The sequence below is a fragment of the Neoarius graeffei genome, chromosome 2 (genome assembly GCF_027579695.1).
Source record: "Neoarius graeffei isolate fNeoGra1 chromosome 2, fNeoGra1.pri, whole genome shotgun sequence".
NCBI lineage: Eukaryota > Metazoa > Chordata > Actinopteri > Siluriformes > Ariidae > Neoarius > Neoarius graeffei.
In genome coordinates this window covers 96,029,052-96,101,140 of record NC_083570.1, presented here as the reverse complement: position 1 = coordinate 96,101,140, position 72,089 = coordinate 96,029,052, and the positions used below count along the sequence as shown (strand labels likewise).

The 72,089-nt window shown below is 41.2% G+C and overlaps 1 protein-coding gene and 1 long non-coding RNA gene across 2 annotated transcripts; one reads left to right on the top strand and one right to left on the bottom strand.

Annotated features, from left to right (window-relative positions):
• Positions 1-23,213: 23,213 nt before the first annotated feature.
• LOC132870317 (craniofacial development protein 2-like) lies at positions 23,214-23,894 on the top strand. The gene has a single exon (XM_060903951.1). The coding sequence runs from the start codon at positions 23,214-23,216 to the stop codon at positions 23,892-23,894; it is 681 nt and encodes a 226-aa protein (XP_060759934.1).
• Positions 23,895-33,569: 9,675 nt separating this feature from the next.
• LOC132874432 (uncharacterized) lies at positions 33,570-35,070 on the bottom strand. The gene is made up of 4 exons (XR_009651664.1): positions 34,925-35,070; positions 34,652-34,693; positions 34,349-34,501; positions 33,570-34,152 (listed from the first exon to the last, which is right to left on the bottom strand). It is a non-coding gene; the product is annotated as an uncharacterized LOC132874432 (long non-coding RNA).
• Positions 35,071-72,089: the final 37,019 nt, after the last annotated feature.

Genomic DNA, 72,089 nt, shown 5'->3' with positions numbered 1-72,089 from the left:
GATGATACAACTGTGATTGGCCTGATTTCCAACAACAACGAGTCGGCCTACAGGGAAGAGGTGGAGCACCTGGCACGTTGGAGCCAAGATAACAACCTGGCCCTGAACTCCAAGAAGACGAAGGAGGTGATCTTGGACTTCAGGCGGCGTGGCCAGGGTAACCACCACCAATCCATCAGCATTGGAGGGGAGTCAGTGGAGGTGGTGCAGAGCTTTAGGTTCCTGGGAGTTTACATAAGCCAGGACCTGTCATGGGCCACCAACACCTCGGCAATAGCCAAAAAGGGGGCCCAAAGGCTGCACTTCCTGCGGACACTGAAGAAGGCCCAATTACCACAAAATCTGCTCATCAATTTCTACCGCTGCACTGTTGAATCAGTCATTACATACTGCATTACATCATGGTACTCCAACTGCACCTCCAATAACAAGAAGACACTACAGCGCATCATTAAAACGGCACAGAGGATCATTGGCAGTCAACTCCCCACACTTGAGGAGATCCATCACACACGCTGCACAAACAGAGTAATAAACATACTGAAGGATCACACACACCCCGGTCACAGGCTCTTCACCATGCTGCCATCTGGCAGACGCTTCAGGACGCTGCGCAGCCGCACTACAAGACTGAAGAACAGTTTCTATCCTACTGCCATCAGACTTTTGAACTCCATGCATCACCTGCCCCCCCTCATTACTTCAGGATGTGCTGAACTGTGAGATGCCAGTGGTCCCCCCAGGCTGGGAAACCTGGAGGTATGTGTGTGTGTGCCTGTAGCCGCAGGCTGTGTGTGCGTGTGTGTGGGCTGGGGGTAGGGGGGATGTCTGTCCAATAGTGTGATCACTGTCTGTCCAATAGTGTGATCACTGTACTAGAACATTACTGATACTGACCCCTGCTTTCCTGGACTGTGTAGTGGGGACTGTGCAATAAGACCCTGTGCATTGGTCTGGGTAGGCCCCCGTCACACCGCCCGAACTTTGCTGGAGCGTTCCTTGAACGGTAGGGAGGGGGGCTGAATTTCGACAACGCTTGTCACCGCGCACAAAATGGGAAAAAAATCGAAAACACGGGCGTTGGCTTAGCGGTGCACCGCTGAAGCCGGCGTTGCTTTAGCGTTGGTTTAGCGGTAGCGAGCGTTGGTTTAGCGGTGATGCGAGCGTTGGTATAGCGGCGTTCTGCGCATGCGGGCTTTGGCTCGGCGGGGGTATAAAGTTGGTTTAGCACCAATCATAGCAAATCTCTCAGCATCCATGGTGATACAGTTTTACTGTAACTTTGAGCAAATTTGATATAGATGAGGTCTGAACTCAACGGCAGCTCGATTCCAAATGAGCTCCTGGTCCATTTCTCCCCGTATTTATAGCCAAATTCTGGTCCCGCTCCGACACCTCTATACCAACGCCAAACCAAAGTTCATCGCCGCTATGGATAGCTGCTTCAACGCCCGACACCGTTCCAGCAACCCCGTGTCCGCTCGTAAAATGCTTACAACCGCTCCACCGAAGTTTGTGCAACATTTAATCGCCGCCCAGGCAACGCTGGCGAAGCAGCGGTGGTCCAGCGTTCAAGATTTCTGCGTTGGCCTAGCGGACCCAAGCGTCCACGAACTTGTGTCTAGCGGTGCCAAACTTTGACTGGGCGTTGGTGGAGCGGGGGTGAACTTTGCTGGGGCGGAAAATTGCCCCCTCCTCACCGCTCGCAATATTTTGTGCAGCTCAAAACTTTCGGAGCGGTAGGAGGGCCCCTCGAGAAACATCAGCGGTGGCCGAGCGTATACGGCGTTGCTTTAACTGGGGCCAACTTTTGTTAAATGGTGGTGAACGGTTACGAGCGGTGATGAATTTTTTTCACCGCTCCAGGAACGCTCCAGCAAAGTTCGGGCGGTGTGACCGGGGCCGTAACTATACTGCATTCTGTGGCCACAGCTTTGTAATGTAATATGATGACTCACTTGCACCTTACTTATTACTATTACTATTTATACCTCTATTTTTAACTTACCAACTGTGTGTGTGTGGGGGGGGTATGTGTCCCATACCAACATTAATCTATCTCTACTGCGCTGCTAACTTGGTCAGTGAATACCTGAACCCTGCACCTATTTATTATTTATCTTAATTTTATATAATCACTTCCAACCTTACCAGTACATTTGATTGTATATATTTATTGTGTATCTTATATTTTCTATATATATTTTAAATATTGATGTACAGTACCTATATTGTTTAAACTACTTAATTTACTTATTATTTTATGGACATCTGTGGGCTGTTTCTAAACAACATCTCACTGTACTTGTATGGTGACAATAAAGTACTACTACTACTAGCCCACTGTCTGGAGTCCTATATGCCAAAATTAGTTAAGCCTGACCAAATAGGATTCATAAAAACGAGAATGGCAGCAGATAATGTTAGACGCCTTCTCCACATTATTGATGCTGCAGAGGGGAGCAAGATACCAATGTCACTGCTTTCTCTGGATGCAATGAAAGCTTTTGACAGACTCGAATGGTCATTTTTATGGTCAGTCTTAGAGGTGATGGGCTTTGGTAATACTTTCATTGGAATGATTAAAGTTATGTATTCTAACCCGTCAGTCCGAGTCTTAACTGGACGCACCTTTTCCTCCTTATTTCCAGTTTCTAGATCCTCACGCCAAGGTTGTCCCCTGAGCCCTGCGTTATTTGTCCTCTCCCTAGAGCCTCTGGCTCAAGCCATTCGCCAATCTAGTATGGTGTCGCCAATATGTATTTGTAATACACAGCATCACCTCTCACTGTTTGCGGATGATGTTATGGTATTTTTAGAAAATCCCTCTCAGACTATTCCTCACCTTTTGTCCATATGTGAGGAGTATGGTTGCTTGTCTGGTTTTAGAATTAACTGGTCAAAATCTGCGCTACTTCATTTGAATGACTCCGCTAGCAATTTAAGCATCTCTGTTAACACCCCTGTTGTTAAACAGTTTAAATTTCTAGGCATTGAAGTTTTCCCCTCCTTAAAGATTGTTAGGATTGTTAAACATAACTACTCAGTTGCTCAGAACAATGCTTTGAAAGACATGGAAAAATGGGTGTCTTCCCACGTCTATTCAAGCTCGTATCTTGGTTATGAAAATGAATGTTTTACCCAGGATTAATTCTGTGAGCTCTATGTTCCTTCTTTCCCCTCCTTATGGTTATTGGCGTAAAATGCAATCAGCGGTATCTAAATTTATTTGGAAAGGCAAGCGGCTGCGACTTAAGATGTCCACTTTACAGAGGAGGAAGGAAGATGGTGACCTTTCAGTTCCCAACTTTAAATTTTATTTTTGGTCCTTTGTGTTAAGACCTCTCCTTACCTGGTTTGATCCAGATGCCTCTGTTTCCTAGTGTACTTTAGAAAGTACTCTGACAGAACCATGGTCACTACATGATGTTCTCTTTGCCAACACTTCTAATAAACAATGCCAGCTACGCTTTGGCCCTATTATCTCTCATCTCATCAAGGTTTGGAGATTGGTCGAAACATATTGCCATATTTCATGTAACTGGCATACACTTTCTCCATTATTTAATAATAAAGCACTTTTGATTGGTGGTAGGTCTATAACGGCTCCACAGTGGGAACAGAGGGGGGTTCATTATCTAAAAGACATTTAGTGAGGTTGGCTTGTTACCTTTCTCTGATTTACAAAACACATTCAGTCTGCCACATTCCTCATTTTTATTTTACCTTCAATTAAGATCAGCACTTAAGGCATATGGTGTCCCCTGGCAGAGATCTTTGCCCACCCATCCAATCAGGAAATTATTTACTGTGCAGTCAAAAAACAAGGGTATGGTGTCTAGGCTTTATCAGTTTCTGGTGATACCTGGCCGCTTTGGCCTCCCTGTAGAGAGGAGCTGGGAACGCAATTGCCCAGATCTGAATGACGAACTTGATTGGCATGATGTATGGTCTAACATCACAGAAGTATCACGCAATCCAGACCACCAGCAGATCCACTACAATTTCATTCATAGGATGTACCTCACCCCTGTGAAAATGCATCACATGAAAATAATTAACAGTCCTTTATGCACTTTCTGCCCACTAAAAGCTCAAGGTACATATCTTCACATGATCCGGGATTGCTCTCCTGCCTATCAGTTTTGGAACAATATTGCATCCAATCTGTCTACCTTGATTAATGATACTGTACCTGTTACTCTTAGTGTTTCGATTTTGAATGACCTGTCAGCCCTTCATGTCTCTAAAGTGCTAAAGCGTGCTGTATTTGCTGGACTTACAGTGGCTAAGAAAATGATTGCAACTCGCTGGAAACCACCTCATGACCTGTCTATTCAAACTTGGACCCTCCTTTTCTTGGATATCATATATATGGAGCTCTCTACAGCTCATATAAATGGAGCATCGGAAAAGAGTCTGGACACTTGGCTCAATATTGCTGAATCTTTGAAACGTATGCTGTAGGCTTGTGTTAAGCCCTTTTACTTCTGTTTGTGCATATGTCTGATCATTTATGTTTTATGTCTGTCCCTCTGTAAGTGTCTTTTTGTTTGGTTGTACGTTTGTGTGTTTGTGCATGTCCATCTCTGTATGTCTTCTTTGTATACACCGGACCGTGTTTTTAATATTGTGGTGTTATTATGTCTCCCTCCTTCCCATCTTTCCTTTCTGTGTTTTTTTCCTGGGACACATTCTTATGTCTTGGGCATATTGTGTGTAATTGGAAGGTACAATATGATGGTATTCTACAACCCTGTGTAACTATACTTAATAAAAACATTTGATCGCAAAAAACCCCCACTACATAGCTACTGAAACCACACAAATACTCAATTAGACTACAGTTGTTACAAAATGAACTGCTTAGTGTTTCGTCTTGATAGTGTTAGATTAACACCTATAGTGTTGAACTAACATATTGAATTCACACTGCTAATGCAACAATACTGAAACAATAACTAAATTAGACAAAAGTAATGATAAAAAGAAAGAAAAATAGTGTTCAGTTAGTCCTTACAGAGTCAAATTAACACCTAGGAATTGGATTAATTTTTTGCAGTATTGAACTTGCCCATTCAGTTTTGTGAAGTTTATTACAACCTCAATTCCAAAAAAGTTGGGACACTGTAAACTGCAAATAAAAACAGAATGCAACAATTTGCAAATCATGGCAACCCTATATTTCATTGAAAATAGTACAAAGACAACATATTAAATGTTGAAATTGAGAAAGTTTATTGTTTTTTGAAAAATATATGCTCATTTTGAATGAGCATATATTCTTTTGGGACAGAATGGTGCCCATCCCTCTATCCGATGCCCCCATCCCTCTGTCCTCTATAAAATTAAAGGGAGAGAGAAGTCAGGGGAGTGTAAAAGAGGCCCCCCACACAGTGCAGCTTTTACCTTGGTGAAGGCCTGTTGGCACTGCTCCGTCCACTAGAATGGATCTCATGCTCCCTTTTTAGTGAGATCAGTCAGCAGGCTGGCGATGTCTGAATAATTAGGTATAAACCTGCGATAGTAGCCAGCCAGCCCCAGGAACTGTCTCACCCACTTTTTGGTCTTAGGCCTCAGGTAGGCCACAATCGCTGCAGTCTTGTCAATCTGGGGACGCACCTGCTCATGACCCAAGTGGAAACCCAGATACCATACTTCCACCCGCCCAATCGCACAGTTTTTCGGGTTAGCTGTGAGATTCGCATGCCTCAGTGACTCTGGACAGCCCTAAGGTGTTCTAGGTGCCACAGCCAATCATTGCTATATATAATAATATCGTCTAGGTTGGCCACAGCATCTTGTCCATGAGCCGCTGGAACATAGCGGAAGCCCCAACTAACCTGAAAGGAAGTGTGATGAATTGGTGTAATCTGAACAGTGTAGAAAATGTCATTGGGAATCTGCCAATATCTCTTTGTCAAATCCAGTGTTGAATAAAAGCGAGCAGTGCCTAATCAATCAAGTAACTCATCAATGCAAGGTATTGGGTACACGTCAAATTTAGACACGGCACTGACTTTTCTGTAGTCCACACAGAACAGGACTGATCCCTTGGTTTTGGGGACCAGGACCACTGGGCTGCTCCAGTCACTGTGGGACCCCTCGGTTATGCCCATTTCGAGCATGGCCTTGAGTTCATCTCAACCCACCCTTTTATTATGTTTGGGCAAGTGGTATGGGTGGCTATGCACCACCACCCCGGGGGTGTTTCAACGTGGTGTTCTATAGGTGGGTGCGACCAGGAAGGGATGAGAACACATTGGAAAATTCCATTTGCAACCTGGCAACCTCTGTGAGTTGGGCCAGTGAGAGGTGGTCTCCACAGGGGACCAGAGTGGTTTGAGTGGTTACTTTTGTTTTTACCTCCAGCCCCAACTCTGCCTTCTCTGGAACTACTGATGCCAACACCACGGGGACCCCCTCCTTCCCATGTTTTAGCAGGTTGAGATGGTATATTTGTAGTGCCCTGCCCCATCCATTCACCTCACCTCATAGTCGACATCCCCGATTCACTGTGTCACCTCGAAGGGCCCTTGCCAATTGGCGACTAATTTGGAACTTGAAGTGGGCAATAATATGAGTACTTTATCTCCAAGGAAGAACCCTCTAAGTCATGCACCCCTGTTGTACAGCCGGGCTTGACGTTCTTGTGCCTGCCGCAAATTCTCCTGGGTTAAGTGTGTGAGGGTGTGAAGCTTTGTGCGCAGGTTGAGAACATACTGAATTTTGATTTTACTAGTTGAAGGTCCCTCCTCCCAGTTTTCCCACAGCACATCCAGAACGCAGTGAGACTTACACCCATATAACAATTAAAATGGGGAAAATCCTGTGGAGGCTTGCGGGACCTCTCATACTGCAAATAACGGGGGCTCAAGCCATTTATCCCAATTACGTGCATCTTTGCTACTGTAACAAACTTCTGAATTAAATTTTTGAGTGTTTGATTGAACCGTTCTACCAAGCCATCTGTTTGTGGGTGATAGACACTGGTGCGGATGGATTTAATTCCCAATAACCCATACAGTTCGCGGAGTGTGCATGACATAAACGTAGTGCCTTCGTAAGTCAGGATTTCTTTGGGATTCCCAACTCAGGAGATAACACGGAAGAGTGCCTCTGCAATACTATGTGCTGAAATATTGCAGAGAGGCATCGCTTCTGGATATCGTGTTGCATAGTCCACCAGGACATTGGGGTGGCCACTGGATTTACTCATTGGCATTCACAGCACGCCACACACCACTAACGGACATCCACATGAATCCCTGGCCAGTAGAACTGGGCCATTATTCAAGCTAGTGTTTTATCCTGACCTAAATGTCCAGCCATCAGATTAAAGTGAGCCACATGGAATACGAGTTCCCCACGGCTCTTTGGGATTAACAGCTGGGTTATCTGTTCGCTGGTTTGAGTGTCCTGCATCACTTGGTACAGCCTATCTTTAATAATTGCGAAGTACGGAAAGGAGAGTGTTGCATTTAGCTGGAGGGGTTGACCATCGATTACTCTCACTTGGTCAAATGCATGATGCAGAGTTCTGATGGGAAATCCTTGAGGGACTCCCTGAGAGAGGGAGGAGGGATGGGTTGCTCTCCCCTCCTCGTATTGTCCTGACATGGTACTGACTTAGATGGCTCTGAGACAGCTTACCTAGTCAATGCCACACCGGGATCCTCCTGTGACATATTACTGCAGGACCCAGCCATTACTACATGTTCCATTAAGCCCCAGATTCAGTGGGTGGGTGAGACATGGGTTAACTGCCATCTTTACACTATGCTTTTTTTTCCCTGAAATAGAATGCGATGGACACTAGTGGATATTCATGGACGTCCCTGTGCACACACAAAACCTTCACCACTTGTGCTCTCCTGCCTCACTTTGCACCAGGCTTTGGTGGATTGAGGTCTGGTTACAGCCAGAATCCACCAATGCGTGATACATATCCCCTTGAATACTCACCAGTGTACAATATCAGAGGTGAGAGAGGAGGAAGGAGAAGGAGAGAGAAAAAGAGAAGGGGTGGAATATCCGCCTGCCATCAGAACCGCTGCCACATGGTCATCCACCAGCTCGATGGTTTGATCCAGCGACACCAGGCAGTGGCACTGGACCCACTCCACTGTTCCTTCCAGAAGCCGTGTGATGAACCTCCAGTGTCACCATGTTGATGATGATCTCCTCGGCACTACAGTCATCCACCCTCAGCCACCGCCAGCAGGCATCCCGGAGCTGTTGGCTGAACGCGAATGGCTGGCCAACTTCCTCTAATGTCAATGTGCAGAAGAACTGGCAGTGTTGTTCTGGGGAGTGGTTGACACGCTGCAAGATGGCTCGCTTTAAGTCTGCATAGACAAGCCGACTGTCAGTGGGGAGCTGTTGCGTGGCAAGCTGTGCCTCTTCAGTCAGCAGCAGGAATATATGGGCTGCGCATTACTCGACTGGTCACCCCCATGCTTCGGCCGCTTGCTTGAAGAGCGCGATGAATTCCTCTGGATCATTGTGCAGCCCCATCTTTGTTCACGTGACGTGGGATGGGTCCGCTGCTGTGGCGGTCGAGGACCCTGCTGACACGATCAGATGCCGGAATGCCTGGTGATCTTCCTGCTGAGCCAACAGCAAGGCTTTAAACAGTTCTTCTTGCTCCTTCCAGAGGGTGATCAGTGCTTAGTGCTGGCTCTGTTGGACAGCAGTGAGGGCATGAATTAGGTCTTTAAGCGAGAAGGACTCCATGGAGTGGTTCCCTACATTATCCTGGGTTTCGGCATCACTGTAGTATGTCTCTGATGTGGGTGGAGTACTGAAGCGCGGCAGTCGGGGACTGATGTTAAAGGACACATCTTGGGTATATTTAGGAGCAAGATCAATATAATTCTCTTATTTTATATGAAACTTTGGTCAAATATCTGTCACATTTTGCATTGTGTGCAATTTTTTTACCTTGCACAATACCCGAAAAATTCAGTTGAAATCAAGCCATTTGAAGCAAATTCGTCTGCCTCTGAAAAAACTTGGCATTTGGATTTCCCGGCAAACATTGATTTTCATGACGTCACGTGTGGGGCGCCTCGTTCTGAATCCCATGTCAGCGTTGGTTTGTTTATGTTGAAAAAGTGAGAATACAACAAACAAAATTCGAGCACAGAAGCAAGCAGTCAAAGAAGAAACAGACCAGCAACGCTCAAGCAAAAAGGAGAAGAAGATTGGAGGTAAACATTTTTACCTTTGCTTGCAATTTTTCAAGTAAAGAATCCTGAGGGATTCTGTACAATCATTGTGTAAATTAGACAAAAGGGATAGTTTGTCATGGCTACCTGCCAGCATGCTATATTGACTAACATGATAAATGTCTGTGTGTGTGTGTGTATGTATGTCCAAACGCAAGTGTTCCTAATGAAGTGGCCACTAAGCTGAAGTTAATTTGTCACTGCTAAAATGATACCTGTGGGCATGCTAACATGCTAATGGTTCACATGCCATTTGCATGCTAAATGTATGTGCGTGTTTATACAGACACACGTGTTCCTAATAATGTGGTCATTAAGTTGAAGTTGATTAGTCACAGCTAACATACTAACTGCTAGCCTGCTAACATGAGAATGGCTGACATGCTCAGTGTATATATCTGCATATTTTTACACAAATGTTCCAAATAAAGTGGCCACTAATTTGAAGTTGATTTGCAATGGCTACCTGCTAGCATGCTAACATGCTATTGACTAACATGATTAATGTTTGTGTGTATGTTTAGAGTAGGCTATAAATAATATAATGCTTGTATTAATATTAGCAATAAATTATATTAGCAATATAAACGAATCCATGTTCTATTATAGGGATTATGTGTGTGCCCCTGTGCGCATCAGTGGGTAACCCCATTAAATGTCCTGGTATATGTTATTATTGAATTGTTGAAAATTAGCCCTGTATGTTTCTATCCAGCAAAAAAAAAAAAGTATATTTAGAAAGCGGTTAAATAAATGCACCGCCTAAACGTGTGCTCGGTTTGCAAGTAAACGCAGAGCTGCTCCAGGTCTGTTTGGCTTAAATGACGTCACGACGACGGCCCCCTGGTGGTGAAAGTGCACATAAGTGAGATGTAAACAAACTTTCGGAAATTGGGCAAAACAGTATATTTTAAGTATTTTATTCAATTTTAGGGTGCAAATTAGACACCAGGAAGATTTGATTTGCTTTTTGGGTCGTTCTTCTAGACAATAAATTTGATATTCTACATTTCACCTCTGACCGTTGCCTATGACCTTTAAAGTGGTTCTATGGACAGATACTTCCATCTCCGCTGTGGATCTTTGCAGCTCCTTCAGTGTTATCTTTGGTGTTTTTGTTGCATCCAGGCCCATTTCCAATGCATCCATTTGCATGGTGAAGGGTCAGCTGAAATCAGAGCCTCAACCATCTTCGCCAGAGTGGATGGGGCCTTCATGCACATGGCCCTGGCCTCCTCTGGGAGCAGGCCCTGCAGAAACCATACCACAGCTATCCACTCTATTACATGAGCAGCTGAGTGGTGCTCAGGCTGAAACCACCATCTGGTGGTATGGATCAGGGTGTCAAGCTGGCTCCTGGGCATGAGGCTAGGGCTGTATCTCTAGTGCTGGAAGGCTGCTGCTGCCTGACAGAGAGAGAGAGACCACACCAGGCCAGGCTTTCCTCCTTTAAAAGTTGGTAATCTTCAGCTGCTGTGGGGGAATGGCATAGAAGGCCCTGTTGGAGCCTGTGTTCATGCCTGCATTCTCCACCATGATAGCAACTTATGACTGTGACAGGCAGAACACAGACACTGATCCAGGAACTGAAGGGAAAACTCAGTTCTCTTTTATTTGATATTAGGGAGAGGAAAAAATGGAGGTGCAGAAAGGAGTGCTCAGGAGCTGGATTGAGTGCAGTGTGTGTGGAGTTCAAAGTGCTGCCTGAGTCCATGCCCATGCTGATGCCTGTGTCCATGCCCATGTTGGAATTCATACCCATGCCAATGTCAGGGTACATGCCCATGCTCAAGCCCAGAGTCATGCCTGAAACCATGTTCATGCCTGAAACCATGTCTTGTCTGGAGCCCATGTCCATGCCTGAAACCATGTCTATGCCTGAATCCATGTCTTCTTCGGAGCCCATGTCCTTGCCTGAAGCTATATCTTGTCTAGAGTCCATGTCCATGCCTGAAACCGTGCTTACATCCAAGTTCAGTCTGGTGCCCACATCTAGTCCAGAGCCTGAGCCCAATCCTACATCCTGTCTAAAACCCGAGCCCATGTCCATGCCCTGTCCAGAGTCCATGCCTAGTCCAGAGCCCGAACCAAAGCCGAGGTCCTGTCCAGAACCCGAGCCCTTGTCCATGCCCTGTCTGGAGCCTGAGTCCTGTCCAGATCCTGAGCCCATGTCCTGTCAGAAGTCTAAGCCCAAGTCCATGTCTCGACCAGAACCCAAGCCTCAGTCTGTGTCCTTGCCCCTGTTCAAATCCCAACCCAAGCCCAAGCCCCCGCCTAAGCCTAGGTTCTTGTGCCATGTCCGCCCAGAACCTGTGTGGAGCTCTGAGAGGGACATCTTTTCATGGCGGGCTCATTTTGCCCAAGACAGCCCAAAGAGGACTTTAGCTCCCAGAGGGAGCTCTTTGGGGGTTCTGTCATGCCTTTCCATGCCTGAGCCTGGCTCAGTGTCCCACTCTCACCAACACACACGGAGCACATAATGCGCACTCTTGGGACAACTGGCTCATTGCAAACAACTGTTGTTGATTGGAACGCAATCAGCACATGCACATAAAAGGACACTGGTTGCACACTAATGTCATGAAGTATTATTGTATCTGTCTCTATGCTCTTGTTTATTCTCAGCCATGTTTAATACTCTGTTTAAGAACTCTGGTTTATGTTTAGTTTAATAACTCTACTTGATATTTCTGTTGAGGTTTCACTTTCATTTGTTTCAGTTTGTAACTTTGACCTTGCCTCATTGTTTTGTATATTGTGCACACCTGTAAATAAACTCTTCCATGCAATGACATCTGTCTCTATGCCGTATCACTGACACATACAAATCCCATTTCCAGTAAAGTTGGGATATTTTCCAAAATGCAATAAAAACAAAAATCTGTGATTTGTTAATTCACATGAACATTTATTTAACTGACAACCCCACTATAACAACTCTTTTACTATGAACTTTCACATTTAACAATCTAAGACTACATCCACACGACAACGGCAACGAGATGTTATTTAAAAATATATCGCGTCCAAATGGGCAACGATCAGTAAAATATCAGGTCCATATGGCAACGCAACGCTTGCTGAAAACGATGCAATACACATGCCACACCTCTAGGGGCGCTGTAAGATGGTCCCTTCGGAGACACCAGAACAATAGAAGAAGTAAGGACGCATGCGCATAAACTATTATGCGCGAGACTTCATATTAGCCACAAAGTCAGGAAAATCTGTTCGTAAAATTACATTATAATGACCAAATACAATGAAAAGTATTTTTCCAGTCTCACCTGTGAAAGGTAATCCCATGTGATCTCGTTTGGACAGCAAACCTGTTGGTACAGTTAAACGCAGTTAATCTTTATTCTCCGCTTTGACCTATCCAATATGGCGGCGAGGATGACGTATGATTCTACGCGGAAGGCGGCGTCTTTAATGGTCCGGAATAAATTGAATGCTACACGTTGATGGATTAATTTGTTGTTTCTCACCTGTGAAAGGTAATCCCATGTGATCTCGTTTGGATGGTAAACCTGTTGGTACAGTTAAACGCAGCACATGAATCTTTATTCTCCGCTTTGACCTATCCAATATGGCGGTGAGGATGACGTATGATTCTACGCGGAAGGCGGCGTCTTTAATGGTCCGGAATAAATTGAATGCTACACGTTGATGGATTAATTTGTTGTTTCTCACCTGTGAAAGGTAATCCCATGTGATCTCGTTTGGATGGCAAACCTGTTGGTACAGTTAAACGCAGCACATGAATCTTTATTCTCCGCTTTGACCTATCCAATATGGCGGTGAGGATGACGTATGATTCTACGCGGAAGGCGGCGTCTTTAATGGTCCGGAATAAATTGAATGCTACACGTTGATGGATTAATTTGCTCTTCTACGCCCTTTTTGAGGAATGTATTGTAGGACTTAAACCAACATATGAAGAGGTGAGATCGCTCCTTTTTTTCCCTATTTTTGCTGGCGGGATTGACTCTGCCCTAAGGGCTATTCTCTCTTTCTCTCTCTCTCTCTCTCTCTCTCTCACACTTTGCACCATTACACAATAAATATTCACAGTGAAAATATTTTGTAAGCGCGTTTCATGAACCAAGTTATAGGATTTGTTGACAACTTGCATCGAGTTCGTTACACTTCTACCCGGCCTGAAGCACTCACAGTCATGTGGTTGTGACGTCATCGTAAACAAATCCGTTCTACTCATCCAGACGACTTCACAACGGCAACATTGCCAGATCTTTCCACTCTGGAACCCGTTCTCAAAAAGATTGCGTTTTGGGCACCCAAAACGCCGGTGCCGTGTGGATGCCAGGCCTAAACGATAAGCAATTGTATTGGAGTCACCTGAATCCGTTGCCGTGTGGACAGGGCCTAAGTTTGTGTCCCCCCACTTTTAATGACAGTGGGTTGGAGTCTTAGGCTATGTCCACACGGCAACGGATTCAGGTGACTCCGATACAATTGCTTATCGTTTCGGCCTGGCATCCACACGGCACCGGCGTTTTGGGTGCCCAAAATGCAATCTTTTTGAGAACGGGTTCCAGAGTGGAAAGATCTGGCAACGTTGCCGTTGTGAAGTCGTCTGGATGAGTAGAACGGATTTGTTTATGATGACGTCACAACCACATGACTGTGAGTGCTTCACGCCGGGTAGAAGTGTAACGAATATCACCAGGATATCACCAGGAAAAAGCCTTACAGAGCACTAGTGAGAGTGAAACACAAGCTTGGATATTATTATTATTATTATTATTATTATTATTATGTTCAGTGTTAGTTCACAGTAGTAATGCAAGAAGCAGAATAGTGACAGTAATAGTGAAGCAAAAACATGCAATTGTACAAACACTGCAGCTCTACAGCAAAATATTCATTTATGAAATGGTCTGATTCTTAACACCAGTAGTGCCAATGATCTTCTCATTGCGATGCGAGTTGTCAACAAATCCTATAACTTGGTTCATGAAACGCGCTTACAAAATATTTTCACTGTGAATATTTATTGTGTAATGGTGCAAAGTGAGAGAGAGAGAGAATAGCCCTTAGGGCAGAGTCAATCCCGCCAGCAAAAATAGAGAAAAAAGGAGCGATCTCACCTCTTCATATGTTGGTTTAAGTCCTACAATATATTCCTCAAAAAGGGCGTAAAAGAGCAAATTAATCCATAGCATTCAATTTATTCCGGACCATTAAAGACGCCGCCTTCCGCGTAGAATCATACATCATCCTCGCCACCATATTGGAAAGGTCAAAGCGGAGAATAAAGATTAGCTGCATTTAACTGTACCAACAGGTTTACCGTCCAAACGAGATCACATGGGATTACCTTTCACAGGTGAGAAACAACAAATTAATCCATCAACGTGTAGTATTCAATTTATTCCGGACCATTAAAGACGCCGCCTTCTGCGTAGAATCATACGTCATCCTCGCCGCCATATTGGAAAGGTCAAAGCGGAGAATAAAGATTAGCTGCGTTTAACTGTACCAACAGGTTTGCCGTCCAAACGAGATCACATGGGATTACCTTTCACAGGTGAGACTGGAAAAATACTTTTCATTGTATTTGGTCATTATAATGTAATTTTACAAACAGATTTTCCTGACTTTGTGGCTAATATGAAGTCTTGCGCATAATAGTTTATGCACATGCGTCCTTACTTCTTCTATTGTTCTGGTGTCTCTGAAGAGACCGTCTTACAGCGCCCCTAGAGGTGTGGCATGTGTATTGCATCGTTTTCAGCAAGCGTTGCGTTGCCATATGGACCTGATATTTTACTGATTGTTGCCCATTTGGACGCGATATATTTTTAAATAACATCTCGTTGCCGTTGTCGTGTGGATGTAGCCTTAAAAAAAATCACTGAGGCATGCATTCCTCTTCCCACCAGAGACAATCAGTAATCAAGTCTGCAGTAAAGTTAACAAGACATGTTAACACCATAAAAAGGCTTAACTAACCTAGCTTAGGTGTTAATCACAAACAATTTTTGAGAACAGCAAATCATTGACTTCAAAAAATCTCTTAAAAGGACTATATTTGTAGCACTGTTGTCATGACTGCTTGTTGTTACCTTCTTGTGCTCTAAGCGTGTGCATGCGCAATACCATCAGGACTAATTACCAGGTATCTGTTCTGGATGAGAACGCAATCACAGCATGCATTCATCAGAACTCCCTAAACACACAGACTTTGCGAAGAATATTGTTGCACTCTTGGACACAGATGAAAGTAAATTTTGCATTCCATTTGTAAATCAAGGTCCGAGAATCTGGAGGAAGAGAGGAGAGGCACAGAATCCAGTCTATGATGATTTGGGCTGCCATGTCATCTGCTGGTGTTGGTCCACTGTGTTTTATCAAGTCCAAAGTCAACACAGCCATCTACCAGGATATTTTAGAGCATGTCATGCTTCCATCTGCGAACAAGCTTTATGGAGATGCCAAGTTCCTTTCCCAGCAGGACTTAGCACCTGCCCACAGTTTCAAAACTACTACCAAATGGTTTGCTGACCATGATATTACTGTGCTTGATTGGCCAGCCAACTTGCCTGACCTGAACCCCATCAAGAATCTATGGGGTATTGTCAAGAGGAAGATGAGAAACACCCAACCCAAAAATACAGATGTGCTGAAGACCACTATCAGAGCAACCTGGGCTTCAATAACACCTCAGCAGTGCACAGGCTGATTGCCTCCATGCCACACCATACTGATGCAGTAATTCATGGTAAAGGAGCCCCAACCAAGTGTTAAATGTATAAATGAACATACTTTTCACAAGTTGGACTTTTCTGTCTTGTAAATCTTTTTTTTTTTTTAATTGATCTTGGGAAATATTTGAATAATTTAAGATAATGGATTTCTGATTTTCATGAGCTATAAGCCATAATAATCAAAATTAAAACAAAGAAGACTTGAAATATTTCACTTTACATGTAATGAACATAGAATATATGAAAGTTGACTATTTTGAATTAAATTATGAAAAACATGAACTTTTTCACGATATTCTAATTGTTTGAGATGTACTTGTATATATGTATGTAAGTTTACTTCTAAATAAATGTAGAGAAACAGTTTATTGTTAAGTATCTAGACAGTACTACCACTTGCCTCTTATGTTGACTCATTGGCTTTGAAGCTCAAATGACAAACTCTTCTTTTTAAAAAGTAAATTGCAGGCCATCAGTTTTAATGCTGACTTCCTCTTTCACACAAACACACTCACAGAAGTTCAGGCGTAATGCAGAGGAGGCTGTAGAGAGGGCTGGGTATGAAACAGGAATGAGTAGGCTTCCATGTACAGATGTATATTCCCACGTACACCCAAAAAGGTTGATTACTTTGTTGTCATTTTTTAAACGGGAATTCAACTGGCTTTTCATAAGTTCGTGATTTGAGGACAGAGGCGTAAGTGTCGCTAGGTGGGGATTTCAGGTTTTAACTAGATTTTGGGTTTGAACCGCCCCTGAACTATTTTATGACAGTTCCAAATGCTTATTCGTGGGTGGATAACATGACACACATCCAGTGCAGCTGATTGTATGTGTCAGATAACATTTTTACACAACAGTTGTGGTATAATGATTTTCTAAAAAAAAGGTCAATGAAGACATCATCATGATTCCTCCACATTTAACTGCCCTAGATATCAAATAAATACATCCCTTTGTTTGTTTTGTCATATTTCATTGGCTAACAGCTGTTATGTAGATATGGTGGAGAAACAGGGTGATCCTAACAGGATAATGTATTTTCCTACTGTTTGAAAGCTAATGTTGAACTAGTTATGTTCTGAGCTCTAAGGAATGTTAACGTGAGAGTAGGTGATGTGTTGACACTGGAGATGTACTGTATGAGGAAAAAAGAAAGGTAGCTCTGGTTTCATAAGGTAAAATGTCATCTTCCCCTGTTACTAGCATAATCATTTTCAGTGGAACTGTAATAAAGCTATTTTATTAATTACCCTTATTAAAGTTATTAATATAGCAAGATTGGTTGATGGTAGATCATGATTTAAATAAATGACAAATTCTGAATCCCTTCACTGCTTCTACTATTGTCTGGTATCTGAAAGATTGCATCAAACATCAATTTAATTACACAACCAAAAATACGTAGATAGTGTATTTCCTCATCCAACACTGAAATTAATTCCTTGCTCTTCCACTTGTTGCATATGAAACAAATGAACCCTGAGTATCTTCCAGAAAATTGACCATGTTTGTAGATTGAAACAATACAACCTAAACACACTTACAATGTAGAAAAAAAGCTCTAAAATGAATAATTAACCCTTTGATGCAAAACATGGGTCAAAAGTGACCCGGCTGAGTTTTTATCTTCTATATCTTTGCAATAAATTAATTCCATCATTCAGTATTCAAGGTATTCCTCAATTAACTTGTTTTTGATCATCATACAGCCTTATTTTAATTTTTCCTTTCTTACTTTTTGAATAAAAACCCTTTTTGTATCACTACCCTTCTAATGCACAACATGGGTCAAAAACGACCTGCATTCATTTTCCAGGTTATTTCATGTATGGCTGAGTGTTTCTATGATATACTTTTGAAATAAATTCATTTTGTCATTTACTTTTCCAAATATGCAGTAAATATCTTGTTTTTGTTTAGCACAAATCATCATTTTTATTTTTCCTTTCTTAAGTTATGAACAAGCACTGCTTTTGTAATTATACATCAAGTTTACACACATGGGTCAGAAACGACCCGCATGCATTTACTACAGTGTTTGGTGGGAACTGTGAATTGTGCTTATGTCAGACATTTCACAGCTCAGCACAGCGCCCTTTGCCCATCTAATACATGTAAGTAATTGTTCTAACATTACCTTAGAAAAAAATGGATTATGTTTAGGTTACCTTGAGAGTGAGTAGATTACTTGTCAGAAAGTTACAAGTAATTACTATTAGCTACCGAGCTGTTGACATATTCTACTTTAGTTAGCTAATTTTATTGTAGTTGGCTTAGCTAACTACATAGTTAATAAATAAATAACTGGCCCCATTCACTGCTAAAGTAATTACTTGAAACAAATAATTATTACAGTATTAAGACATTTAATTTTAAATCACACTTGGATGACCCATGTGTAGTAATATAAAAAGTATTTTTGTTCATAAAGTAGGAAAGAAAAAATGAAATTAATGATTTGTGGTAATTAAAAACAAGATATTTAAAGAATACTTGGAATATTCAATCATAAAATAAATTGATTTCAAAAGATAGAGCAAAGAAAAACTCAATCAGCATGAAATAACCTGGAAAATGAATGCGGGTCATTTTTGACCCATGTTGTGCATTAGAAGGAGTGTGCATATGTTTTGCATCAAAGGGTTAAGAATACACACAAGCTTTAAAAAATGGTGATAAAACCCAGCACATCTCCCACTGATGGACTGTATCAGCAGAAGGACGTCAGATTACATCATGTTGGCCATCATGTCATATTAATCATTTATGGATTATAGCACATAAGGAACATCCTGACCTCAGTGAAGAGCACAAAACTCAATTTCTCCACTCAAAACTGACAGGAAAACATCAGTTCACATTCACATTAGGTTTTGCTTTTGGTGTGCATGTAGCAGGTGTTTTTGGAGTACCTCCTGACCTGCATATGTTAGTGTTTTCCTGCTCTAATATACACATTTTGACTTAGAAAGGGCTGATAATTAGATGATTAATTGGATCAGATGTGTTTGGATCATGCTTAAATATGTAGGGGATAAAATCAATATGTTTCCCAGGACCAGGATTGGTCATATATGACCAAAGAATAATTTCAGTTGTCAAGAAAAATCTTATATAGTACCAGTCAAAAGTTTGGATACTTCAATGGATTTTCTTGATTTATATTCATTAAAAGACACTTCATATCTTAAAGAAATGATGAATGTAATTTCTCTTTACTTAGTTGAGTGGTTCTTGACATAATATAATTCCACAACATTACTACAGTTGTGGAATCGGGCTATTTACTGTATTTTTATTATTTACTATTTACTGTTTGATCTCAAATGAATGAAGAAGGCAAGACATTGCACTAATTAACTTTTGACGAGGCACACCTGTTAATGGAAAAGCATTCCACGTGACTACCTCATGAAGCTGGTTAAGATAATGCCAATAGTGGGCAAAGTGTCATCAAGGTAAATGCTGGATACTTTGAAGAATCTAAAATATGAAACAAAAATTTTTAACCTTTTTTTGTTGAACACATCATTCCATATATGTTCCATATGCTATTTCATAGTTTGGATGTCTTCAGTATTGTTCTACAATGGAGAAATTAGTCAAAAATAGTCAGACAGAAAAACCTATGAATGAGGAGGTGTGTCTAAACTTTTGACTGGTACTATGTTTCTATACTCATCAGATACTATAACCATAACAACACTTGCCAGTCCTGTGTACTATCAACTAAGTAGCCTAGTTTGCTATGTATAGTAGATTTATTATTATCAATAATAAAAATGAAATAAAGATTGGCTTAACTCTGCCAAAGAAGAGGTTGTTTCCTTAGCTTTCACTTTGGACTTCAAAATCAAGAAAATTTGAGTTGCTAGTGTGACCTCACTGTACAGTATGTAGCTACAGTTACAGTGACTGATTGGTGAGGAAATTAAAGCACTGAACTCACTTGGTGCTTTATTGAAAAGTTAAACTTGCTTAGGGTGGTACAGTGGTTAGCACTGTCGTCTCACGGTAAGAAAGTTCCGGATTCGAACCTTACGGCCGACTGTGTGGAGTTTGCATGTTCTCTGCGTGGGTTTCTTCTGGGTGCTCTGGTTTCCCCCTCATGTCCAAAGACATGCAGTTAGGCCTACTGGTGAATCTAAATTGTCAATCGATCAAGCTTGGAGAGGGATGAGCTCTGCCAAGTTTAAATGCCCTGGACACATGAATGATGGACTGTTAAAATGTCATCAGTGGTGCCCTTACGCTCCCTGTTGGCTATAAGGAGAAAGAAGAAGAAACTTTTTTAACTTGAGGAAGAAAAAAAAAGGCAGCAGCTACATTGCACTCACTTCCTCTACAATTATGTGTAGAACAAAAATAATTAAACACATTGGAACTGGCAGTTAAGGGGGAAAAAAAAAGCCAAGTGTGAAAGACCAGTAAATTGCTCACATTCTAACTTTCCCACGTAGATGAAACCTTTAGAACTTCAGAGAAGTTATATAAATGCTATAAGCTGTGGATCACAAATGATCTCACTTGTTATAACTACTTGTAAAAGTCTCAGAATATTCTTATATATTCTATATTCTTAGCATGGCTCAAGCAGTCACTTGATTAAATATGAGGATGTATCATTATGCTAAATATGACACTTTTGACCAAAAGCCTCAAGCAGGAACAATGATCAAGTAAACAAACAGGGACTAAAAATAACTATATTGCCAGAATGAGATGTGACCAGTGTGTCATAGGTTTCTGGAGGTAATTACTTGCAAACAATATGAAAGTGCATGATTTAATTATTGTGCATCATGTTTCCATATGGTAGGGCATTTACAATAGGTGATTACTGTAGCCCTGTAAACACTCAGCTTATTAGTCAGTTATTCAGCTAAAAGTTTTATATCACTAACTACAATAAAATTTATAGAAAATCTATGTAATGCAAGTAGGGAATGTAACGCATAGGTTTGCGACTACATTGCAGGATCAGTGATGAATACAGTATTTCTAATACGTATTAATAAAATAGCTGACCCTTTACATTTACATTTGAATATATATATATATATATATATATATATATATATATATATATATATATATATATATGTATTACAATGGTTGACAAGAGCAGCTAGCAGAAGCAGTAACAGACAAATGTGTGACTATGGTTCAGAGTTATTCTCATGAGCTTCAAACTATTTTGACATCTAGAACTCACTTTGTTCAGTCCTCATATTCACTGTACTGTTTTAGACCCTAAGTGGAGAATTACAGCATAATCAATAATGCATATTAAAACTCTGTCTCAATGTAGGTCACCTGCTAGAGAGAGAGAGAGAGAGAGAGAGAGAGAGAAGCACAGGTACTGTTTCTGATTTTTTTTTTTTTTTTGGGGGGGGGGGGGGGGGGGCTGAGTGATAAATGTGGACCTGCTTTAAAAAAAAAAAAAAGCATCAAAGAAGAACCAAGATGGCCACTGCCCACTCATAAATCACCACTTTAAATTCACAACTGAGGAGATGATCAGAGGAACAACCTGCAGCTGGTCCTGCACTTGTGCTCACTGTCATCTAAAATAGCACAAGTGTCTGCCTTTCGCAGACTTAACTGTTTCCTTCACTTGTACTCAGTAAGTGATGGTCAAAAAGGAACATAGTCATGCACTAATAGAGTCCTTACATAATTGCAAATAGGAAACCACCAACACCTTCCCACATGTACACACACACACACCTGTGACAAGGGGCTTTCCTTCTTTGATCTCAAACCTTTTTTTTCCCTCATATGATCACATTGAGAGAGAGAGAGAGAGAGAGAGAGAGAGAGAGAGAGAGAGTGTGTGTGTGTGTGTGTGTGTGTGCGCGCGCGCGCATGTAGGAGGGAGACAAGAGCAAAGGTAATACTACGCATTATATAGGTAACATGCAGAATGAAAGGTAGCAAAGATAATACTACGCATTATATCGTGAACATGGAGTCCATGTGGCAGCTGTTCAGAGTCTCCTGTATCAATATTATAACAAATAAAATGCATAATTATTCACTCAATCAGCAAATTTTTTTTTTTACATATACTCACGTATCAGAAATATACAAGAGCGGCAATTAGAATAGCAAACACAATAACAAGGAACTACCTCTAACCTGACATATAGTCATGTGAAAAAAACAAGTACATCCCATGGAAATTGTAGACTTTTCTCAAATTATTTAAACAAGCAAACATTTCACCCTTTTCATACAGTGGCTACAGATAAAGATGATATACTTGAACAAAACAACAAGGAAAATTAGCTCTTTCAATCATTTATTCAACAAAAATATCAATAGATGTAATAATCTTCTGTGGAGAAAGTAAGTACACCCTTGGCTTCTGAAGATAGTATTGCCCTCTTTAACAGAAATAACTTCCTGTCAGCATTTTACACAATTGTTCAGCAGTCTCTGACGTCGGCTTGCTGAATTTTCTGACCACTCTTCCATGCAAAATTCCTTCAGTTGCAAGATATGTTTTTTTTTGCATGTACTGCCCTTTTCAAATCTCCCCACAACATTTCAATGGGGTTCAAATCTGGGCTTTAGCTAGGCCGGCAAAGGATACATGGAAGCGTAGGACCTTTATGGATGGCCTCATAATATCTAAGCTTTATGCCTTATATCATCTAGGCGTCCCAGTCTGGTCTCCCCATTTCCAGCAGCATGTGATGCATAATATATGGCCAATTCATCATCAGCAAGTGGCCATACCACCTCTCACATGTTGAAGACCATTGCTGTGGCTCTACGTGCTGCCCCTAGTTCTGCAGTATGGCAGTGGATCTAGGGGAGCATACCCCAATAAAAAACCCAACATGCTATTGGTGGGCAGAGAGGACTGGTGACCCCTGTCCTGTACAAGCTACAGAAAGGAATGATAATGATGGCACAACATAGCATGAATGCTATACGGCTGCCAGTTCTGGAAGTGAGCAGGAGCACTGCTGCGGGATCAAATACACTGTCCTTTTATAGGCACCATGATGCTGTTCCCTCAAACCCCACTGGGAGGGATTCGGCAGAAGAGTGTGAGGAACCCAAAGCTACCCTTTTGAAATGCAAAAAGGAAGTGGTGTTCTCTACAATGAACACTCGTACAATCAGAGAAGTTAAAGGTCAGCTTGAGCTCGCGCATCATATTTCAAAGAATGGCATTGCAGTTATGTCCAGGAACATCAAATAATTCACAAGGACCCAGGTCATCGCCTACCACAAGATGGGCTGGCAGTACCTAATAACATCATCAGCCTGGCGCAACACAGCACAAGCCTCAGTTGGTGGGGTGGGTATAGTCCTGAGTCCAGATGCAAGGAAAGTGATCTTGAATATCAAGTCCGTCTCCAGTAGAATTCTGCTAGCCAACCTTAGGAGCAATCCAGTTACAATGGTTATACCAGCTTATTCACCAACAAGAGCGGCGATGGAGGAGGATATTGAATCATTTTACTCAGACCTTCATGGCACAATCAGCGATGTTCCTGCCCATAATTTTCTTCTTATCTTGGGTGATTTTAACGGACACCTGGGTAATAACAAGGTGCCATTCTCATACCATGAGGAATCTAACAGGAATGAAGAATATCTCCTTGAATTAATGGAAGACCATGCACTAATAGCTTGCAACACTCAGTTCCAGAAAGCACCGAAGAAACTATGGACTTGGATCTCCCCTCCAAATACCAACGGTGTCAGGCACAGGCAGCAAATTGACTTCATACTCACCCGACGGAAATGGCGTAACAGTATCTTGGACTGCCAAGCTTACAACTCACTAGCAAGCATCAGTTCTGACCACAGGGCTCTGTTGGTCAAAGTGCGCCTCAGTCTCAAAGCACAGAAGAAGAATGCACCAAGGGGTGTAAGCAATCAGAAACAGATTCCAGCTTCTTTTGGATGACATGAATGAAACAGGAACCTTGCGGTATGCACGCTTTGTAGAAGCTAACAGTGAGGCAGCTAAGGAGCTGTTAACCCCTGTAACAAGGAGAATAAAGGACAGGCTTTTCTCATTAGACCTACGAGTTGCTGAGGCATGTCAGGATGTACATGAGGTCTACAATGCTTTTATGATGGTGATGGTGATGGTGATGGGGAAGATGGCAGAGCCTACAGTCAATCAAAGAAGAATCTACCTAGAGCCTATGATGAGGTCCTGGCAGAAGATCTGGCCAGAAAAGTTGAACAAGCCAAGGCATGTTGCGATAGTAACCAGCACTCAGCAGGCTGGAGATTGGTCAGGGAGATTGCTGGGGACCAATCACCTTGTCCCAGTCAAATTGATGGTGAAACTGCAGAGGACAGAGTCAGCTCATGGCTCTGCCACTTTAAAACTCTGCTGGGTAACCCTCCAACAGTACAAGATGCAGATGAGGAGATAGAACCAATATTCTTTGATCTTTCCATTGATGACGGACCATTTACACTCAATGAGTATCAAGATATCAAAGAATCTTTGAAAGACAGGAAAAGTTGTGGAGATGATGGGGTTGCTCCTGAAGTCTTAAAGTGGGTTGACATTGAGGACCTTGTTCTGGCCATCACCAACAAGGCATATGAGAACCGTGAGCTTCCTGAGCAGTGGAACATCTCATCTCATCTCATTATCTGTAGCCGCTTTATCCTGTTCTACAGGGTCGCAGGCAAGCTGGAGCCTATCCCAGCTGACTACGGGCGAAAGGCGGGGTACACCCTGGACAAGTCGCCAGGTCATCATAGGGCTGACACATAGACACAGACAACCATTCACACTCACATTCACACCTACGGTCAATTTAGAGTCACCAGTCAACCTAACCTGCATGTCTTTGGACTGTGGGGGAAACCGGAGCACCCGGAGGAAATCCACGCGGACACGGGGAGAACATGCAAACTCCGCACAGAAGGGCCCTCGCTGGCCACGGGGATCGAACCCGGACCTTCTTGCTGTGAGGTGACAGTGCTAACCACTACACCACCGTGCCGCCGCAGTGGAACATCTTGAACATAATTCCCATTCCAAAAGCAGGCGATCTTAGGAACAAGGACAAATACATGGGAATTAGTTTGAGCTCAGTGGGTGCGAAAGTGTACAACAGGATGATTTTGTATAGAATAAGACCACCCCTGGACCCTCTTTTGAGACTCAACCAGAATGGCTTCAGAGAGGCAAACTCGACAACTGCACAAGTACTGGCACTAAAGCCTCACTCACAACCTTTTGGACATGCACAGGTAGCACAGTTTGGTAGCTCTCAGCTGTGCCGTAGGGTCGCAGTGAACCCGGGGGAAAATCTGGGGGAGGAGTACGGGCAAAGTACTTGTCAAGTACAGGTTGCATGCTGACTTCCTCAAGACATGGGAAAAATTGCTCCGTTAGCCCATGGAAAGTGTATGTCTGATGCATGTGATCAGTGTGTGTTCAGTGAGTGTGGAGTGCGTGTGACTTGCATTTTACCAGTTTCCTGCGCTACAAGTATGGGCTGCACTTGTGAAGCATGTGTGCCGCATGTGATTAGCATGTTACAATCACTCATAACTTGCGTGTGACACAAGCCAGGAGTGGGTATAAAACCAGTGTGTCTGCAGCATTCTGCATCTGTCTTTCGACTGAAGAACATTGGATATTTTGTGGGAAAAATTTAAAAATTTTCAGGTTAAAGTTTAGAAAATGGGACCCAAGAAGAAGTGAGCAAAAGTGAAGTAGCCCAGCCTGAAACAGCAGAGGGGGAGGAGGAAGAATTTGATGATGATGGTAGCAGCACCAGCAAGCCCTGCACGGACAGGGAGAAGAATGCCTTCAAGCTGGCAGAAGGCACAGCATCCCGCCAGAGGTATTTTCACAGGTAACGGTGGTGCGGCAGGGTGGTGTAGTGGTTAGCACAGTTACCTCACAGCAAGAAGGTTCCGGGTTCGAACCCAGTGGCTGGCGAGGGCCTTTCTGTGTGGAGTTTGCATGTTCCCCCCGTGTCTGAGTGGGGTGGCCTTGGGCTGAAGTGCCCTTGAGCAAGGTACCTAACCCCTGACTGCTCCCCGGGCGCTGTAGTGTGGCTGCCCACTGCTCTGGGTGTGTGCGTGTGCATGTTCACTGCTTCAGATGGGTTAAATGCAGAGGATGAATTTCACTGTGCTTGAAGTGTGCATGTGACAAAGGCTTCTTCTCTTCTTAAATACACATGCTTTAAACATTCATTTCAGTATCTATATGCTTATGTAATTAATATTATATATGCTAATTTTCATGTATGTTTCAGCTGATGACGCCCAGAAGTGAGGACATTGCAATCCCATCATCGCTATCAGGCCATTGTGCTTAGGATCATTATCTTGAAAGGTCCACCTCTGCTTCAACTTCAACTTTTGAACAGATGGCCTCACATTATCTTCAAGCAGTCTTGGCATGATGACACCACACAGTTCAATAGCAAAGAGAACACCAGTTTCTAGATGTCAGGTTTAAATAAGACAGGATCCACCTGCAGAAAGTTCTAATTAATGACACCTAATCTGAAACACCTGATTCAATTTTATGGACTTGAAAGTGTGATAAATGTAAGAGCGTACTTACTTTTTCCAGGGTGTCCTTATTTTATTTTATTTTTTAACTGTGTTTTTTTATTTAAATTATGAATGTCAATTTTATGTGCTGTTTGTTGTCAGACTCAGAATAACTACCTAATGTACCAGTACCCTGGAATTTAACTTGGCAAATTAGAGCTATAACTGCAAATAAGCAAATGTGTAAACATACAGACATGCAAACTTTATTATATTATATGTAAACATACTAAATATAATACAGAGTGTCTACATTTGGTAGTATAGGATAAAGGGTTCTGCTTATGTGTTATGTTTTTTTTTTTTGAGAAGAATCACCACTAAACTGTTCAGATGTCATGTGGTTCTGCTTCTGATGGAGAAGTACCAATCACTTGAGGGGAGTTTCCAAAACAGACAGTTCTCCAGGTGTATGGGGTCCATGATGATTTTTTTAGCTCATTCACTGGTAAACAGCAACCCGTAAAGGTGCTTTGATATCATGCACCTTTACGGGTTGCTGTTTACCAGTGAATTGTGCAGACAGTGAGGTGGTTTCTGATGAAAATCAATCTTCATCTCTATTGTTTTTGTTGTTGTTGTTATTCTGCGTGTTGAGCTCCAAACTGTTTTAGTACACTATGTAGCCAGAAGGTAGATAGTAAGATACTGCTAATCAGGCCCGGCCCTTACCAATTTGACACCCTAGGCAAGATTTTAGGTGGCTCCCCCTCCCCAACACCAGTTAAAGCCACTGATAGTGTATCTATACTAACAAGAAATGGAATAGCTTTGTCTTAAAACATTCTTTTATTTAAACAAAAAAATTGCACGTTCAAAATACTTAATTAAAGGCATTAAATAAAGAAATTGCACATTCAAAATATTTAATACTGAATTAAAGAAACAAATACAAAATATGAACTGAATATATGAAACATAATATAAATGGTTTACATAAAGTATTACATTTACAGTACTCCCAAAATAAAAAATGTAAACAAGTGTTGTAATCCGTAAATGCAATATAAATAAGGCATTGCACAAAATAAGATATTAAAGAAACCAGTGTGCATGAAAAATACAAGGATTTAAATAAAAAAATATATATAAAATTGTGATATTAAAAAGACTTCTAGTGGTGTTTTTTGGTACTGCCTTCAACTTCAACTATTGAAAAACTAAATGTAGAACAGGGGGAAAAAAACTCACCCGCTCGGTGAGTTGCTTTTGTGTCTTCTTCCTTTACAGGCGAGAAAGTGTGCCATTTATGCTATTTATAAAGAGAACACATCTGAGTGCTTGTTTCGTTTCCCTGCAGTCTTGACGCACTGAGATTGTTTCTTGTTTTCAATGCGTTTATTATATTTTCCTCCAGGAAGCTCTTTGCAACATGGTTGCTTGAATGAGCTGCTAAACTGTCATTTTAATGAGAACACAGATCAACAAAGCAACTTTGTTTTATTAAAAAAAAAACGTGCCAGGCACCATTGGAATATCTCGCTGCGAAACGTGTTCGGTGCATAAAAGACCTTTACTTCAGCCCAGACTGCTCAACGACACCGACAGACTGCTCCAAGTGCAGCCATATTCAAAACAAGCAACAGATCTATGTCAGTTATCTACATTATGCAAAAACACTCTTTAGCCAACAACACTTAGGCTATTACATGGCCAAAACAGAGAATAAGAGTGCTCCGAGATGATGCTAAAAATAGTAACACTGCGGTCTGCGCGGCCATCTTGGAAGTCACTCGCTCCAGAGCGCTCATAGAGTACACATCATAGAGTACACCTCATAGAGTACACATTCACCGATTCGTTTCCGCATTAGAGGGCTTAGAAGCTTGGATTTTTTAAGAATTTAGACATCTGAAGTGATGGAGCACTACTGTGAAAGTTTGGATAAGCAGGCACGGGAGCGTTATGCTGAGAAGGTATGTTTCATTGGGAATGTAGATCCATACACTGTTAGTGAGAAGGAATGGAAAGCTGACCCCAGCTTGTTGCCGCATGTGACATACATCGATCTTGTGAACTATCTAGTGTTTCACCCAAGTCCATTTTGTGAACTAAAGCATGTGTACATAAACATTACTAGGCCTAGATCTTAAATGCCATTTGATGCAACAATGCACTGCAGTAGACATAAGCTACCTAATGTGACAAATATATCCATTAATCATTGCTGAAAGTACATAGAAAAGATAATAGTTTGTATCACATTTATTTTAGTAACTATGAAATTCAAGACAATTTAACCTACCTGTCACAAAGTGATCAGGACAAATCCGGATACAGTCAAGTTGTCCTAAATTTGATCGGTTAATGGCAGCCAGCCACTGTTGTCTCCTCCGCTCGCTTTTCTCCTGTGCTGCAATTCCCTGGTTAGTCACGACTTTAGGGAGTCTGTGGAAGCTTTTGCCACCCTTTTCCCCCCGGCTACTACAGCCAACAATGACACACGTATTCGGCATTGTCACCCCTTTTTGTTTCGCTGAACAACAACAATGCACTGACACAGCGACCTTTGACTTCCAATATGGCCACCGCTGGGTTCGCGCTGACCTCGAAGCACTCTATAGACAGGGCAAACCACTGTTGAGCGCTTATTGTTTCATGATTAACAACCCACCACCCCACCCTGCTTTTTTTGACAAATTGCACCCTGACTACATGCTTTGCTGTACAATTAAATTAGGCTAAGACATTATAATGCTGACTCATTTTCAGAATAGTGGAAGTCATAATTTTTCTCCCCCCGTTTCTGCACCCCTGGATGGACGCAGCACCCTTAGCATTTGCCTTGCCTATGCCAGGGGCCGGCTCTGCTGCTAATGAGACCTGCTATGGGGTTCATAGATAATATTTAAACTCATATACATACAGAGATGATAAAACAACCGCCACTAAGCAGATGTTATCTGTATGGCTGATCCTAGATCAGTTACATTGAAACAAGTTTTCTCTGTATTTTTCAGACACATGTTTGGGAACATGCTTTGTCAGTAAGATAAGAATATGTCTTATTAACCTCAAGAGATAACTTAGAGTAAGGTGGTGAGGGAACTATGTTATAACGTAAATGACAATACAGTAGTATCTAACTTGTTTTGTGGACATTCTACAGCAATAAATGTAACTTTAAATGGATAAAAAATATAAAAAGTCATTCATTCAATAAAAAAATGGAAGTGGACAAATTGCTGTGGTACAAGCAGAACAAACACTTGCTGCTGTGCTGTTATTGCAAAAATCTTTGGTCTGCTTGGTAAAAGTAACTTTGCAATGTGTCAGGCCACATCACACTACCCATTTTTGATTATTTTCCTATAACATCACACTGCATCATGTTTTATTCCTGACTTAATACACAACAATATCATGTGAAATGTAAGTGGTTGTTATTTACTTACAAAAGTGATGGTAGAAACTACATGTTTCTCCAGAACCACAATAAAATGATGTTAGGTCATATGAAGTCTGTGTGTGATGGTCCCTGCTAGGATGTGATGAGAAGAATGATTACAGGTCAAAAATCCCATCAGTGGGTCATATATTCATGTAGTTGTCTGTATCTCATTCTCATGGCGCTTCCCCAAGGAACACTTCCATATGAATACTCATGTGTGCATGTTTATGTGTGGTGGCGAAACCCAAAATCAGTGCAGTACACTGACCGCATAGCTCCACTTGTCTCTTCTTATCAGTCAAGTTTAATTTGATAGTCAATGTCTTCCATGGTGGAGTGAAAGCCAGCATTCATCTCATCTCATCTCATTATCTCTAGCCGCTTTATCCTTCTACAGGGTCGCAGGCAAGCTGGAGCCTATCCCAGCTGACTACAGGCGAAAGGCGGGGTACACCCTGGACAAGTCGCCAGGTCATCACAGGGCTGACACATAGACACAGACAACCATTCACAATCACATTCACACCTACGGTCAATTTAGAGTCACCAGTTAACCTAACCTGCATGTCTTTGGACTGTGGGGGAAACCGGAGCACCCGGAGGAAACCCACGCGGACACGGGGAGAACATGCAAACTCCACACAGAAAGGCCCTCGCTGGCCCCGGGGCTTGAACCCAGGACCTTCTTGCTGTGAGGCAACAGCGCTAACCACTGCACCACCGTGCCGCCGCCAGCATTCATAACTCATGAGAATTGTTTTGTATAAGCAGATTTCATGAAGAACACACCACTACAATCAGTACTCCAGTGCTTATCATACTTCAGTGCAAGTTGATCACAACACTGCACAGAAATCAGTTGAATTGTTTTTCCTCTCAGTTTGCACACCACTATAAATTTCACGTGCTTTCAACTTTCAGTACTTCTTTCTTTTTTCACTTATTGCAATCTTTTTTCCTTTATTTTTTCTCTTTTTTAAATTAAATTGTTTTATTAAATTTTTATGCTTGCTTGCACAATCACTATGTCAACTCCAGGGGGCAGCCATGGTCTGAAGGTCACCGGTTCGATTCCTGGGACCAGCAGGAAAAATGAGGGGACTTCAGTGAATGAACAGAACTTCCCCCTCCCTCTGTGTCATGGCTGAAGTGCCCTTGAGCATCTAACCCCCAACGCATAGTTACCCACTGCTCTTGGTATGTGTGTGTGTGTGTGTGTGTGTGTGTGCTCATTGCGCACTTGTACAGTATGTGTCCACTGCTTCAGATGGGTTAAATTCGGAGGAATTTCGCTGTGCTTATGTACATGTGACAAATAAAGGCTTCTTCTTCTTAGCATTTCACTACATGTTGTACCTTGTATAACTGTGTCTGTGACAAGTAAAACCTTTGAGTTACGGTATTTGAATCCATCCATCCATTATCCATAACTGCTTATCCTGTGCAGGGTTTCAGGCAAGCTGGAGCCAGCTGATTATGGGTAAGAGGCAGGGTACACCCTGGACAAGTGGCCGGATCATCGCAGGGCTGACACAGAGACAAACAACCGTTCACGCTCACATTCACACCTATGGTCAATTTAGGCTACATCCACACGACAACGGCAACGAGATTTTATTAAAAAAAATATCGTGTCCACATGGGAAACGGATCAGTAAAATATCAGGTACATATGGCAATGCAACGCTTGCTGAAAACGATGCAATACACATGCCACATCTCTAGGGACGCTGTAAGACGGTCCCATCGGAGACACCAGAACAATAGAAGAAGTAGACGCATGCGCATAAACCCCTTCTTCTACCCGGTGTGAAGCACTGTCAGGAACAAACACACGACAAGAAGAAGATGGCTGCGACTACGCGAGGAAATCGTGCCTTCTGTGTGTACAAATTAGTTTTATTAGTGTGCATAGTTTTATATAACTTAATTTTCTGATTGTGTGTGAATATTTTGAAAAGCATTTTTATATAATTTATATAACTTTTTATATTGCGTGTGAATATTTTGAAAAGCAGTCTTATCCAATAAAAAAAAGAAATTCAAGAAATGGTTCAGTTACTTGTTTATTTAAAAGAAAAGCTGTATACAAAAGTGAATGCAATGCAGTGGTTCATACAAAACAGCGAGAGTGCTGCTTGTTCTAGTCATGTGGTTGTGACGTCATCGTAAACAAATCCGTTCTACTCATCCAGACGACTTCGCAACGGTGCCGTTGCCAGATTTTTCCACTCTGGAACCCGTTCTCAAAAAATATCGTTTTGGGGCACCCAAAACGCCGGTGCCGTGTGGACGCCAGGCCGAAACGATAAACAATTTTATCAGATTCACCTGAATCCGTTGCCATGTGGACAGGGCCTTAGAGTCACCAATTAGCCTAATCTGCATGTCTTTGGATTGTGGGGGAAACTGGAGCACCTGGAGAAAACCCATGCAGACACGGGGAGGGCATACGAACTCCACACAGAAAGGCCCCTGTCAGCCACTGGGCTTGAACCCAGATCCTTCTTGCTATGAGGTGACAGTGCTAACTACTATACCACCATGCTGCCTCCTTTGAATCCTTCAGGGGGAAATTCCTGAATGGACCAGTGTCCTTGCAAAATGTATAAGGCAGAAACTATTTGACTCAAGTGGGGTAGAAGTACCATCAAATGTGCTTCTGGAATTGGGTGTTGGCTAGGAGATGGACTAGCATGCATGAATGATGCAATATCATGCAACCGCTTGATTCTTAGGAGTCACTTTCGGGAATATGGTAGCAGTTGAGGTAACATTGCTGCCTCACAACTTCAGTGTCCCCTGCCTGTGTGGAGTTTTGCCTGTTCTTTCTGTGTTCATGTGTGCTTCCTATGGTCCTCCAGTTTCCTACCAGGTCTCAAAACATGTTGATAGGTGGATCGGGTACTCTAATGGTGCCTAGTTGTAAATGCACCTTTAGCATGTATTCCCACCTCACACCCAGTGTTCCCAGGATAAGCTTTGAATCCAGTGTGACCCTGACCAGGATACAGTTACTACTGCAGATGGATGGATGAATATTTCTCTGATATATCTTTAATTTTATGAATTAATACTTTCATTTATTTCTTTATTTAAGTACTGGTATGGCCCTGCACTTTTAATTATTTAAAAAAATAGCCAAACATGACTTGTCCTGCTTCATAATGAAGAGCAAGAGTAGCATCACACCACCAATCACATATTGTCTCATCTCATCTCATTATCTCTAGCCGCTTTATCCTGTTCCGCAGGGTCGCAGGCAAGCTGGAGCCTATCCCAGCTGACTACGGGCGAAAGCCGGGGTACACCCTGGACAAGTCACCAGGTCATCACAGGACTAACACATAGACACAGACAACCATTCACACCTACGGTCAATTTCGAGTCACCAGTTAACCTAACCTGCATGTCTTTGGACTGTGGGGGAAACCGGAGCACCCAGAGGAAACCCACGCGGACACGGGGAGAACATGCAAACTCCACACAGGAAGGTCCTCGCCAGCCATGGGGCTCGAACCCGGACCTTCTTGCTGTGAGGCGACAGCGCTAACCACTACACCACCGTGCCACCCTGAGCCCTGTTCACTGCCTGCAAATTCTGCATTTTAAGCTGCACATTCACAAAATTCACACCACAGGAAAAAGTACATTAATAAAAATTTTATTGACTCTTATAAGAGGTGATAGAAGTATACAACATTCATTGTTTTTAATGTAGAATTATGCATCTATTGAATCAATTCAGTATCAAGAAAACAGTGGCTTGTCATAATAAAATTAATTTTCTATGGTGACCATAGTCAGCTGAGTTAAGTCTCAGAAATAAAAAGTCTAGCCTCACCATTCTGTCTGTAAACACTGGATATGCTGTATTATAATAAAACACTTCAAACAGAAATTGCATTCTTGCTTGTTTTTTTACATTCAACAAAGACAGTGCATGTCTGCAGAAATATAATTTAAAATTTTTAAGTTACAAATAAATACAAATAAATATGTGGAATTAAATAAATAACATCTCATCTCATTATCTCTAGCCGCTTTATCCTGTTCTACAGGGTAATAAATAACATGTTCATAATAAATAGTCATTTCATATACAGTAAGTGAGAATAATAAGTTAACTTTGCTTTGAAGTAACACTGCAGGAACGGTTAAAGCACTGTAGCATTTTGTAGTACCATCCCAAAGGCTTTCTGGAATATTTGGAATAACACTTTTTTTCCTCCTTTAAGAAAAAAAAAAGGGTGGGGAGGAAAACATCAACAATCTTATAATTAATCTAAAAAGGCTTTAGTCCAGTGAATGTGGAGTTATTTGAAAAGTTATTACAAAATAGCACATTAACAACCATAATTATATTGATAAATAACTTTTATATTTGTTGTTTTTCGGTTAAAATGTGTATCAAATCATCAGCTTACCTGTACAGGTTGCAGGGAAAACTTCTCAATTACTATTTTTAAATTTTCCTTCATTCCCTTCAGTTCTTGATGTTTGTTTTGAGAGAGTCCATCTCCATTGATCTTGTCCAGGACTGCATTCAGCTCTTCAAAGATCTCTATGGAAGTATCACACTAGTGTAGAATAATAAGAATAAAATTATCTGTTGCTCTGCATTGCATTTTTGCTAAAGGACTGATTTGATCAGTCCTTTAGCAAAATTTATTTGATCCTCTTACACTTTAAATGAATAAAATGAATAATATAAAATCACTTTCACTTACAGTCCAATAAATCCCTTGTCGATTGTGACTGGTATTTGAAGTCTACAAAGAAATGAAAAAATAAAATTTATATATATATATATATATATATATATATATATATATATATATATATATATATATATATATATATAAACTCCATTTGTAAAAGAGACCCATTATGTAATAGTTATAAATGTATGCACAAATGAGAGACACTGTGACACTTGATATTACCTTATATCAAAACACAAAAACAATCAGGTGAAATTGAAGTGTTAGTTATTTACTTACAACATTGATGGTTTCATGTTGAAACTTCTCCAGATAATTAATAAGGTGCTTGAAGGTCGCATTAGGCCTGTCACCAGTAGTCCTTGATAGGCTGAGAGACAGTATGAAAAGAAAAATGAGTGTCTTATTCATGGTTTCCCCTCTCAGAGACACTTTCTAGTGATAATGTTTTCTCTGTGTGCTTGTCTTTATATACACCACACAGGAAGTTCGAGGACCAAAAAAAAAACCCCTGAAAAAAAAAAAACCTCACACTGAGAAAAACGTTGAAGTTGCACTTGTTTTATGGTAACATGAAAGTTTATATATATATATATATATATATATATATATATATATATATATATATATATATATATATATATATATATATACACACACACACAAGTCCCACACTCTAATATTTTGTTGGACCACCTTTAGCTACACACAAGTCCCACACTCTAATATTTTGTTGGACCACCTTTAGCATTGATTAATGTGTGCATTTGCCACAATTGACTTAACCTGCTCTGTAAAGTCTTCTCCAGCACATCCCAAAGACTTTCAGTGGCGTTAAAGTCAAGACTCTGTGGTGGTTAATTCATGTGAGAAAAATGATTCCTGATGTTCCCTGAATCACTCTTTCACAGTTTGAGCCTTAATTTTATGCCTGTGCCATCAGAGAAGAAAAAAAAAACATTGATGTGATAACCTGGTCATTCAGTACATTCAGGTAATCAGCTGACTTCATTTTATTGCCCCATAACATTTCTGAGCCTCGACCTGACCAACTGAATCAACCCCAGATCATAACACTGCCTCCAGAGGCTTATACAGTGGACACTTTGCATGATGGATGCATCGCTTCATGTGCTTTCCCTCTTACCCTGACACATTGCTCTGGAATAGGGTAAACCTTGGACTCATCAGGCCACATGACCTTTTTCCATTGCTCCAGAGTCCTTTATGCTCCCTATAAATTGAAGCATTTTCTTTTGATTAGTTTCATTAACAAGTGATTTTCTTTTGGCCACAAAGCTCATTTGTTCCAATCCTGTGAGTTCTCGTCATACTGTGCGTGTGGAAATGCTCTTACTTTCACTATTAAACATAGTCATGAGTTCTACTGTCAATTTTTTTACGATTCAGCTGCACCATTTAAGTCAGGGGTCACCAAACTTTTTTCTCTGGGGGCCACATTCTCGTTCCTGACTGTGATGGGGGCCGGGGTCGAGTCAGCTATATCACATAGAATTGTATGACCCAGACAAATATGACCACCAGCAGGCCTCATTGTGTAGTAGAGATTACTAGCCTGGCACGGCCATCCCCACTACTATATCCATACTACTATATCAACACTTGATTCCTGGCACATATTTGTTTATCTTTACTAGTGGTTTGCAAAAGTAGTAATCAAGTCTTCACACTTTGTTTTAATTTGAAATACCACTGATATTCCATTTATTTATTTTCTAATAAAAATAATATCAAAGCTGTCAAGGTAAGAAACATCTGCCTATTTGAGGTGATTGACACTGGCAAAGGTGAGTGGAAAATTATAAATTGTAGGTAGGCCTGTTGATATTATTAATAATATAAATAATAATTGTATGCAGCACTTAATAAAGGTCAAATAAACAGGCCTATAAAATAAATACATTTTAAAAAACAGTGAAATTATAATAATATGAGCAATAGATCAATAGATCACAGCAGTTGTGCTGTGTCCTGCACGTCATTGCTCTCATCCATGGCCAAAACAAAAAACTCGAATTCTGATGCTCTCTCATTCAGCTGGTCATACACGTTGTCCCCCAAATCTTCGGTTCACCTGGTCATAGTAGGTGCGGAGAGACTCACCGCATTGAGCGCATCCTTCTTGTCGGGACACGCCTCCTCGGCCACAGCAAGCATGCATACTTTAACAAAGTCCCCATCAGTAAACGGCTTTCCATGGGTAGCTAGTAGGTGAGCTACCTTATAGCGAGCTCGGACAGCAGCCTGGTTGATCTGGGTTTGGCGAAGGAATACATTCTGTTGTGCAGCCAGTCCGCATTTCATCCTCCGAATCCTGTCTTCTCTTGTTTGCCCTCGCAAACTAGCATACTCTTTGTGGCGGGTTTCGTAGTGACGACGCAGATTATATTCTTTGAAAACCGGCACACTTTCTTTACATACAAGATAAACTGCACGGTCCTTACACTGAACGAAAAAATAATCGGTGGTCCACTGTTCTTTAAAAACTCTGCACTCTCTGTCAGCTTTTCGCTTACCGCTAGCCATTTTGCTGTCCTGAACACTGACAGTTCTCTGCGCATGCGCTGCCTGTCACTGCTTGATCGCGAGCATATGAAGAAAATTCGGAAAATATGAATAGTTCATTTTATAACTAAATATCAATTTTAATTGATAAAATCAACAAAATACAAGATGCAGACATGTTATTATTTGCCAAAAAGCAATTTAAAAAAAATAGGCCATGACCACTTTTGGGGATTGCCTCATAGGGCCGGTTCAAGTGATGGGGGGCAGAGGGGCTGGGGGGCCGGTCAAAGAGGGGTGGCGGGCCGGATCTGGCCCACGGGCCGTAGTTTGGTGACCCCTGATTTAAGTGATCTCCATTCACAGTCAGACAAGAGGTTTTTTCTGACCCCATTTCTTCCATGAAGTTAACAGTTCATTCCAATATCCTTCAGGGTTTTAATAATGCGTTGGACAGTTCTTAATCCAATTCCAGTCATTTCAGCAATCTCCTCAATTGTGTTGTTTGCTTGATTTGACTCTTCTGAAATGCAGTAACCTCTTTTCCATGACCATAGGACAAGTCTTCTGACATATTTGTTTAAGAAATGAGAAGTTTCTCACTGCATCAGTTAGGGTTAAAATAATTGCTGCCAGCTGAAACAGATTAATCACTGTAGTAATTATCTAATCAAAGGTTCTTAAGAATTTGCTTATTAAATCCAAATGGCAACTTTTTTTTGGCAAGGCAGTGTGTGTATGTGTCAAGTCAAGTCAAGTTTATTTCTATAGCGCTTTTAACAATAGACATTGTCACAAAGCAGCTTTACAGAATTTGAATGACTTTAAACATGAGCTAATTTTATCCCTAACCTATCCCCAATGAGCACGCCTCTGGCGACAGTAACAAGGAAAAACTCCCTCAGACGACATGAGGAAGAAACCTCGAGAGGAACCAGACTCAAAAGAGAACCCATCCTCATTTGGGTGATAACAGACAACATGATTATAACATTAACAGTTTTAACATGAAGTCAGTTTCGTTGAAGTTATAACTCTTCATTGATGGAAACTTGAGTGCAAAACTGTTCATGACAACTGCAGTCCTAAAGTTAGCAAGTCAACTGTAGTCCTCAGCCATAAGAGCATTACTGTAAGTGCCCAGAGCATCTTCCAAGTGTGACTTTCAACTGTCCATATGGGGCCATCCTCCACAGGAGCAATGTGATGAGACTCTGACCAGACATAGGACATCAGGATGGATCAGGCAGGTCCAAGGAGCAGAAGAGGTCAACATCTCGATCTCAGGAGTGACATGTAACTCAGAAAGACCGGGGGGTGTCAGAGATCCCAAAGAAACCACATTCACTTAATAATAATAATAATAATAATAATAATGATAATAATAATAATTTCAACTTATATAGTGCCTTTCTCACACCCAAGGTCGCTTTACAATTAGAGAGGAAAAACGACATGACAGTGCTTCTTTTTTGTTATTTCTGGCACAGCTTACTACTCCACTATCTGCTATATAGCTAATATAATTCAAATCAAAGGTTTATATTGATGCACTTGTTCTAATACATTATTCTTTCTATAGTAATGGTTAACAGTGACATGCCACATAATCTAAGACTAATTAAAAAGAACATGCTATTTAACAACTAAAAATGATTAATTGCTGATAAAGGATATGTATATTTCACAGTTGGTCTCTAGTTAGCGTACTGTTTCAGTTAGAAGTAGAGCCATTTCCTGAACACTTTGTGTAGGGCCATATGTAACAATTAGTTTGACATTTTCCCTAATTCTGCTTCCTGTAAATGTCCAGACAACATGTTCTGATGATACAAGCTCCCATTTATATTTACAAAATGGCTTACTGAACACCATCCACAGCAGAGTAGTGAGCAAATTGAGGGTTACATTTCCAACTGCAAGACTCAATAGTGGCTCAGACAAACTTCCTGGTCACTAGCACAAAACGTTAACAACTATTGTACCACTTAAGCATAACTGATGAAACTTAAGCAGTTGTGCCTTTTCTAAGAATTAATTATTCCTCCTTAAGAATTTCAGAAAATTCAAGAAGCACTGGAACTGAACTTGAGCAGATCATTTTATTTTAGCCTCAGTCTCACAAATCATATTAAAATGTCCATAATGTGACCAGTGTTGATTAGATGTAATCCTGCATGATTATTTTTTCAAGAACAAGGCTGGATTTATCCACAAGCTTCTGTTTTCTGTGTTTTGGAAAGTCAGGAGAGAAATTGTCTGACACATGCTAAGAAAACATTTTCTTCCTATTAATAAATCATATGTGCATTTCAAATTTTAATGAACATTACAATTCTAAACTTTTACATTCTGTAGCTGTGTTTTTCACTGTAAAATAGCTATATTACACCACATAGTATGTGCTAATGCACATTTTTTTGGGACTGTTCTCTCTGTTCTGCACAGTATCTTTGTATAATTTGTACAAGAAAATGTTCACTTTTCTAGCACTAGGACTACCTCTTCTTTTTTTTCCCTTTTGGCCAAAGTGACCAAGAATAATAAAAGAAGTACTTTCAATATAATAATTCAATTAAATTAATAATAAGGGTGGCACGGTGGTGTAGTGGTTAGCACTGTCACCTCACAGCAAGAAGGTCCTGGGTTCGAACCCAGCGTCCGACCTGGGCCTCTCTGTGTGGAATTTGCATGTTCTCCCCGTGTCCACATGGGTTTCCTCTGGGTGCTCCGGTTTCCCCCACAGTCCAAAGACATGCAGGTTAGGCTAATTGGTGGCTCTAAATTGACCGTAGGTGTGAATGTGAGTGTGAATGGTTGTTTGTGTCTATGTGTCAGCCCTGTGATGACCTGGCGACTTGCCCAGGGTGTACCCCGCCTCTTGCTCATAGTCAGCTGGGATAGTCTCCAGCTTGCCTGCAACCCTGTAGGGCAGGATAAGCAGCTACAGATAATGGATGGATGGATGGAATTAATAAAAATTTAGCTCGACTTACCAAGATCAATAATATTAAATCAAGGCATAAAATAAATCGAAATATAAACACAAATAAGTAGAGTTTTATATGCAGATGGGAAATTTTCTTCATTCAAACTGTAATCCATTTAATAGACTCTGACAAGATCATAATTTATACAGAACACACCTAATTTTCCAAATAAACTTCAAAGACATCAAATCTAGAACCTGTTTTCCTTCAAGCCATTGACTACAAGGGCCATTTTATATATGTACAATCTCACCGATATTCAGTTTAGTTGGAGGAAAGATCTTGATGTTAACATTCAGAAGATAATAAGTTCATTCATCTCCTGCATGTGAGAGTCCTGGGTTGATTCAATTCAATATTTGAATAAGTCCGAAATAGCTAGGATGTGCCCAGTGTTGATCTAGAGTGTGATGGATGTGGTCTCTAAACTGCAACATTCAGACACATTTTAGCTGTTCCCTAAATTGTTCAGTGTCTGGATTTTTAAACACTTTGATGAAAATCCTTGGTGGAAAAAAATCTAACCCCTTCTTATGATTTTGGGTGTCCTAGGCAGTCATTTTCCATAATTTTACAATGATTGCTTCACTATATACAGTACATATACAACCTACGGTATATACAAGTCTATATACAACCACCCGTACTTGACTAATGATTATTAATTATGATGCTGTTAAGAAGAAAGAAATACTTGCACATTTCTGAGTTTATGAAATCTGAACTCAGGTTCCTATTGCTAAAGATCACTGATGGAAACATTCATTCATTCATTTATTTATTTACAAATGTCTAAAATTGCACTTAAATAGACCAACTGTGTGGGTGAACCACTTGTATACACACTGCTCATCAAAAGTTTTTGATTAGATTAGATTAGATTAGATTAGATTAGATTAGATTAGATTAGATTAGATTAGATTAGATTAGATTAGATTAGATTAGATAAAACTTTATTGATCCCTTTGGGAGGGTTCCCTCAGGGAAATTAAGATTCCAGCAGCATCATTACAGATAAACAGAGAAAAGAAATAGAGAAAAACCTCTAGATAAATTAAAATAAATTAAGTATTTGCATATACAAATATAAAATAATAAGATATGGGGAAGAGAGGAAGGGGGAGGGGGGAAGGTGGAGTAGTGGGGTTATGGTAAGTGTGTGTGTGGGGGGGGAGCAGGAAAGATATTGCACTTTATATTGCACATTATATTGCACATTGTCTGGTATTGCTTATTGTTAGGCTAGGCTAGGCTACTGCTCCTTCCCGTCCTCTGTCCTCCTGTTACCCCTCCTCCCCCCCAGAGAGGAGTTGTAAAGTTTGATGGCGTGAGGGACAAAGGAGTTTTTGAGTCTATTCGTCCTGCACTTGGGAAGGAGCATTCTGTCACTGAACAGGCTCCCCTGGTTGCTGATGACGGTGTGCAGAGGGTGACTGGCTTCGTCCATGATGTTCAATAGTTTGTCCATAGACCTCTTCTCTGACACCGTCACCAGAGAGTCCAGCTTCATGCCAACCACAGAGCCGGCCCGCCTGATCAGGTTGTGCAGCCTGGATGTGTCCTTCTTGGATGTGGTGCCCCCCCAGCACACCACGGTGTAAAACAGGACACTGGCGACCACAGACTGATAGAACTTCCACAGGAGCTTCCTGCAGATGTTAAAGGACCGCAGCATCCTAAGGAAGTATAGCCTGCTCTGTCCCTTCCTGTATAAGTGTTTGGTGTTGCAAGTCCAGTCCAGTTTGCTGTCCAGCCACAGCCCGAGGTACTTGTAGGAATCCACAGCCTCCACCTCGACTCCCTCGATCAGAACTGGTCATGACCTTGGTCTGGACCTCCCAAAGTCAATGACCAGCTCCTTGGTCTTTGAGGTGTTGAGCTGCAGATGGTTCCTGTTGCACCACACAGCAAAGTCCCCCACCAGGCTCCTATACTCCTCCTCTCTGTCGTCACTGATACACCCAACAATGGCTGTGTCATCGTCAAACTTCTGAATGTGACACAGCTCCGAGTTGTAGCAGAAGTCCGCGGTGTACAGGGTGAAGAGAAGAGGGGCCAGCACCGTGCCCTGGGGTGCTCCAGTGCTGCTAATCACAGTGTAAGACGTGATGTCCTTCAGCCTGACGTACTGTGGCCTGTCAGTGAGGTAGCTGGAGATCCAGGTGACCAGGCAGGGGTCCACTCGCATCCTGTTCAGTTTGTCATGAAGCAGTAGGGGCTGGATGGTGTTGAAGGCACTCGAGAAGTCCAAGAAGAGGATCCTCACTGTGCCATTTCCCTTATCCAGATGCGAGTGGGCTTGGTGTAGCAGGTAGAGGATGGCGTCTTCCACACCAACACCTGTCCGGTACGCAAACTGCAGACAGTCCTGGGCATATTGTACCTGGGGTCTGAGGAGGCTGAGGAAGAGCTGATCCAACATCTTCATCAGATGTGAAGTGAGCGCCACCAGTCAGAAGTCGTTCAGCTCGCTGGACCGATTCTTTTTGGGAACTGGAATGATACATGATGTCTTCCAGAGGGTGGGCACTCTCCCCAGCTGCAGGCTGAGGTTGAAGATGCGTTGGAGTGGTTCACCCAGTTCAGCAGTGCAAGTCCTCAGTGGTCGTGGACACACTGTCTGGGTCTGCTGCTTTCCTGGGGTGAAGCTTCCTCAGTTGACCTCTGACCTGGTACGCAGTAATGCATAGAGGAGTCTGTGTTGAGGTGGGGGAGGAGGGGGCTGCTGTGATGACTGGGGGGAGGTGTGTTGAGGGAAGAAGGAGAGATGGCTGCAGTGAGGGAGAGGGTGGGGGGGACGTGGGCTGGTTGAATAGATTGAAGAAGTCATTCAACTCGTTCGCTCTCTCCACTGTCCCCTCAATGACTCTGGTCTTTGTATTGTGGCCTGTGATGGTTTTCACACGTTCCCAGACCTCCCTCATGCTCTTCTCCTTCAGCTTCTGCTCCACCTTTCTCCTGTAGCTTCCCTCATGCAGCATTTCACCTCCTGCTGTGCTGCTTTCATCGCCTCCCTATCCCTGCTCCTGAAGGCAGCCTTCTTCCTGTTGAGGACAGCTTTGACTTCCTGTGTTACCCATGGCTTGTTATTAGGGTAACACCGTACAGTCTTAGCAGGGGCGACCATGTCTGCACAGAAGTTGAGGTAATCTGTCAGACAGTGTGTCAGCCCCTCTATGTCCTCACAGTTACCCCTTTTCCACCAAATCAATTCCAGAGCTGGTTCGGGGCCAATGCTGGTGCTGGTTCACAACTCTTTCAACTTGTGAGCCAGCTGAGAACCAGTTTGCTTTTCCATAGCTCAGGGTGCTAAAGGGAGCCATGTCATTACGTCGCTGTATACGTCAGTTATGTCGCTGCATTTGCATAAACCTTGGTGCGAACATCGAAGCAACAACAACACGGAGAAGAAGCAGCAACAACAACAACAACAATAATAATGGATGACTTCGCATTTGTACAGCTGCTGCTTCTCGTCACTTAAAAATGGCGACCTTTCGTGGTCTTGCTATTGTTGTCAGTCTTAACAATTCTGCCCCCCCGCTGACATAAGTGGTTCTTTCCTCTGGCCCAGCAAAGAGTTGGTGCTAGCCTGGAACCGGTTTTTCTGGCCCGAGAGCCAGTTCTTTGTCAGTGGAAACAGAAAACCCAGTTCCAAACTAAGCACTGGCCCTGAACCAGCCCTGGAACTGCTTTGGTGGAAAAGAGGCAAGTGTGGGCTAAGCAGTACATCCCAGTCCGTGTTGTCATAGCAGTCTCTGAGGGCATCTTCCATTTCAGGGGACCACCTCCTGATGGAGCTAGTTGTTGCAGGCTGCCTTTGAACCAGGGGGGTGTACTTCTGCTGTAGAAGAACCAGGTTGTGGTCAAACTTCCCTAGTGGGGGGAGGGGTGTGACTCTGTATGCATCCCTCACATTAGCATACAGCAAGTCAATTGTCCTGTTGTTCCTTGTTGAACACAGCCTGGTAAAAAGCAGCCAGAGTAGAGTTCAAAGTAGCATGATTAAAGTCCCCAGAAATGATAAATGCCTCAGGGTGCTGTGTCTGCAGCCTTGCTGTGACAGAGTGAATCCTCTCACATGCAGCGGCTGCATCTGCCTTCAGAGGGATGCAAATACAGATGGTGATCATGTGACTGAACTCCCTCGGCAGATAATATGGCCACAGGCTAACGGCTAGCAGCTCCAAGTCCAGGCAACATAAAACTGTCTTTACGGAGATAATGGCCCGGGTTACACCAGCGATTGTTAACATAAATGACGAGTCCACCACCTTTGCTTTTCCCGCATGTGTTAGTGTCTCTGTCGGCTCTCACAGCAGTGAATCCCCGCAGGTCCACATTAGCATCCGGTACGAGTTGTGTTAGCCATGTCTCAGTAAAGATAAATAAGCTGCTCTCCCAGTAAATCCACTGGTTGTTCAGAGCGGAAAGCTTGTCGACTTTATTCGGCAGCAAGTTTACATTCCCCATGATAACGGAGGGAATGGATGGTTTGTAGCGCCGCCGGTTGTCCGCTAGCCTAGCCTTTAGTTTAGCTCCAGCCTTGCAGCCCCTGGGTTTCCTCCTCAGCTCGGCCGGAATGGGGTGTCTTGTCCCAGCTCGTCCCATTGTTTTCAGGGCCAGCAGCTCCTCTCTCGAATAAGTGAGAAAACTGGCTCCTGGTTGCGTGTTAAAGTTAAATATATCCATGTTATATAGTTAAACACACTATGTCTTCGTAAGAAGAGCAAAAAAGTAAAAAAAAGGTGGAAAAAAGAGCTAAAAACTACAGAGCTACTGGAGAGGCAGCTGTCTCACACAGCGCCCATAGATACCCTGTATTAATATTTTTGAAGAAATGGTTTCAAGTTAAATACTGTAGAATCAGCAAATCTGAGTACGAAACACATATACGAGCTCCAAGTGAACTGAGAAATGTTTATGGCATTTCTTTCTTTCTTTCTTTCTTTCTTTCTTTCTTTCTTTCTTTCTTTCTTTTTTTTGGAAAAGCTTTAGAACTACCTGGAAAAAGCTGATTAGGATCACTATAATTAGGTACTCATAGCACAGAACACAGGACAATGTCTAATATCAAGTGTAAGACAAATGTAGGCTTACAGAACCTTACAGTCTAATCGCAACTGTCTCACCAAACAAATGCAATCACCTGCAATAAAGCACTCGTTTAGAGTCATGATACAATCTAAGAGGGGATAATGAACAAGATCTTCAATACAAACACTTGTTTTCTTTCTTCTTTAATTAACAATAGTGGGTAAACTGTAATACAATGTAAAAAAAAAACATCTATTTGTTCAAAACCTTTTGACTGGCAATGAATAGCTAATATTTAATTAATTTAGTTTTGACAAATAGCAAATATCTTGGCCATTGTGGGTTAGTCAACATCACATGACTGATAGTTGAGATACAACCATGAATTGCAATCCTGCATTTGTGCTCCAGTAGACAAATATGGAGATGTTGATGGTGAGTCTGTGGTGTTCAACCCAATAATGTCAACAACTTGTAAGTTGTATATTGTGTTGTGGCTAATGTTCATGTTCAAGCTGTATATATGTGTACTCCTAACACATTTCTAATGCTGTAGCTAATCTCACCCTCTGGACTTACCTGATTCATTCAGATGCTCTACTTTTGCTCTGCTATTCTTATCTGGCTGTCTGTATTATGAATCACTTTGTGCTTTAGTGGATAATATCACTTGGACACTGTGAACTTGCACCTAATCATCATTAAAAAATATCTTTTTGTCACCCCTAGACTCCTATTTACAATATGTCCATACTGACCATTCTACTGTATATCACTTCAACATACTTAGTACCTTTTCTCTATTTGACTGTACACTGTAATGATTTATAATCAGACAATCTGGTTGACACCAGAAGAGGATGGGTTCCATTTTGGGGTGTGTTTCTTTTCTTCCTGATGTCATCTACAGTAGGAGTTGCATCAGTTGATATCCAGATCTCTGTAAAGTTGCTTTGTGAGGACACTTATTGTTGAAAGTGTATTTGTACTCATTCCCCTCACTAACATTACACTGACTGATAAAATATGGTAGAATGATTATACATTGGGGTTACAGTTGTGGTCAGAAGTTTACATACAGTGACATGAATGTCATCTTGGATATGAACGTCATGGCAATATTTGGGCTTTCAGTAATTTCTTTGAACTGTTCTTTTTCTGTGGCATAATGTACAGCATATAGTTTTAATTAAAAAAAAATAAAAACACTAGAATTTGGTGCACAAGTTTTAATTTTCTTTGGGTTCTCTGAAATTAACACAGGGTCAAAATTATACATACAGGGTCAAAATATGCATACAGCACACCTAATATTTGGGTAAAATGTCTTTTCGCAAGATTCACCTTGACATTCACATTTTTGTTTACCATGAACAAGCTTCTGGCAGAATTCTGGTTGGATATTTCACAACTTTTCATGGTAGAATTGGTAGAGTTCAAATAAATTTGTTTTTCTATTTTGTTGTTTTTTTTCTGGGCATGGACTCGACTTATAAGCACGAGCCATATATTTTCAATAGGGTTGAAGTCAGGACTTGTTTTAAGTTTAATGTTAGCCTGCTTTATCCTCCACAACTAGCTCTGATGTGTGTTTGGGTTCATTGTCCTGTTGTAACTCCCAAGTCATGTTCAAGTTTCTGATTATTTATGCTGAAGAATTCTGAGGTAGTCCTCCTTCTTCATTATTCCATCCACTTTGTGCAATTAACCAGTTCCACTGGCAGCAAAACAGCCCCAGAGCATGAAAATCCTACCACCACCACCAGCTGGTACAGTGTCCCTCTGTATACGGTATGGTGATCACTGTGGCCAAAGAACTCAATCTTTGTTTCATCTGACCATACAGCTTTCCTCCAGAAGGCTTTTCTTTGTCTGTGTGGTCAGCTTCAAACTTTAGTTAAGCTTGAAAGTGTCAATTTTGGAGCAGGGGGTTATTTCTTGGATAGCAGTGTCTTAGTCCATGGTGATCTGAACTGTAGACAGTGATCCATCAGCTTCCAGTTCATGGCAGGGCTGTGCCATGGTAGTTCCCAGGTTGTTCCTGACCATCCAAACCAATTTCCTTTCAGCTGAGGGTGACAGTTCGAGTTTTCTTGAAGCAAAGTGGCTTAGCAAAGTGACTACACCTCACAATAACTTGGATACAATTGTTTGAACTGATCTTAGAATTTGCAGTTGTTTAGAAATAGCTCCGAGAGACATTCTGCAATTGTGTATATCTGTGATCATCTTTCTCAGATCTGCACTGAGCTCCTTGGACTTTCTCATTTTACTGTGTGTTGGTCAATCCAATGAGTGCTGTAAACAAACTCTTTTTATGAAGGCACAGAGAAGCTACCAGCTGTAGTCAAACACGATCACTAACAGGAAGTTAAGAGACCTCACCCTTGGCAAGATAAGAGACATTTTGGAAGTTTCAACACCTCTGAATTAATAATCTAAGTGAGCATATGTACATTTTTTACCTGGTATATATAATTTTGACCCTGTGTTGATTTCAGAAAACCCAAAGGAAATTAAAACTTGTGCACCAAATTCTAGTCTTTTTGTTTAATTAAAGATGTCTGCTGTACAATCATTCTGCCACAGAAAAAGAACAATTCAAAGAAATTACTGAAAGTCCAAATATTGCCATGACATTCATATCCAAGATGACATTCATGTCACTGTATGTAAATCTCTGTGGTCAGAGGTTTACATACAGAGGTTTAGATACAGTGGTGCTTGAAAGTTTGTGAACCCTTTAGAATTTTCAATATTTCTGCATAAATATGAGCTAAAACATCATCAGATTTTCACACAAGTCCTAAAAGTAGATAAAGAGAACCCAGTTAAACAAATGAGACAAAAATATTATACTTGGTCATTTATTTATTGAGGAAAATGATCCAATATTGCATATCTGTGAGTGGCAAAAGTATGTGAACCTTTGCTTTCGGTATCTGGTGTGACCCCCTTGTGCAGCAATAACTGCAAATAAACGTTTGCAGTAACTGTTGATCAGTCCTGCACACCAGCTTGGAGGAATTTTAGCCCATTCCTCTCTACAGAACAGCTTCAACTCTGGGATGTTGGTGGGTTTCTTCACATGAACTGCTCGCTTCAGGTCCTTCCACAACATTTCGATTGGATTAAGGTCAGGACTTTGACTTGGCCATTCCAAAACATTAACTTTATTCTTCTTTAACCATTCTTTGGTAGAACGACTTGTGTGTTTAGGGTCGTTGTCTTGCTGCATGACCCAATGTCTCTTGAGATTCAGTTCATGGACAGATGTCCTGACATTTTCCTTTAGAATTCGCTGGTATAATTCAGAATTCATTGTTCCATCAATGATGGCAAGCCGTCCTGGCCCAGATGCAGCCAAACAGGCCCAAACCATGATACTACCACCACCATGTTTCACAGGTGGGATAAGGTTCTTATGCTGGAATACAGTGTTTTCCTTTCTCCCAACATAACACTTCTCATTTAAACCAAAAAGTTCTATTTTGGTCTCATCCATCCACAAAACATTGTTCCAATAGCCTTCTGGCTTGTCCATGTGATCTTTAGCAAACTGCAGACGAGCAGCAATGTTCTTTTTGGAGAGCAGTGGCTTTCTCCTTGCAACCCTGCCATGCACACCATTGTTGTTCAGTGTTCTCCTGATGGTGGACTCATAAATATTAATATTAGCCAATGTGAGAGAGGCCTTCAGTTGCTTAGAAGTTACCCTGGAGTCCTTTGTCACCTCGCCGACTATTACATGCCTTGCTCTTGGAGTGATCTTTGTTGGTCGGCCACTCCTGGGGAGGGTAACAATGGTCTTGAATTTCTTCCATTTGTACACAATCTGTCTGACTGTGGATTGGTGGAGTCCAAACTCTTTAGAGATGGTTTTGTAACCTTTTCCAGCCTGATGAGCATCAACAACGCTTTTTCTGAGGTCCTCAGAAACCTCCTTTGTTCGTGCCATGATACACTTCCACAAACATGTGTTGTGAAGATCAGACTTTGATCGATCCCTGTTCTTTAAATAAAACATGGCGCCCACTCACACCTGATTGTCATACCAGTTGATTGAAAACACCGGACTCTAATTTCACCTTCAAATTAACTGCTAATCCTAGAGGTTCACATACTTTTGCCACTCACAGATATGTAATATTGGATCATTTTCCTCAATAAATAAATGACCAAGTATAATATTTTTGTCTCATTTGTTTAACTGGGTTCTCTTTGTCTACTTTTAGGACTTGTGTGAAAATCTGATGATGTTTTAGTTCATATTTAAGCAGAAATATCGAAAATTCTAAAGGGTTCACAAACTTTCAAGCACCACTGTACACTCTATCTTCTGGAAACTGTCATTCATAATCATGGTGCAATTTGTAAGGGTTTAGAATACAGTAATCCTGAGTAATGTAGTGCTGACTACATTTTAACATCCTGGTAACCACCTAGATATATTTACATATAAACGCCTTGTATATTTTCCAAGTTTCACTACAACGTCACAGGTCATAAACTTAATGTGTAGTCAGAAAGTTTGCAGCCTATTTTGGTGTTATTTGACCACAGAGCTAGGTGTCAGTTTCATCACTGTTAAAAAATTCCCTCCATTTACATTTATTTTGATGACAACAGATATTTTTCTTTTTTCAGAGGTGACATCTTAATTTTGGAGGCCAAAAGGGCCATAGAAGACCGTGTGATCTGTGAAAAATTATATACACTTTATCTATATACTTGTTATATAGATATAGATTCTATATACTTGTTATATCACTTTCCCAGCAGTGCATTGGTTCAAAAATACACACACACACTCACTGATTGATTGTTTTATATTATTAAGTTAACAGATGATGGTTTTAATGCATTTGGTCCCTACATATGTGCACCCAAGTGACCTAAAACTCATGATGTTCTCAGGTGAGTGGAAGACAGTTCTTACAGGTTTTGTAGGTAAAATATGTAAAATTTATAAAATATGAGACATATCGAAGACTACATGTAGTTATGACACATATCCCTCAAAACCCAACCCCTCCTCATAGTCGGTGTGGGAGTGACAACAGACCAGGATTGCCTCATCAGGCTATACCATCGGACAAAAGACTAGCACCCATGTCAGGCCTAAATCGTGGATGGCTGGGAACACAAGTCAAGTAGTCTGGTAGGGCCTCCCATGGCGGGCAGGCTGATGTTGAACCTGTGATGGCTAACGGGGCTATGGTACCTGCCTTGGGGGGCAGCAAGGCAGTATGGCTCTCCAGCGGAGGATCTCAACTTGAGACAAGGGTGGAGGGCACATGTCACTGGGCGGAAGAACTGTACAGTCAACGGCCAGGGTCCAATAGTTCAGTCAGGGAATTACTGCTATATGCAGGTGTGGTGAGCCGCATATTATCCGTCCTGTCGGAAGCCAATCGAAAATGTTATGATAAAGTCAATTAACAGCTCCAAGGTTAAAGCCCTTGATTCTCCAGCTCTCATACAGTCAGACAATGCTCCACCAGCATCATATGACGATTCACGCTCAAAGTCCCCGGAAAGGCAGAATACCGATCGTCTGAAACTGAAAGGGGGCTTTTCTCGACCAACTTCTTCGTATATAGTTTCTACCTTGAATTGTAGAACTCTTCGTACCACGTCATCACGTGTTGAGCTAGACAAGCTCATGAAAGATCAAAACATATCAGTGACTTGTATCCAGGAACATCGCCAAGTTCACTCCGAAAGTGATCCTGACATCATCACATGTAACCTTGGTTCAACCACACTATTCTCTTCGTCTGCCACTAGAAATGTTTGTGGTACCGCAATTGGGGGTGTTGGTTTCTGCATCCAGAGGAAGTTGCTACTGCTTCTCAAGTCAGTTAAGAAATATGATAGCTGCATAATAGCTGCTACTTTCAAAGGGAATCCAAAAACTGTCATTGTATCCTGCTATGCACCTCATAACAGTCTACCAGAAGAAGTAGCTGCAGAGTTCTATGCAAAGCTAAATAACGTTGTTGAATCTATCCCACAACACTATATGCTTATATTAGGAGGAGATTTCAATGCTTGATTTCAATGAACAATGGTTTTTCACTGCATAAATCCATGAATCGTAATGGTCAGCTGTTGCATGCTTTTGTTGAACAGCACAACCTAATCATTGGAAACCTGTCATTTCGCAAATCAGCCAGAAAACTTTGGACATATCGTTCTCCAAAAAATGTCCTGTCGCAGATTGATTTTTGTTTATACCGTAAAAGATGGCAAAACAGTGTTAGAGATTGCCAAGCTTCTCGACATCCAACCTGGTAGGGAGTGATCATTGGATCGTCTCCATGTTTGTGAAACTCAGCCTACGTGTAACTAGGAAAATGATGAAAAAGAAGCTCTACTGGAAAGCCTTGGTTAACGATAGCGAACTTGCTCTGAATATTGATTCCAGTATTACCAGACAATTTGAAAGCCTTCTGGAAGAGGAGCAATACTACTCTTCATTTGTCAGTATTGCAAATAAAGTTGGGGGTGAGCATCTCCCCCCAAAGCCACGACCTGCTAAAGCTACCTGTGATCATGCAGATGTTATAGCTGCCCGACAAGCTACTTTGCAAGCACCTACGAACCAAATTCAATCGACACAGGATATCCTCCGTAGAGCCTACGATAGTCTAGAAGAGAATCGCATCAATGATATCCTCAGAACATTTGACACCCCTGCTGCCCCCTCCTCCATCAAGACTGCATGGGATCTTGTCAAGCAATTATCAGGCAAGAAGACTAACAACACTATATGCATTGAGGGAGATGACCCCTTAAAAGTTTGGGAAACCCATTTTTGCAACCTCCTCAACGTCGATCAAAGCACAAATGTTGGAGTTGATCAGCCTATTGAAAAGATTTTTGACATCTTTCAAGAAATTCCAACAGGAGAACTCACACAAGCTGAGGTTGATTCATCCCTTAAATCGATGAAAAATGGAAAAGCTCCTGGGTTGGATGGATTACCACCAGAGTTTTGGAAATTACCTAAAGTTAGAAAGCAACTGCGCAAGTTTTGTAATCGGACATACTTCGGCAGTCGGCCTGAAGAATGGGGCTTTTCTGGTCTCGTACCTGTGCCTAAAAAGGGCAATCTGTGACTTCCAGATAACTACCGCGATATTACTTTGTCACAAATTGCCTCTAAAGTTTTCAGCCGTTGCATTCTGAACCGAATTCGACCTGTTATTGACAGTGTATTAAGAGAGAATCAAAACGGTTTCAGGCCAGGCCGCTCGACCACTTCTCACATTCTTGCCCTCCGCCGTATAGTAGAAGAGTTACAAAACTTTACTAAAGAAGCTGTGATTATATTCATTGATTTCAGAAAGGCATTTGACTCGATCAATAGGGAGAAAATGCTACAGATTCTCTCAGCGTACGGTATACCTGAAGAAATTGTTGAAGCAGTCAGAGTCATATACACGAATACCTCTGCCCAAGTCATCACACCTGATGGAATGACCAATAGCTTCCTTATCAACACTGGTGTTCTTCAAGGGGATCCACTTGCCCCATTCTTGTTTATCATATGTTTGGATTATGCTCTCCATACCACCATCGGTGACACTGATGGCCTTACCCTAAGCAGACGGCATAGTAGGCGTTATCGAGCTAAAAAGTTAGCTGATCTAGACTACGCTGATGATATTGCTCTTTTCGACGACTCACTTGCTCAAGCACAAGATCTCTTACAGCGTGTTGAAGTTGCCTGTAAATCCATTGGATTATGTTTGAACGAGGATAAAACGAAGTATATGCATCTGAACGCTCCGTCATTTGGCCCTCTATATGCATCAGATGACTCTGTTATTGAAAGGGTACAGGACTTCAAATACCTTGGTGGATATACTAACTGTGATGTGGACATTAACAAGCGTATTGGCCAAGCTTGGGGAGCACTACATTCCCTAGCTAGAGTCTGGAAGTCCCCAATCCAAAAGTCGACAAGAACGAAGGTATTCAAATCGTGTGTTGAAACCATACTATTGTATGGTTCAGATTCCTGGACGTTAAACCATTCAAGAACAGTCAGATTAGATGGCACATATACCAAGATGTTACGAGCCATATATGGGGTATCCTGGAAGGAACATATTACGAACGCCCAACTGTATGGTTCTCTTCCACGCATTAGCGAAGTGATCCAACGACGACGCCTAGCACTGGCTGGTCATGTGATACGTAGCAATGAACCTGCTGGAAAGCTCTTGTTGTGGCAGCCAGAATGTAAACGTAGGATTGGTCGCCCTCGTAGTACCTTGAGGCAACTTATCAAGGAAGAAACCCGTCTGAACAATGTTGAACTGGTGAGAGTGATGAACGACAGAGTACACTGGAGAACACATTTTGTCATCACCAATGTTGCAAGACAATGGATGAATCAAAGAATGACACATATGACTGATAAAATAGGATTTTTTTATCTTGAATGATTTCATCTTGGTTGAAGATTTCATATGTTTGTGCTTTTCATAAGAAAATGAGTGATGGTGTGGCCATTGGATTTCAATTTCAGTTCCTATGAATGAAGTAAAAAAAATACAAAAGATATTAGCACTAAACCCACCCAACCCTGACCTTAACCTTTGTAGCATTTCATAAAAATTGAGTTGTGTGTATTGCATTGGGATGATACAGTAATGTAAATAAATACAAACAAAGTAATTAATTAATTTTACATATAAAGGTGGAACGGTGGTGCAGTGTATAGCACTATCGCCTCACAGCAGGAAGGTTCCAGGATCAAACCTCATGGCCGACGGGGGCCTTTCTATGTGGAGTTTGCATGTCCTCCTTGTGTGTGGGTTTCCTCTGGGTGCTCCAGTTGCCTCCCATAGTTCAAAGACATGCAGATTAGATAAAATACCCAGCCACTGGGGTTGCACAAAGCAGTGCATACTTAGTGATGGTCCCAAGCACAGATAGATTGGGAAGAGCTGTGTCAAGAAAGACATCCTGTGTAAAAATCTATGCCAAATCAAACATATGGATAATGATCTGCTGTGGTGACTCCTAATGGGAACAGCTGAAAGAAGAGATAGATAGATATTATAATAAGACACACTCACTCAGATGAGAAACATCTGACCAACATACAGCTCTAAATGCAGCATTTCTCAAGAACCATCTGTCAGCTTGTTGTCCTTTTTTGGGACATGAGTTAGTGAAAACTCATGTACTGCATATATTATAAGCTTCTTATCACCATGATACATGAGATACATAATTAACACATTACCTTTATCAGATTGTTTCTGGTATGTTTGCTAACTGTTAATCAGTTTGTGGTGACTATTATTGGTTTTTTGCTCTACGGATAAGATCAGTTATGTTCTGAGCCATGGCAGGTTATGTAACCACACCTAAATGCATAAAAATAAATAACTATGAATAAAAATAAATAAAAAATAATGCATAAAAATAAATAATTATGCATTCCCATGCAGATTATGTACACACTTGTAAGTTGTTTTTGTTTGTTTGTTTTTCAAAAATATAAACAAAAATATTACATTACAAGTAGTGACACAGTTTGGTCAGGTGAGTTGGCTGGCCAATCAAGCACAGTAATATCATGGTCAGCAAACCATTTGGTCGTAGTTTTGTCACTGTGTGCAGGTGCTAAGTCCTGCTGGAAAAGGAACTTGGCATCTCCATAAAGCTTGTCAGCAGATGGAAGCATGAAGTGCTCTAAAATCTCCTGGTAGATGGCTGTGTTGACTTTTGACTTGATAAAACACAGTGAACCAACACCAGCGGATGACATGGCACCCCAAATCATCACAGACTGCAGAAACTTCACACTGGACTTCAAGCACCTTGGATTCTGTGTCTCTCCACTCTTCCTCCAGACTCTAGGACCTTGATTTTCAAATGAAATGCAAAATTTACTTTCATCTGAAAAGAGGACTTTGGACCACTGAGCAACAGTCCAGTTCTTTCTCTCCTTATCCCAGGTAAGACACTTCTGACATTGTCTCTGGTTCAGGAGTGGCTTGATATTAGGTATGCAACAGTTGCAGCCCCTTTCCTGAAGACACCTGTGCATGGTGGATCTTGATGCACTGACACCAACTTCAATCCATTCCTTGTGAAGCTCTCCCAAGTTCTTGAATCAACTTTTCTTGACAACTCTCTTAAGGCTGTGGTCATCCCTGTTGCTTGTGCACCTTTTCAGCCAGCCTTTTCAGCAATGACCTTCTGTGGCTTACCCTTCTTGTGGAGGGTGTCAATGATCGTCTTCTGGACAATTGTCAAGTTAGCAGTCTTCCCCATGTTTTTGGTTGTGTGTACTGAACTAGAACAAGAGATGCATGGTATTTATACTGTTCTACTCAAACTTGAAATGAAATATTCTAATATTTTGAGATTTTTTAAAAACATTTTTGCCTTGTAGGCCATAATTATCAAAATTAAAATAGAAAATGCTTGAACCATTTTAGTTTACATATATTGAGTCTAGAATATATTAAATTTTCATTTTCTGAAATAATTGATGTAAAATATTGAATTTTTTCATGATATTCTAATTTTTTGAGATGCACATGCATACCAGGAGCCAGGGCACCAGATATAGCAGGTAATCTTAGGGTCTTAGGGAAGCACATGTTTTCAAAGTTAGTTATTCATGTAAGAGTTAATGATATGCACCTTCATCAGTCTGAGGTTATTAAGAGTAACTATGTAAAGGTGTTTAAATTACCAAAGGTTATGATTATCTCTGGGTAATATTATTTATAAGCATGATATTAGTTTCCACTGTTATGTTGATGACACACAGTTATATGTTTCAGCAAAGCTAGATGAGAAATACCACCTTAATAAACTTGAGGAATGTATAAAGAACATTAGACACTGGATGCTAATTAACTTCTTTCTACTTAATTCTGACAAGATATGAGTACTAGGACCAAATGCAAATAGAAGTAAGTTTTCTGACTACATAGTAACTCTGGATGGCCTTTCTGTTTCTTCATGTGCAGGAATAAAAGACCTTGGGGTGACCACGGACTCCAGTATTTCATTAGAAAAGATTGTCAATAATATTATGAGTATAGCCTTCTTTCATCTTAGAAATATTGCTAATATAAGAAATATGTCACTAAACAATGCAGAAAAAATAAACTAGTTCATGCCTTTGTTGCCTCTCAGTTGGGTTATTGTAATGCCTTACTGTCTGGATGTTCCAGAAGGTGTATACACAAGTTAGTCCAGAATGCAGCAAAAGTCCTTTTTAAGAATCAGAAGATATGACCACATCACCCCAATCTTATCCACACTGCAGTGGCTCCCAATCAAATTTCTCATTTGTTATAAAATGCTACTATTGACCTATAAAAGTACTGAATGAGGTCACACCACAGTACCCGAGCAAACTTTTGGTCTTTTATGACCCACCACACCTACTTAAATCAAAACATGCAGGCTATTTGTTGGTAGCTCAAATAGTGAAGGCTACAGCTGGGAGCAGAGCCTTTTCTTATAAAGCCCCACAGTTATGGAACAGCATTCCAAGTCATGTTTGGGATTCAGACACAGTCTCAATGTTAAATCAAGGCTGAAAACATTTGTTTCATCAAGCCTTGTATTAATAGTTGTTGTTGTTGTTGTTTTTTTTAGGTAAAGGAGCAGATCTAGAGGGTTCACAGGCATATAGTGCTTTGGTAAACTGGGCTGTGTAGATATTGTCACCCCTGATTAAGTGTTCACTCAAGTTTGTTGATGGTAGAGTGGCTGGCTGCTTTATGTCCCAGGGCACCTTCATATCTGTGTTTCCTTCTGGCTCCCCGGTTTAGTTATGCTGTCATCATTAGTCTTTCCAGAGTTGCTGGTTGTACTCAGTGCACAATGTACACTGTTCTTAACTATTAGGTAACAACGGGCATACCCAACAATCTGTGTTTTTCCTCTCTCTCTCTCTCTCTCTCTCTCTCTCTCTCTCTGTTGTTACACATCAATTGTGAGATACTAGTGATGCTGGCCTCTTCTGTTCTTCAGACATGTCTGATCCATCCTGATGCCCTACTTCTATTTGAGGTTCTTATTACTGTGGTCCTGCGGAGGATAGCCTCATATGGACAGTCTAAAGATACACTTAGAAGATGACTCTGGACACTTACAGTTTTGCTACAATGGCTTAGGACTATAATTGTCATGATAACTTTAGGACAGCAGTTGTCATAAACCATTTTGCACTCAAGTCCCCATCACTGAACAGTTGATAACTTCAACACAGTAGACTTCATGTTAAAACTATGAATTTCCTGGTTACATAATTGCACTATTTGACCATATAGGACACATTTATGTAAGCAAGTTATTTATAACCATGCTATCTGTTATCACCCAAATGAGGATGGGTTATCTTTTGAGTCTGGTTCTTCTCAAGGTTTCTTCCTCATGTCATCTCATAGAATTTTACCTTGCCACTGTCACCACAGGCTTGTTCATTAGGGATAAATTCATTAGGGATAAATGTATTAGTTCACATGTTTAAAATCTTTATTTTTCTGCAGCTGTAAAGCTGCTTTGCAATAATGTATAAAGTGCTATACAAATAAATTGACTTGACAACGTGCTTGCTTTCCTTGAATTAAAAAAAAAAATCCCTGAGGGAAAAAAAAGGGTCTCCAACATGCCTCATTTGGATTCATTCATTCATTCATTCATTCATTCACACCTGGTATACATTATTACTCTTCTCCCCCGATATACTATAGTGTGTTGAAGGAATGTCCTGTATACACATCATACTCTATTATTTCCAGCAGCAATTCTTAGGTACAAGTCTACAGCATCCAAATGAGATTATTCTCTGAAGTAAGGGAGTAAAGGAAGTTTTCTTGCACCACATGAAGCTGTGTGCCTCTGCAGCTGGACCCCTTTTTGTAATCTACAGGCCTGCATTGCAATTACAATGCATTAAGTGGTGTAGTTTGTCACCTTACATAGTCAGGAAGAAATGGCTGTGTTGTACTGCTTGGAGATCACACCTTAGAAATAGACTATGATGTCAGCTATGTGAATGTCAGAATACACAGCATTGCACAAGGTCTGAGTCATATATCTCCGATACATATATATTAATGGGTGGTTTGGTGCACCACAATCACGTATTTCCCAGGTTTCGCTTCATCATAATCAAAAAAGTTTCCCTGTATGCGTATTTGGGTCTTAAGAGCCAACATTACAATGTAATTACAATGCCTATTTTCCGATTCCAGGCATTTAGATTTAAATTTAATTTTTTTTTATTTATCACAAATTAAAAGCAGACATTTTTCTGACCACTCAGGATATAATTAATTGAATAGTTAATCCAAACAGACACAGAGTCATGTTTTCCTTCAATCTGGTAAATGCAAGCTTCTGAAAGATGTCTCTGTGGTGTGATTGTGCAATTCTGAGTTCTGTGAGTACTTTAATAGACACAGTGTAATGTAATTTTCCTTCAGGGTTCAGTCTTAAGTTGGTTACTTAACAGAACTCTAAAAGTCAAATCATGCAGCATCACAATGGACAATTTATCACTGAAACATTAGGTGGAATGTTCTTCTATAATGCTTGTGAATCCTTACAAAGTCCATTTTACAATCATGTATTTACAAAAATGTATCATTTAAAGAGAAAAATTAGGTGATTTTAAATTTCATGACAACACCACATCTCAAAAAAGTTGGGACAAGGCCATGTTTACTACTGTGAGACATCCCCTTTTCTCTTTACAACAGTCTGTAAACATCTGGGGACTGAGGAGACAAGTTGCTCAAGTTTAGGGATAGGAATGTTAACCCATTCTTGTCTAATGTAGGATTCTAGTAGCTCAACTGTCTTAGGTCTTTTTTGTCATATCTTCCGTTTTATGATGCGCCAAATGTTTTCTATGGGTGAAAGATCTGGACTGCAGGCTGGCCAGTTCAGTACCTGGACCCTTCTTCTACGCAGCCATGATGCTGTAATTGATGCATTATGTGGTTTGGCATTGTCATGTTGGAAAATGCAAGGTCTTCCCTGAAAGAGACGTCGTCTGGATGGGAGCATATGTTGCTCTAGAACCTGGATATACCTTTCAGCATTGATGGTGTCTTTCCAGATGTGTAAGCTGCCCATGCCACACGCACTAATGCAACCCCATACCATCAGAGATGCAGGCTTCTGAACTGTGCGCTGATAACTTGGGTCGTCCTTCTCCTCTTTAGTCCGAATGACACGGCATCCCTGATTTCCATAAAGAACTTCAAATTTTGATTCGTCTGACCACAGAACAGTTTTCCACTTTGCCACAATCCATTTTAAATGAGCCTTGGCCCAGAGAAGACATCTGCGCTTCTGGATCATGTTTAGGTACGGCTTCTTCTTTGAACTACAGTATAGAGTTTTAGCTGGCAACGGCGAATGGCACGGTGAATTGTGTTCACAGATAATGTTCTCTGGAAATATTCCTGAGCCCATTTTGTAATTTCCAATACAGAAGCATGCCTGTATGTGATGCAGTGCTGTCTAAGGGCCCGAAGGTATGGTTTTCCAGCCTTGACCCTTACGCACAGAGATTCTTCCAGATTCTCTGAATCTTTTGATGATATTATGCACTGTAGATGATGATATGTTCAAACTCTTTGAAATTTTACACTGTTGAACTCCTTTCTGATATTGCTCCACTATTTGTCGGCGCAGAATTAGGGGGATTGGTGACCCTCTTCCCATCTTTACTTCTGAGAGCCGCTGCCAGTCCAAGACGCTCTTTTTATACCCAGTCATGTTAATGACCTATTGCCAATTGACCTAATGAGTTGCAGTTTGGTCCTCCAGCTGTTCCTTTTTTGTACCTTTAACTTTTCCAGCCTCTTATTGCCCCTGTCCCAACTTTTTTGAAGTGTGTTGCTGTCATGAAATTTCAAATGAGCCAATCTTTGGCATGAAATTTCAAAATGTCTCACTTTCGACATTTGATATGTTGTCTATGTTCTATTGTAAATACAATATCAGTTTTTGAGATTTGTAAATTATTGCATTCCATTTTTATTTACAATTTGTATTTTGTCCCAACTTTTTTGGAATCGGGGTTGTGTATATATATATATATATATATATATATATATATATATATATATATATATATATAAAACCACCATATTTTTGATGGACTGACATGAGAGTGTGTGTTGTATTGGTGCATGTGTATCACACTTCAATGTTACTCAGTCAACCATGGCTCAGTCATTGGACACTCCTCCCTTATTAGTCACCTTGGACAGTTAGAAACTATGGCTGCTTTTTTCCCCATGCATAATGTGTGTGAATCATCTTCCAGCCTTTCATCAGTGTCAGTTACTGACCACATGACTAATGGTGTTGCTAGATATTTTTGGTTGATTGACTATTTCTCAACCCAACAGAAACAGAGGTGTTCAGATATCCTAACAAGAAGCTACACCAGATACACCTGTACAAATGTCACACCAATACCATGCGACACATTACAGAGCATTGCACGCCCACTCACACATCAGAGGAACCCCATGTGGATATAGGGAGAAAACTCAAAGTTCAAAATATGAAGCTCAGCATCAAACCCCAGATCTTGGAGCTCTGAGGCCTCAACACTACTTTCACCGGTGCTGTGCTGCTACACATTTGCATTGAATGTGTCTTATTTAAATCACTTTTAGTAAATAATATCATATTTAAATTACCATCTACAGTGCCCTCCACAATTATTGGCACCCCTTGTAAAGATTAGTAAAAAGGATTATAAAAAAAATCCACCTTTTGGTGAAGTATCTTCATCTCACACTGAAAAAAAAACCTAGAAAAATCCAACCTTTAACTGAAATAGATTTGTTCAGAGAAAAACAAATCCATCATCATGGCTTCTGTGTCATCTCAGATTTGTACCCCAGTTAATTGGGAAGTCATGGATTACAGCTTGAAAGTTCCTACAGTTTCCAATCAACTCAAATGTACAAATTAAATGGGAAACGTGCTTCAGTTACATTGTGTTCACTATCATTTCCAGGGGTGCCAAAAATAGTGGCACATGTTCCTACAGTTTCCAGTCAACTCAAATGTACAAATTAAATGTACATGTAGGAAAATAATTATTTCTTGATGATTGACTTGTTTTTCTCTGAATAAATTATTTGAATTAAAGGTTGGATTTTCTCTCTTTTTTTAATGTGAGATGAAGCAACTTCACCAAAAAGTGGATTTTTTTCTAACCTGTTTTACTAATCTTCACAAGGGTTGCCAATAATCGTGGAGGGCACTGTAGACTTAATGGATGGTGTAATAAATGCAGTACTGAATTAATGTCTTGGATAGAAGTCAGTCATTGATGTGAATAGATAGATAGATAGATAGATAGATAGATAGATAGATAGATAGATAGATAGATAGATAGATAGATAGATAGATAGATAGATGTGTGTGTGTGTGTGTGTGTGTGTACATTTTGGCATTTAGAATAATCATGTCATTTAAAAGCACCCTGTTTTACAACACTTCAGGTGGAATGACCCTATAGTGGCTGTGAGCATCCCCTCTTTAAAGTCCCCTGTATAGACTTCAGCTATTTATTCCAGACTCTGAGGAAGTGCTTATTACAGAGGTACTAAAAGTTCCAACATCAGTGAGAATTATTACACTCAGCCAGGCTTTTGGATATGTGCCAAGGTTTATCACGTCACATAATATGTTTTAGACATAAACCTGTAAGAGGCACCTATCTGAAATTGAAGCCATTCTAAATTGTTTCAACATTTCAGTGTAATGGTTTATAAAATTAATTTATAATTTTATAGCTTTTCAACCTTATGACTTAATTTATAGTTCTGACATTACCTCCAACTGAAAGGCAAAACGAGTTTATTTTTAAGTACTTATTCTAATGTTATCTTTCCATAACAACAATTTAAATAGGGACTTGTATGGTGGACACTCGAAATAAATAGATTTTAAAAAAAAGTGCAGTTGTTGATATGGTGACATTTTATGGGAGATGTTTATTTAGCATTTCTTTATTTTTGGAAGGAGTCTCTTGTTTCAGTACTTTCTAACAAAAAGGACTTCTATAACTTAAGCTATGACAGGAACTTGTTTTGTTGATGCTCCATTACATTATATGAAACTATAAATGGATAAATAAATTACAATAATGTGTTGTTGTCATTTGCAAATTGCTCTGGTATAAGAGGAATAAAACCCTCAGTACAGTGGTGCTTGAAAGTTTGTGAACCCTTTAGAATTTTCTATATTTATGCATAAATATGATCTAAAACATCATTAGAGTTTCACACAAGTCCTAAAAGTAGATAAAGAGAACCCAGTTAAACAAATGAGACAAAAATATTATACTTGGTCATTTATTTATTGAGGAAAATGATCCAATATTACATATCTGTGAGTGGTATGTGAACCTTTGCTTTCAGTATCTGGTGTGACCCCCTTGTGCAGCAATAACTGCAACTAAACATTTTCGGTAACTGTTGATCAGTCCTGCACACTGGCTTGGAGGAATTTTAGCCAATTTCTCCATACAGAACAGTTTCAACTGGGATGTTGGTGGGTTTCCTCACATGAACTGCTCGCTTCAGGTCCTTCCACAACATTTCCATTGGATTAAGGTCAGGACTTTGACTTGGACAGTCCAAAACATTAACTTTATTCTTCTTTAACCATTCTTTGGTAGAACAACTTTTGTGCTTAAAGTCGTTGTCTTGCTGCATGACCCACCTTCTCTTGAGATTCAGTTCATGGACAGATGTCCTGACATTTTCCTTGAGAATTCACTGGTATAATTCAGAATTCATTGCTCCATCAATGATGGCAAGCCATCCTGGCCCAGATGCAGCAAAACAGGCCCAAACCATGATACTATCACCACCATGTTTCACAGATGGGATAAGGTTCATATGCTGGAATGCAGTGTTTTCCTTTCACCAAACATAACATTTCTCATTTAAACCAAAAAGTTCTATTTTGGTTTCATCCGTGAACAAAACATTTTTCCAATAGTCTTCTGGCTTGCGCATGTGATCTTTAGCAAACTGCAGACGAGCAGCAATGTTCTTTTTGGAGAGCAGTGGCTTTCTCTTTGCAACCCTGCCATGCACACTATTGTTGTTCAGTGTTCTCCTGATGGTGGACTCATGAACATTAGCAGTGGCGGCTGGTAGTCTTTCAAACAGGGGAGGCTGGTCGGTTACGATATTTCCAGATTTTAAAAGAAAAAAGAAAAAACACATCAATTTTGCCCATACTCTTGCCTCTGATCTGGCTGATTGTTGGCAGGGTCACAAACTGTGAAATAACAGGTTCTTTTGGCCCATTAGCCTACTGTCCAATATACATGATGGTGGTGTTGGGGGGGTATATTTTAACATTTTGTATTTTAAAATTGTGGCATGTTGTTTAAAAATTGATCATTATTGAAAGCAGCTCTTTGTCAGGAACCTCAGCAGTAACAGCAGAGTGTTCTGGAATAGGCACAAGCACTGACCTTGGGGAGCCAAACATAGAGCTGGGTGCCACACATTTCATTCAATGACACTTTCCCTATATTTTACTTATTTTGACTGAGAAATGTTTTATTGACAATTTTGATAACCCTTCACTTTTAATCCAGGTCTGTAGTGTGAAATGTTCTCGGCTGTGTTTTTGTTTAAAAATGTTTTCCAAATTGTAGCTGTGTTTAATTCATATCCAGAGAAATATATATTCCAATATAATATACTCAGCATAAACATTTTAAATAGATTCTATATTTTTGGTCCATCCATGACATATTACTAAAGTAGCCTATTTACTGTTGTTGATGTGGGTCACTTGCTGTTAGCCAATTCACTTTCTCTTACCAGGAGAGCTGAAAGGAACGAGTATTATTCCCTACCTTTTTCACCAAGTCAATTTGAGGCATTGGTCTACCCTGCTCTTTAATTTTAATTTTTTCCTCAAAAGGAAGACTGGCAAATGGCTTAGCCAAAATTAAATCAACAATGCTTGGCATCCGTGCACAGCTTTCTTGCTAGCTGACTAGCCCCGTCAAGTTCAAGTTCAGTCACTCAAATAAATGAAATTTCTGGAACTAAGATAGCAAACTTGACAACACTATATTTACACGTTATTTACAATGAAAATATATACAAACTAAAAAAGCTGGTAGAAACCGTATGTAATGAATGAAATTGAAATGTAAGCCGATCTCTTACAATACACCACAGCACTTGCGAATCCGCATGGGACTGAACTGAAATTCACCGCTGCCTGTCTATATTTGAAACGAGCTGTCAATCAAAGAAAATATCCGGCCGCTTTCACCAATCACCAGTCTCCTCGCGGAAAGCTTTGCCATGTCCCTCCCACTGTGAGGCTGGGAGTCTGTGGGCAGGCATTTTCACAGTATTTGTCCAATAACCGTCTTGCATTTTGAGAGTGAAAGGCACATAGCTCCCAAATGCCATTGAAGTCCACTGAGGCTGGGAGTCCGTGGGACTCCGTGGACGGGCGTTTTTGCAGTATTTGTCCAATAATCATCTTGCATTTTGAGATTGAAAAGCGCATAGCTCCCAAATGCCATTGAAGTCCACTGAGGCTGGGCTGCATCGCGCTGTCAAGAGGGGGAAAAAATCATGCGCACATTAGGCGAACTGGGGAAAGTTATAACGGAATGATTTCGCACTGTAGTTAGGTTGAGCAATATTTCTATGATTTTGGATCTGAAATACCAATGTTATAAGGTCGGCTATAACATAAGCCTAGCGCAATTCATCCTACACGATGTTCGTCATTTTTAGAGGAGACTGAGCCTCCCTCGTTGTCTTAGAGCAATCGCCCGTGAACATTAGCCAATGTGAGAGAGGCCTTCAGTTGCTTAGAAGTTACCCTGGGGTCCTTTGTGACCTCGTCGACCATTACACGCCTTGTTCTTGGAGTGATCTTTGTTGTTCGACCACTCCTGGGGAGGGTAACAATGGTCTTGAATTTCCTCCATTTGTACACAATCTGTCTGACTGTGGATTGGTGGAGTCCAAACTCTTTAGTGATGGTTTTGTAACCTTTTCCAGCCTGATGAGCATCAACAACGCTTTTTCTGTGGTCCTCAGAAATTTCTTTTGTTCATGCCATGATACACTTCCACAAACATGTGTTGTGAAGATCAGACTTTGATAGATCTCTGTTCTTTAAATAAAACAGGGTGCCCACTCACACCTAATTGGCATCCCACTGATTGAAAACACCTGACTCTTAATTTCACCTTCAAATTAACTGCTAATCCTAGAGGTCCACATACTTTTGCCACTCACAGATATGTAAAATTGGATCATTTTCCTCAATAAATAAATGACCAAGTATAATATTTTTGTCTCGTTTGTTTAACTGGGTTCTCTTTTTTTTAGGACTTGTGTGAAAATCTGATGATGTTTTAGGTCATATTTATGCAGAAATATAGAAAATTCTAAAGGGTTCACAAACTTTCAAGCACCACTGGACATACTGTTATTGGAAAGTAATCAGCACTCCACATTGGGCTATATCACACCACCTCATTATTGAAAACTTTCCTAACAGCATGCCCTAAAGTGTTTTATTTCTTATGTGCTTAACAACCCTGCATCCATCCATGAGCATCTACTAAATTCCTTTTATGAGGTAGTACATATGAGAAAGTTGATTGTCGTCAAAGGTGATTCGATGAACCCTAAAGCCTAAAGCAGGTCAAGATTTTGTTTTGTCTGAAATATTCCTATGCCTTAAATAGTGATCATAATCATTTTGAGTTGTGTCATGTTGGCCTTGGCATCATCTAAAATACAACCCCGATTCCAAAAAAGTTGGGACAAAGTACAAATTGTAAATAAAAACAGAATGCAATAATTTACAAATCTCAAAAGCTGATATTGTATTCACAATAGAACATAGACAACATATCAAATGTCGAAAGTGAGACATTTTGAAATTTCATGCCAAATATTGGCTCATTTGAAATTTCATGACAGCAACACATCTCAAAGTTGGGACAGGGGCAATAAGAGGCTGGAAAAGTTAAAGGTACAAAAAAGGAACAACTGGAGGACCAAATTGCAACTCATTAGGTCAGTTGGCAATAGGTCATTAACATGAATGGGTATAAAAAGAGCATCTTGGACTGGCAGCGGCTCTCAGAAGTAAAGATGGGAAGAGGATCACCAATCCCCCTAATTCTGCGCTGACAAATAGTGGAGCAATATCAGAAAGGAGTTTGACAGTGTAAAATTGCAAAGAGTTTGAACATATCATCTACAGTGCATAAAATCATCAAAAGATTCAGAGAATCTGGAAGAATCTCTGTGCGTAAGGGTCTAGGCTGGAAAACCATACTGGGTGCCCGTGATCTTCGGGCCCTTAGATGGCACTGCATCACATATAGCATGCTTCTATATTAGAAATCACAAAATGGGCTCAGGAATATTTCCAGAGAACATTATCTGTGAACACAATTCACCATGCCATCCGCCGTTGCCAGCTAAAACTCTATAGTTCAAAGAAGAAGCCGTATCTAAACATGATCCAGAAGCGCAGACGTCTTCTCTGGGCCAAGGCTAATTTAAAATGGACTGTGGCAAAGTGGAAAACTGTTCTGTGGTCAGACAAATCAAAATTTGAAGTTCTTTATGGAAATCAGGGACGCTGTGTCATTCGGACTAAAGAGGAGAAGGACGACCCAAGTTGTTATCAGTGCACAGTTCAGAAGCCTGCATCTCTGATGGTATGGGGTTGCATTAGTGCATGTGGCATGGGCAGCTTGCACATCTGGAAAGACACCATCAATGCTGAAAGGTATATCCAGGTTCTAGAGCAACATATGCTCCCATCCAGACGACGTCTCTTTCAGGGAAGACCTTGCATTTTCCAACATGACAATGCCAAACCACATACTGCATCAATTACAGCATCATGGCTGTGTAGAATAAGGGTCCAGGTACTGAACTGGCCAGCCTGCAGTCCAGATCTTTCACCCATAGAAAACATTTGGCACATCATAAAATGGAAGATATGACAAAAAAGACCTAAGACAGTTGAGCAACTAGAATCCTACATTAGACAAGAATGGGTTAACATTCCTATCCCTAAACTTGAGCAACTTGTCTCCTCAGTCCCCAATGTTTACAGACTGTTGTAAAGAGAAAAGGGGATGTCCCACAGTGGTAAACATGGCCTTGTCCCAAATTTTTTGAGATGTGTTTTTGTCATGAAATTTAAAATTACCTAATTTTTCTCTTTAAATGATACATTTTCTCAGTTTAAACATTTGATATGTAATCTAGATTGGATAGATTAGATTAGATAAAACTTTACTGATCCCTTTGGGTGGGTTCCCTCAGGGAAATTAAGATTCCAGCAGCATCATTACAGATAAACAGAGAAAATAAATAGAGAAAACTTCTAGATAAATTAAAATATTTACATATACAAATATAAAAAGAATAAGATATGGGGAAGGGGGGAAGGAGGGGAAAAAAGAAAAAAGGGGGGCCGGCGGCAGGAGAGATATTGCACATTATATTGCACGTTGTCCGGTATTGCTTATTGTTAGGCTAGGCTACTGCTCCTTCCCATCCTCTGTCCTTCTGTTACCCCTCCTCCCCCCCAGAGAGGAGTTGTACAGTCTGATGGCATGAGGGACAAAGGAGTTTTTAAGTCTGTTCTTCCTGCATTTGGGAAGGAGCATTCTGTCACTGAACAGGCTCCTCTGGTTGCTGATGATGGTGTGCAGAGGGTGACTGGCATCGTCCTTGATGTTCAATAGTTTGTCCATAGATCTCTTCTCTGCCACCGTCACCAGAGAGTCCAGCTTCATACTGACCACAGAGCCGGCCCGCCTGATCAGTTTGTGCAGCCTGGATGTGTCCTTCTTGGATGTGCTGCCCCCCCAGCACACCACGGTGTAAAACAGGACACTGGCGACCAAAGACTGATAGAACATCCACAGGAGCTTCCTGCAGATGTTAAAGGACCGCAGCGTCCTAAGGAAGTATAGCCTGCTCTGTCCCTTCCTGTATAAGTGTTTGGTGTTGCAAGTCCAGTCCAGTTTGCTGTCCAGCCACAGCCCGAGGTACTTGTAGGAATCCACAGCCTCCACCTCAACTCCCTCGATCAGAACTGGTTGTGACCTTGGTCTGGATCTCCCAAAGTCAATGACCAGCTCCTTGGTCTTTGAGGTGTTGAGCTGCAGATGGTTCCTGTTGCACCACATAGCAAAGTCCCCCACCAGGCTCCTATACTCCTCCTCTCTGTCATCACTGATACACCCAACAATGGCTGTGTCATCATCAAACTTCTGAATGTGAAACAGCTCCGAGTTGTAGCAGAAGTCCGCGGTGTACAGGGTGAAGAGAAGAGGGGCCAGCACCGTGCCCTGGGGTACTCCGGTGCTGCTAATCGCAGTGTCAGATGTGATGTCCTTCAGCCTGACGTACTGCGGCCTGTCAGTGAGGTAGCTGGAGATCCAGGTGACCAGGCAGGGGTCCACTCGCATCCTGTTCAGATTGTCCTGAAGCAATAGGGGCTGGATGGTGTTGAAGGCACTCGAGAAATCCAAGAAGAGGATCCTCACTGTGCCATTTCCCTTATCCAGATGCGAGTGGGCTCGGTGTAGCAGGTAGAGGATGGCGTCTTCCACACCGACACCTGCCCGGTACGCAAACTGTAGACAGTCCTGGGCATATTGTACCTGGGGTCTGAGGAGGCTGAGGAAGACCTGCTCCAACGTCTTCATCAGATGTGAAGTGAGTGCCACCGGTCGGAAGCCGTTCAGCTCACTGGGCCGATTCTTTTTGGGAACTGGAATGATACATGATGTCTTCCAGAGGGTTGGCGCTCTCCCCAGCTGCAGGCTGAGGTTGAAGATGCGTTGGAGTGGTTCACCCAGTTCAGCAGCACAGGTCTTCAGTAGTTGTGGACACACCTTGTCCGGGCCTGCTGCTTTCCTGGGGTGAAGCTTCCTCAGTTGACCTCTGACCTGGTCTGCAGTAATGCATAGAGGAGTCTGTGTTGAGGTGGGGGAGGAGGGGGAGGAGGGGGAAGAGGGGGCTGCTGTGATGACTGGGAGGAGGTGTGTTGAGGGAAGAAGGAGAGGTGGCTGCCGTGAGGGAGAGGGTGGGGGGGACGTGGGCTGGTTGAACCGATTGAAAAAGTCATTCAACTCATTCGCCCTCTCCACTGTCCCCTCAATGACTCTGGTCTTTGTATTGTGGCCTGCGATGGTTTTCACACCTTCCCAGACCTCCCTCATGCTGTTCTCCTTCAGCTTCTGCTCCACCTTTCTCTTGTAGCTCTCCTTAGCTTCCCTCACACAGCATTTTACCTCCTGCTGTCCTGCTTTCATTGCCTCCCTATCCCTGCTCCTGAAGGTGGCCTTCTTCCTGTTGAGGACAGCTTTGACTTCCTGTGTTACCCATGGCTTGTTATTAGGGTAACACCGTACAGTCATCGCGGGGGAGACCACGTCTGCACAGAAGTTAAGGTAATCCGTCAGACAGTGTGTCAGCCCCTCTATGTCCTCACAGTGTGGGCTAAGCAGCACATCCCAGTCCGTGATGTCATAACAGTCCCTGAGGGCATCTTCCATTTCAGGGGACCAGCTCCTGATGGAGCTAGTTGTTGCAGGCTGCCTTTGAACCAGGGGGGTGTACTTCGGCTGTAGAAGAACTGGGATGTGGTCAGACTTCCCTAGTGGGGGGAGGGGTGTGGCTCTGTATGCATCCCTCACATTAGCATACAGCAAGTCAATTGTCCTGTTGTTCCTTGTTGGACAATCCACAGCCTGGTAAAAAGCAGCCAAAGTAGTGTTCAAAGTAGCATGATTAAAGTCCCAAGAAATGATAAATGCAGGGAAACGAAACAAGCACTCAGATGTGTTCTCTTTACCAGCGCCGGCGATTGCTATAGGCGACCTAGGCAATTGCCTAAAGCGCAAAGTGTGCCCAGGGGCACCAAGGGTGACCAAAACCCCACCAAAAAGGAGGGATGGAGTTATTGAATGGACATGTTACCAAGTGCATCAGTGGTGTACAGTGTTTTCAACCACTGTGCTGCCGAACTCTAGTACCGCAGAACACTAGTGTGCCGTGAGAGATCACCAAGTGTACCATGGAAAATTATAGAATGACTGTATATTGTAAATATTGGCAACAGCGTTTTAGTTTCAGTCAACATTTTCTATTGGTGATGTGCCTTGAGATTTTTTCATTGAAAAAAGTGCGCCCTGGCTCATGAAAGGTTGAAAACCTTTTTTACAACACCTCTGATGCGGCTGGGGATGTAGAAATACGCGCTCCTTACCTCTGCTGTTACACTACCTGTGACAGTAGCTTCTGCTGAAAGAAGCTTTTCAAAATTAAAACTGCTGAAGACATACTTAAGGTCAACAATGAGTCAAGAACGTCTGAATGGGCTTGCTCTGATGAGCATCAACTAAGAGATCTCAAGCGAAATATCATTTGATGATATTATCAAGGAATTTGCCATTAAGAAGACCAAATGAGTCCCATTGTAATGTTACTTCAATAACAAAGTACCCATAATAGCACTTTTGTTTGAAAATACAGCCCATTGATGTCCTAACAGGGTGCTTAAGTTTGCACAATTTAGAATTGTAGAATTTTTTATTCATTTAATTTGTTAATTCTTCAGAGATGACAACTTTTAATAGCAAAAAAGAAACTAAAAATAATTTCTTGTTTATTGTCCATGCACTACACTTTGAACAGGGTGCGGAAGAGTTTTTGCCCATTATATGGAGATATGTATTGAATTTCTGTGGTCATTTTACTTTGTGACACTTTATGTGAATAATGATAACAATAATAACAATAATGAAAAAGATAAAAATGACTTCTTGTTTATTTTCCATGCACCATACATTGTTTAATAGTAATAGAATAGTGATTAGATTAAAGTGTTATTTAGATGTTATTAGAGGGTTTTTTTTTGCTTGGGGGGGGCGCCAAAACTCAATCTTGCCTAGGGCAGCCAAAGACCTAGAGCCGGCCCTGCACGAACATTAACATTAGCCAATGTGAGAGAGGCCTTCAGTTGCTTAGAAGTTACCCTGGGGTCCTTTGTGACCTCATCGACCATTACACGCCTTGTTCTTGGAGTGATCTTTTTTGGTTGACCACTCCTGGGGAGGGTAACAATGGTCTTGAATTTCCCCCATTTGTACACAATCTGTGTGACTGTGGATTGGTGGAGTCCAAACTCTTTAGAGATGGTTTTGTAACCTTTTCCAGCCTGATGAGCAATGCTTTTTCTGAGGTCCTCAGAAATCGCCTTTGTTCGTGCCATGATACATTTCCACAAACATGTGTTGTAAAGATCAGACTTTGATAGATCCTTGTTCTTGAAATAAAACAGGGTGCCCACTCACACCTGATTGTCATCCCATTGATTGAAAACACCTGACTCTAATTTCACCTTCAAATTAACTGCTAGTTCACATACTTTTGCCACTCACAGATATGTAATATTGGATCATTTTCCTCAATAAATAAATGACCAAGCATAATATTTGTGTCTCATTTGTTTAACTGGGTTCTCTTTATCTACTTTTAGGACTTATGTGAAAATCTGATGATGTTTTAGGTCATATTTATGCAGAAATATAGAACATTCTAAAGGGTTCACAAACTTTCAAGCACCACTGTATGTAACCTGTGAGCTTTTGATTTGAATTTTCTCTCAGCCTTTTGTGTATGGAATTTTGGAATACAAATTTACTTTGCCATCATATTCATCCTGAAGTGTGTATCATGTCTCATATGAATATCACTAATAACAATATGCAGTGACATAAGACCTGTCTTTAATTAAACTGCTTGAAAAAAAAA

Excerpts from the sequence above, each read along its gene's own strand:
- LOC132870317 (XM_060903951.1), top strand. The coding sequence starts at position 23,214 with ATGGGCTGGCAGTACCTAATAACATCATCAGCCTGGCGCAACACAGCA.